Source organism: Miniopterus natalensis, chromosome 3 (assembly GCF_054644295.1).
Source record: "Miniopterus natalensis isolate mMinNat1 chromosome 3, mMinNat1.hap1, whole genome shotgun sequence".
Taxonomy (NCBI): Eukaryota; Metazoa; Chordata; class Mammalia; order Chiroptera; family Miniopteridae; genus Miniopterus; species Miniopterus natalensis.
Window position 1 is genome coordinate 98,814,319 of NC_142083.1, and position 71,248 is coordinate 98,885,566.

Genomic DNA, 71,248 nt, shown 5'->3' on the forward strand with positions numbered 1-71,248 from the left:
AATTTTGCTTTAGACCCTTTATATGCATGTTTAAAAGATAGTTTTTTAATGGGTTTAATGCTGTACAGCTTTTTTCCCCCTTACATTTTTTCTTAATGTATCACAGAGATTTTTCCATTGTCAGCAGATACCGATCTAACACAAGATTTCTGGCCTCACACTACCGGTGTTTGGGACTGAATAGCATGTGCACTGCAGGGTGCCGAGCAGGCCAGCAGCACCCTCTCCCAGCTGCCTCCAGACATTGCCAAATGCCCCCTGGAGACAAACTTACCCCGGTTCTGAACCACTGCTCTAACAGGACCATTTCTGATTACTGACCTCCTGGTTTTTACCAGATTCAGGGGTTGTGAGGGTAAAGAGACAGAGTGAAGGTGGGGAGACCACAGACTAGTCAGTCTGGGTTTAAATCCAGCTCCACACCTGTTGGCTGGGCGACCTTGGCAGGCAGGTGGTTCAACTCCCCTGAGACCCATTTGCAAAACAACACCTGGGAGCTAGCTGTTCTCAGGCTTCACTCATTCCCGGTCACCTGGGATCCTGATGTTTGTCACACCTGTGTCGGCCTGTCCTATTCTTTACTTCATATGTGGGGGTTTTTTTCTGTGATTTTCTTTATAAATTCATTTCATCCCAAGGAATAATATCTATAATTCCATAGGAATGATGTACCAGTTATATTTCTTTAATATATATGAAAAATAAGAGCCACCAAGACTTCTTTCAGAGTTTGCAGTGCACCCCCACGGTCACCTGGGGAGGTGTGCCCCATTGGGGGAACAAAGCCCTAAAAGGCTGTGAGAGCAGGTATAAGACGCCAGCACGGCACCTGGCTCCTAGTGGACATTCAAGCTAGCTCTCCTCTTTAGCTCCCGTTTGTTGAACAGCGCGAGTGCCCGAATGGTGAACTAAGTGTGCAAACACAATCACATGCTTATGACACACGTTAGAGGAAGTTTGGGGAAGAGATTTCTAAGCTTTGCTTGGAAATAAGTATGTGCTTGTTTTAAGGAAAGGAGTCTGCACTTGTTGCTCTTGGATTATTGCCTGCACACTGGATTTTCCCAAGGGAGGCCGGGAACTGAGCCCCTCCCTCTCCTCCCCCTCAGCCCCCTCCACAGGTGACACGTACAGAATGTTTCACCCCAGTGTTGACCCTGAGACCATTCCTACAAGCGTCTAAGATGCACAATCCATAGATTTTTTTGAAGAACCACACTTAGTTCACCATTCGGGCACTCGTGCTGTTCAACAAACCGGAGCTAAACGTAGCCCTCTCGTTTCACAGACGGGCAACAGGTCCAGGGCACAGTGTCCTCATAAACCCAGGCTCTCTGATCTCCCCATACCTGGCCACGGGAAGTTGGTTCACTGGCGCCCACTCTCCTTGCTGGAGGCTTTCTGATTTGGCTCCTGGAGGGATAATTACTTGATTCTGGCTTCTCTCTTCTTGTTCCTTTGACTTCTAACTTCCAATTTCCCTGCTCCTCTCACTGACCCAGAACAGCCTTCTCTGCACTTCCCCGCTCACTCCCCAGGTATTGCAGGGCATCTGAGATGCCAGGTGAGCAGAGCACTCACCTTGCTGCTCTGCAGAAGCCAGGGTCAGAATGCAGGAGGCGGAGGCCAGCCACAGGACCCAAGAGCCCACCATCCTCTCCATGAACCGAGACATGCAGGTTGCTCAGCAGTATGCAGACTCTCCACGCAGCTAGGGGAAGGGAAAGACCCAGGTGTGGTCAGAGTGACAGAGGCCATTCTTATGGGTGCAAGGTAAAGAGGGAACTCACATCAGTGCAATACCATGACCTGTCCTAAGTGCCTTGCCTATCTGAGCTCATTGAAAGCTCTGAGCCATCCTCCAAGGAAGGTACTATCATCGCTTCCACTTCACAGATGACGAAACTGAGACTCAGAGAATGCTGATCACAGAAATGTTTACTGAGCCCCTCCTGTGTGCAGCGTTGTGCAGGAAGTTAAATAGTTTGCTTAAGGCCAAAGAAATGGACAGGTGATCTCCTTCATGAAGGGCTGTATTGTTCGAAAGCGGGTGTGACTTGCAGAAAGGAGATGGGGAAATAGGAGGAGACCTGCCAAGAGGATGAAGGGAACAGCAAGAAAAGCCAAGGCAGGCTTAGAGCCAGCTGGCACTGCAGAAAGTCCTAGAAGGTCTCAGGTCGACGCCTACTCAGGTAGACGTAAAAGACCTTGGAAATTGGGTGGAGGGGAGGGTTGTGGTGCTGTAAATACCTACAAAGGTTGCCCTTTCTTGGTTCTGTGTGCCAGGCACTGTGCTAAGAGACATGTCCTCTGTGAGTGTCGATCTCTGTGAAGGTGGGACCACGTCAGAGGGAGCCCATTACTTGTTCCTAGCACAGTGTCTGGCATACAAGGGGTGCTCAATAAAGGTTTGAGAAATGAATGTCTAAATAAATGGGGAGCTAGGTAGAAACAAATTGCTTTGAAGAGCCTCCCGTCACTCAAATTAATAGCACGTTCTGTTCTGGAAAACCCTTTCCTCGAATGTGCAGATCTTCTTACAGCCTCTGGAAGACATCAGTTAAAGATATCGCCCTATTTCTGGAAGAAGTATCCTGAAAATGTCATGAGAGAACACCCAGGACCTGTACCAGAGTGAAATCTGGCACGCTGGACAAGGGCCAGGGTCCAAACTCCTTGCTAGGTTCTGAAAGCTTCCAGAAACAAAGGACCCCAGCAAGTCCAGTGGGCCCAGGGCCTGGAGAAAGCCCGGTGGGGCTTGAAGCAGGACTTACCCTGGGGTGAGAACACAGAGCGTCCCTCTTGGCCTGCAGTGGAAACGCAGGCCTGCTGTGCACTGTCCTTTTATTGCCGTGTTCCACCCATGTGGCTCTCCACCATTGGTGCTGAGGGATGCCTGGAGTTAATCCCAGGCTTGTTGGCTGTAGGTAAGGTAATCGATTTACCACAAGAGATGATGAAAGAAAGGCCCTTTTCCAGTCACCCTCCCTAATGTAAACGCTTCCAGCAGCCTCGCCACGCGACTGCATTCTTATCAGCGACAGCAATACAGTCACCCCCTTATCTGCAGGGGACTCGTTCCAAGACCCCCAGTGGGTTCCTGAAAACACGGAGAGTACCGAACCCTATATGCACACCACACGTGATAAAGTTTAATTTACAAATGCGGCCCAGTAAGAGATCAACAATAACTGGTAATAAAATGGGACAGTTATGACAACTCACTGCAATAAAAGTGATGTGTCCGTGCCCTCTGACCCTCACACACACGCAATGACGAGCTGCACCGCACTCGGCCTTGCCGTGATGACGGGAGAGGACACGATGCCTGCCGAGGACAGGAACTGAGCGAGTGATGTGGCCGCTGGGACCCAGCGTTAGGCCACTGTCGGCCTGCTGGCCATATGTCGCCATCAGGCCTTCTTTCCACAGACTGAATGCCTTTTCGATCCTAGCTAAGCATTTGTCACGCCGTGTGGCTGTAACTTTTCCAGTTTGAGGTGTGACAGCCGAACTAGCACAAATTTCTTTTCTCTTCCCCACAAGTTCACAGGTAGAAAATTCGGTCTTAGCATAGATCTGAGCAACCTCAGCATACAGTTTTTTTCTTTCCTTATTAAGTCAAGAATTCTCACCTTTTCACTTACAGGAAACGCTTTACGGCTTCTCTGTCACATCTGACTTGCCACAGTGTCACTACTCCTGTGCTTTGGGGCCACTGTTGAGTAAAATAGGAATTGTTTGAGCACAAGCACTGTGATTCTGCGGCATCGATTTGATAGCGGAAGCGGCTACTAAGTGACCAAGAGGCGGGTGGTGTATATGGTGTGGAGGCGCCGGCCAGAGGGATGGTTCGTGTCCTGGGTGGTGTGAGATTTCCTGACATTCCTCAGAATGGTGCAAAACTTATGACTTGTTTTTTACTGGAATTTTCCATTTAATATTTTTGGCCTGTGGTTGGCCACAGGTAACGGAAACCTTGGAGAGCAAAAGCATGGGTAAGGGGGGACGACCGTATGTCCTGAATGCTGGACACACTGGGCACTGCTGAGTCTTTTCTCACATTTAATTCTCACAGTCAACCAATGAAGCGGACACCAAACACGAATCAAAAGGAAGCTTACTATCGAAAGGAAAGTGGAGCGAAATCAAACAGGCACTTGTTTGCACAATGGATTTCCAGTTGTACCCTGTGTTCCTACCTAATTCCGGCTGGTGCCATTCAGCGTGGCGCCAGTCAGGGCGAGGGGATAAGTAACAAAGGGGGTGCTTCCCAGTTTGGGCCCATAGACTTTACCCAACGTCAGATATTCAACAATCAGGAGCTTGGGGAGGGCCAACTTGGAGACAGGGAGCTGTGGATAGACAAGGCCCGGGCAAAAAAAAATCAGGGGAGCCTCCCCTCCAATCTCTTCTGTTACGTGGGCTGCCCCAGAGACAGGGAGTATGAAACTGAGCGGACCTGGGCGTTTAAACTCCAGGCCGGGACCTGGCTTTCGTGGCATGGGAGATAGCAGGGAGCTGATAAAAGAGTCAAAGCTTTTGCAGAACGAATGGCCACTGGCTCTTCTGTGATACGCTGGACTCTTCAAAGAGCCAAGGCAGGGAAGGAGGGGAGCACAGGGATCCTGGCATCAGTAACACCTTCTAGCAAAACCTCAACCTGGACAAAGAAAAGGTGATACGAGCCACCTTCTCTACAACTAGTGCATTTGGAGAAAAATCCCCTAAATGTGGAACTTGAAACAGCTGCAAATGCAGGATTCTGAAATTCACCTGGGCCCACGAAACAGCCCACTGACCCATTCATTTTGGACAGGTACTAACCCTCCTCTCCCTGGTGGTCACTCTCAATCTTCTCCATTCCTTTAAACACTCTCTCTGGACATCACTACCACTCACTCCCCTGCCCCTCCCTTCTCAGGAGGCAGCCAGTCTCCTCCTTCAAGAGAATTTAGGCCACCACAGCGACTTTACTCAACTTTGTGTCTCCTTCCCCTACAAACATAAACAGCCACCTCCGCCCTCCGCTTCCACCCCGACGGCCGACGAGGCGATGGTCCTTCTTTTTCACAGTCAGTTCCTACATCCTGCTTCTGACATCTCCATTCCAGCCTGAATCATCAGGCTAAAGCTGCCCTGCTCAGGTCACCTCATGGGCAAATCCACGGCCCCGTCACTGTCCTGTCTTGCTGCTCCCTCCGGGGCTCTGCCTTTCCTGACTCTCCTCTACCCGTTTGTATACACCTCCCCTGTCCTTAGCCCTATCCTTTCCCTCCGGCTGTCTGGGAATAACGGCAGGTCCCATTTCTATCACTCCACATACTCTCCCTGGGAGGTGTCCGGGCACCTCATGGTTTCTGGTACCGTCCACAGGCTGGCGAATTCCAGGTCTGTAGCTCCATCCCTGACTGCTCCCTTGAACTCCCGGGCTACCTGCTCAGTTGCCTGCTGGGCCTCTCTGCTTGGGCTTAGATGCTACAGGCATCTTGAACTCAGAACGTCCAAATATGAACTCATCAATGCCCCCAAATCTCTCCCTCCTGGTTGGGCTATCGATTTTTTTAAGTTAAATTTATTGGGGTGACATTGGTTAAGAGGATCATATAGGTTTCAAGTGTACATTTCTAGGACACATGGTCTGTATTTTGTATTGTGTGCCCACCACCGAAAGTCAAATCATCTTTCTCATCCCCATTTATTTGGTCCCTTTACTACCCCGACCCCCTTCCCTCTGGTAACCACCAGACTGTTGTCTGGGTCTATGAGTTTCAGTTTTATATCCCACATATGAGTGAAATTATATGATTCTTGGCTTTTTCTGACTTATTTCGCTTCACATAATATTCTCAAGGTCCATCCATGTTGTCGCAAATGGGAGTATTTCATCTTTTCTTATGGCTGAGTAGTGTTCCATTGAGTGCATGTCCCACGTCTTCTGTATCCAGCCCTCTGTCACGGGACAGTGTGGTTGTCTCCATGTCTTGGCCACCGTGAATAATGCTGCAGTGAACATAGGGGTGCGTATATCTTTGTGAATACATGTTTTCTAGTTTTTTAGGTAGATACCCAGGAGAGAGGTTGCTGGGTCATATGATAACTCTATTTTTAATTTTTTGAGGAATCGCCAGACTGTTTGCCATAGTGGCTGGACCAGTCTACGTTCCCACCAGCAGTGAATGAGGGTTCCCTTTTCTCCACCTCTCCAGCGCTTGTTGATAATAGCCAGTCTAACCTGTGGGAGGTGGTATCTCATTGTAGTTGTGATTTGCCTTTCCCTGATAGCTAGTGAAGTTGAGCATCTTTTCATATATCTGTTGGCCATTTGCATGTCCTCTTGGGAGAGGTGTCTGTTCAGGTCTTCTCCTCATTTTATATTGGATTGTTTGTTTGGTGTTGAGTTGTCTGAGTTCTTCATATATTTTTGGAGATTAACCCTTTATCATCTTGTATTTGGTTGGTTACCTTTTTGTTTTGTTGTTGGTTTCTTTTGCTGTGCAGAAGCTTTCTAGTTTGATATAGTCCCACTCATTTATTTTTGCCTTTACTTCCCTTGCCTTGGGATCAAATTCATAAAATGTTCTATACAATCAAGGTCCCTAAGTTTAGTACCTACGTTTCCTTCTATGTAATTTATTGTTTCAGATCTTATATTTAGGTCTTTGATCGGTTTTTAATTAATTTTTGTACCTGGGGAAGAGCTGTAATCTAGTTTCATTCTTTCACATGTTGCTTTCCAATGTTCCCTTCACCATTTACTGAAGAGGTTTCTTTTCTCCATTGTGTGTTTTTGGCTTCTTTGTAAAAAATTATTTGCCTATATACATGTGGTTTTATTTCTGGGCTCTCAATTCTGTTCCATTGGTCTGCGCGTCTGTTTTTCTGCCAATACCATGCTGTTCTGATTATCATAGCTCTGTAGTATAATTTGAAGTCAGGTAGCTTGATACCTCCTTCTTTTTTCTTTTCTTTCAGGATTGCTTTGGCTATTCAGTCTTTTGTGGTTCCATACAAATCTGATGATTTTTTTGTTCTATTTCTTTACAAAATGGCACTGGCCAGTGTGGCTCAGTGGTTAGACTGTTGACCTGTGCCCCACGAGTTCCATTTCTGGTCAAGGGCATGTACCTCGGTGGCAGGTTCCCTCCCGGCCCCCTGTCTGGGGGTGTCCTGGAGGCAAGCAGTGATGTGGCTCTGTCACATCGATGTTTCTCTCTCTCCCTCACCCTCCCTCCCTTCCACTCGCTCTGAAAAATCAATGGAAAAAATATCCTCAGGTGAGGATGAATGACAACAAAAACTGACATTGGGATTTTGATTGGGGATTGCATTGAATCTGTATATTGCTTTGGGCCATATAGCTATTTTAACTATGTTGATCCTTCCAGTCCATGAACGTGGATAATCTTTCCATTTCATTGTGTCTTTTTCAATCTCTTTTAGTAATGCTTAGCAGTTTTCTGTGTATAGGTCCTTCACACTCTTTGTTAAGTTTATTCCTAGGTATTTTATTCTTTCGGTTGCAACTGCAAAAGGAATTGGGGTGCTTTTTAATTTTTATTTCTGAAGTTTCATTGTTAGTATATAGAAAAGAAGTAAATTTTTGTACATTGATTTCGTATCCTACAACTTTACTGTGTTTGTTCATTGTTTCCAATAGTTTTTTGGTGGAGTCTTTAGGGTTTTCTATATACAGAGTCATGTCACCTGCAAAACGTAACAGTTTTACTTCTTCCTTCCTTATTTGGATGCCTTTTCATTTCTTTCTCTTGCCTGATTGCTCAGGCTGGGACTTCCAGTTGAATAAGAGTGGTGAGAATGGGCATCCTTATTTTGTTCCTGATTTTAGAGGGAAAGTTTTCAGTTTTCCACCACTGAGTATGACATTGGCTGAGGGTTTGTCATACATGGCCTTTATTATGTTGAGGTACTTTCCTTCTATTCCAATTTTATTGAGGGTTTATCATACATGGCCTTTATTATGTTGAGGTACTTTCCTTCTATACCCATTTTACTGAGTGTTTTAATAATAAATGGATGTTGTAGCTCATCAAACGCTTTCTCTGCATCTATTGACAAGATCATATGATTTTTATTCTTTCTTTTATTAATGTGGTGTATCACATTGATTGATTTACATATGTTGAACCATCCTTGTACCCCTGGAATAAACCCTACTTGATAGTGATGTATTATTATTTTAATATATTGTTGTATTTGATTTGCTAGGATTTTGTTTAGGATTTTTGCATCTGAATTCATCAGAGACATTGGTCTGTAGTTTTCTTTTTTTGTGCTGTCCTTGCCAAGTTTGGGTATCAGGGTTATGTTGGCCTCATAAATGTGTTAGGAAGTAATGCCTCTTCTTCAATTTTTAGAAGAGTTTGAGAAGGACAGGTATCAAATCTTTAAACATTTGGTAGAATTCACTAGTAAAGCCATATCATCCTGAACTTTTATTTTAGGGGATTTTTATATTGCTGTTTAAATTTCTTCACTGTTTATCAATCTATTTAGATTTTCCAATTCTTCATCATTCAGTCTAGGAAGGTTATATATTTCTAGCGACTTATCCATTTCTTCTAGGTTATTGAATTTGGTGGCATATATTCTTTCATAATATTCTAGTATGATTCTTGTATATCTGTGATGTCTGTGGTGACTTCTCCTCTCTCATTTCTGATTTTGTTTATATGGGTCTTTTCTTTTTTTCCTTAGTGAGTCTAGCCAGGGATTTGTCAATTTTATTAATCTTTTCAAAGAACAAACTTTTTGTTGTATTAATATTTGTATAGTCTTTTTGTTCTCTATTTCATTCAATCTTGCTCTGGTTTTTATGATTTCCTTTCTTCTGACTTTGGGTTGCTTTTGTTCTTCTTCTAGTTCTTCAAGATGTGATGTTAGGTAGTTTACTTGGGATTTCTCTTATTTCTTGAGATAGGCTTGTAATGATATAAACTTCACTCTTCTTACTGCTTTTGCTGCAGCTCAGAAGGTTTCATATGTTGTATTGTCATTCTCATTTGTCTTTACATATCTTTTGATACCACCTTTTATTTCATCTTTGGCCCAGTCAATTTTTAGTAGTATGTTGTTTAATCTCCATGTATTTGTGGGTTTCTTTACTTTCTTTTTGCAGTTGATTTCTAATTTCAAAGCATTGTGGTCAGAGAATATGCTGGGTATGATTTCGATCTTCTTGAATTTGTTGAGGCTAGTTCTGTCACCCAATATATGGTCTATCCTTGAGAATGTTCCATGTGCACTGGGGAAGAATGTATAACCTGATGTTCTGGGATGAAAGGCTCTATAAATATCAATTATGTCCATTTGGTCTAGTGTGTCATTTAAGGCCGATATTTCTTTGATTTTCTGTGTGGTTGATCCACCTAGAGCTGTCAATGGAGTATTAAGGTCCCTAATTCTGATTGTGTTTTTGTCAGTTTCTCCCTTTAGTTCTGTGAGTAGTTGCTTTATATATTTCGGTGCTCCCTGGTTGGGTGCATATATATTAAGAAGTGTAATGTTTTCTTGAAGTTGCGTCCTCTTTTTCATTATAAAATGTTAATCTTTGTCTCTTGTTACCTTTGTTATCTTGAAATCATTTTTGTCAGATATAAGTATGGCTACACCTGCTTTTCTGTGGATGTTATTTGCTCAGAGAATCATTTTCCACCCTTTCACTTGAGTCTAACTTTGTTTTTGCAGCTTAGATGTGTCTTGTAGGCAGCACATGATTGGGTTTTGTTTTTTGATCCAGTCTTCTACTCTGTGCCTCTTTATTGGTGAATTCAGACTATTTACATTTAGGATAATTATTGATGTATGAGGATTTCCTACAGCCATTTTATCTTTTGTTTTCTGGTAGCTCTGTGCCTCCACTGGTTCCTTTCCTGTGTTTTTGCCTGTTGTTTTTGTTTGGTGGTGTTCCATACTTCTTTCCTCTTTTTTTAAGCTATGTGTCTCAATTTGGGTTTTTTTTGTGCTTGGTTACCTTTAGGTTTATGACAAAGAAAGTTTCATATACACAGTAATCCTTTTTCTTTTGACTGCATCTGATTTCCATACTCCTTTGCCAATTCATACTTCTTCCCCTCCCTTTTTATGTTTGTGTTGTCACAAATTATCCCTGTTTATGCTGTTAGTTTGTTGGTGATCTTACAAGTAGTTTTGTGACCTTTTGTTTTTTGTTTCGGGTAGAATAATTGCCTTGAATATTTCCTGCAATGGAGGACTTCTGGTGATGAATTCTCTCAGCTTCTGTATGTCTGGAAAAGTTTTTATTTCACCTTAATATTTAAAGAATAACTTTGCTGAATATATTATTCTTGGCTGATAATTTATCTTTTTCAGTAGTTTGAATATTTGGTTCCACTCTCTTCTGTCTTGTAGAGTTTCTGCTGAGAAGTCCCATGACAACCTAATGTCCTTTCCTTTATAGGTTACTTTCTTCTTTTCCCTGGCTGCCTTGTGAATTCTTTCTTTGTCATTAATTTTTGACCCTTTTAATACAATGTGCCTTGGAGAAAGCTTCTTTGGATTGAGGTAACTAGGTGTTCCGTGTGCTCCTTGGATTCACAGATCTAGTTCTTGCCATAGCTTTGGGTAGTTCTCATCAACTATGTTTGAATGAGCTCTCCATTTTTCTTTTCCCTCTCTTCTTCTTCTAGGATGCCTATTATTATTATATTGTTCTAATGGAGTCAGATAGTTCTCATGAGTTTTTTCGTATGTTTTACGTTCAAGTCTGTCTCTTTTTCTTTATGATTTTTTTCTGTGTTTCTATCTTGGATATCACTAATCCTTCCCTTTATCTGCTCCACTCTATTTTGCTTGTTCATCCTTGATCTCTTTTACTGAGTTCTTCATCTCCAGAATTTCTGTTTTGTTTTGTTTTAGAGTTCCAATCTCTTTGGTAAAGTGCTCATTTTGTCCACTGATTTGTTTTCTGAGAGCAGTTAACTGCCTGTCTGTATTTTCTTGCATCTCGTTCAGTATTTTCAGAACCCCAATCTTGAATTCTCTGTCATCTATGTCACATATTTCCATGTCTTTAAGTTTGTTTTCTGAAGATTTTAAAACTTTCTTTCTGAGCTGCCTTGTTACCTTGGTTATTCATGGTATTTGATTGGTTCCTTCTATGTGTAGAAGTCTATGTATGAGTGACACATCCCTAGCAGATTAATGCAAAGAGGTATTTCTCTTATTTTCCAGTAGGTTGCGCTTAATTCACAAGTTTTTAGCTCTGTGAAATCCCAGTGCTGTCCTCTGCAGACAGATGTTGCCTGCTGCCAGTGTAGCTGTGATGCGTGGAGGTGGAGTGGGCTGGGGAAACCTGCCTGCTTCTTTGTTGTTTAGCCTTCCCAGTAGTGGTAACCTCAGACTTCTGTGGGGTTCCCCCTATGCCCTGACCCCACAACCAGTCACAAAGTGCAGCCTTTGCTCAGAGAAGAAAGTGATTATGTAGTACCTGTTCTTGGGTTTGCAAATAATGTACTCTACAACCTGACTTCAAGGGAAAAAGGAGGGGAGCTCTGGAAAGCTATAGGGTGGCCGGGCTCCATGGCTTTGTTTCTCTGCCTGGAATGCCAACCACCTGACAACCAGCTGTGCCTCTGTGCTATGTTCTTCCCAGATCTCTGGGTTCAGCTGTAGCTCATACTACTTGCTCCCGGAAGAAGCCCGCCAAATCTCTTTGCTCCTCCAGGCTGAAGGGAGCACCAGCCACAACTGGATTCCTCCTCTCTCTGGGCTGAGCCCTGCTGTGAGCTCCTGACTACAGGGCTATGTCCATGGCTTGTCTTAGCTCTTCTTCCTTCTTGCCTCTCCCTTTTGCTCTCACTTGCCCACCTTTAGATGTTTCAATGTGCAGAACTCTCAGGCTTGTTTGTGTGTTGAGCAGGGAATCCTTTGTTGAGTGATACCTGTTCAAATTATTGAAACTTCAAGGGGATCTCTCACGCTGCCATTCCTCTGATGTCTGCATCATCTATCTTAATCAATGGCACCACTGCTTTTATAGGCAGGAAAGGAAACCTGGTCACCTGGTCCCCTAAACTGGAAACCTGGCTCCTTTCTTTCTCTCTCAGTCTCACATTTTCAAAAATCACCAAATCTTGCCACCCAACTTTTCAAATATTTCTTGAATCTGTCCTTCCTTTTTTAATCCCCACGTCACTGAATTTAATTCAGGCCCCCAATATCTGTTACAAGGGTGATTTAACAGCTGACTAATGGGTTTCACTGCTTTCATTCTTGCCGCCTTTGATTTCTATTGTTGTTTCCCCTGCAGCCAAATGCCACAGTATCATCCCTTAGTATCATTCCACTCCTAACATCCTGTGCTTCCTGAAACCTGACCTGTCCACAGCTCCTACCTTATCTACGGCTTCTCCCCCACGCATCTTATGCTCCAGTCAATCTGTGGTTCTCCGGCCTCTTTCTTACCTCCAAACCTTTGCATATTCCTTCTACCTGGATCACTCTACACCCAGCCTCCTACTACTTATCACTTAGGTTTGCCTCTTCCAGGAAGCCTTTCCTAAGTTCCACAGGCTTGCTGGGTTTCTCTTTTCTGCTCCTATCTCTCTCTGAGCTGATTTCAGTCACATTCACTTGCTGCTTATTTATCTGTCTCTCTGAAGGCTATAAGATCTTTGTGGACAGGGATTCTATCTTTGCAGTTTTAACCAGTACCTAGTACTTGTTGAGTAAACAAATTGACAAAATCACAATATGCATGCTTCAGACCCTCTCCTGTGAGTAATGCCCCAAGTCTTAGTCAAACCTTGGTGGAAAGACACAAGATCCTGCCTCAGGGACTTTGCACGTGCTCTTCCCACTGCCTGTGGTGTTCTTCCTGTTTCATTATCTTACTTCTCTCAGCCTCTGCTTATCAGAGAGAACTTTCCCATCCATCCTATGTAAGATAACACCCTGCCATCCTATTACCCTTAGTTTTTATTCCCCAAGGTGTTTATCACCACCCGACATATTACATAGTTATTGTTTCAGTGTATCCCCCTTTAAAAAATAAGCCCCTTACCAGCAAGAGCTGTGTTTTTATTACTTGCTGTTTCCTTGTTGCCTATAAAAGTCTGGCCTTGAATTTATGCTCAAAATATTAACTGTTGAGCTGAATAACTTAAACAGGAAAAAATAAAGGAAAGGAAAAGAATAGACGGATAAAAGAATAAATCCTGATGTTCTTTCTTTTTCCTGGCTCTTGCCTTTGGCCCTTGTTTTTATTTTTCCGTATGTCCTCTTGTACCTGAGGCAGAGTATAATGAATCTGCACGTGGTCCAGGCAGGCACAACTGGCCACGGACTGATCACAAACAGGCTGGCTGAGCACCGGGGTCCTACGTAAAGCTTTCAAGTAAAGGCAGCAAGCATGGGGATTCAAGTGCATGTTTGCATGTGATAAGAGGTCCCTAACTCAAGATATGCTGTCCCTGCAGGCCCCATTTGTTGATACACATGTGTGGCTTTCCCTGGGATCAGAAGGCTCTAAGAATGCGTCAGGACCTTAGTCTTTCTGAAAAGCCACAACTGGAGTCCAGGGAAGCAGCTGGTGTCAGGGCAGACATTTCCCATCAGCATCGGCTTCCTTTGGCCCACTTGGCAAAGAAGTCAAAGATCTTTGGGATGTCTGGGTCTCCTGCACCCAGCAGCCCCTAGGTTTCTGGTTGTGCCTCCAAGGAGATTCCAGGAGGACCCCTCGCAAAGCATTCCCTCCTTATGGGGGTAAAGGGTCTGCTCCCCACTGCTGCTGCTGGGGCTCTGGAAACAGGTCTACATCTTCTGGAATGGGGAAGGAGAAGTGCAATGGAGGGAGGGGACCCCTCGGATATGCCAGGTACACCGCGTCTAAGGTCTGCGAGATCCCTGAAGGCAAGAACTGTGTCTGTCTGATTCACCAGTGTTTCACCAGCACCAAGCATAGTGCCTGGCACATCCTGGGTGCTCAAATAAACGTTCCTGGGAAACTGAGTGAACTCTGTGGGGCATCATTATTACCCCCATCACAGAAGCAGCTGCCCCTGTTGTCCTTCCATTTCTGCAATGCCTGATGCACTTGTTCAACTCCTCCTTTCCCTGCCAGACTTTGAGCTCCAGAAGGGCAGGGAATGTGTCAGATTTGCTCATGCTCTATGCCCAGCAGCTAGCACATAGTAGGTGCTCAGCAAATATTTCCTAAGTAATGGATGGATGGATGAATAAATGGATGGATGAAGCTCAGAGACATTGTATTTTACCTAAGGTCACACAGCAAAGCCAGAGTTGACCACACTATGAACCCCATGAGGGCAGGGATGGAGTTTGTTTTCCTTCACCATTGGGTCCTCAGCACCACTAGCAATGCCAACATAGAGTAAGTGCTCGATAAACACATGTTGAGTGAATAAATGACCTTTTTTAAAATTATTATTTTGCCACACTTTTTAAGGAGACAGGGGCCTTGTGGGCAGACACATCACAAGTCCCATTTTTTTTAAAAACATATCTTTATTGATTTCAGAGAGAGGAAAGGAGGGGGAGAGAGAGAGAGAAACATCAACGATGAGAGAGTCATTGATCAGCTGCTTCCTGCATGCCTCCAACTGGGGATCGAGCCCGCAACCCGGGCATGTGCCCTGACCAGGAATCGAACTCCGATCTCCTGGATCCTAGGTCAATGCTCAACTGGTCAGCCATGCCCGGCTGGACATAAGTCCCATTTTGAGAGAAGGCAGCATTTAGACACAGGATGTTTTTTGGTAGCAAGGATTAAAGGGGAGAAAATTAGAGCAGGCTGAGTGAAGTGTGAGCCCGCTTTCTGCATCACCCCCCTCCCCCCAGCCAGCAGGAGATGACTTGGTAGCCACTGAGCACAGGGTTTTCAGCTGCCAGTCACTGAGATGTCAGGGTCAAGGTAGCCAACAGAAACAGAAGCAGCCAGACCTTCAGGAGCCCTGAAAGGAAGGTGGCTATAAGGCTGCTGGTGGCATGATGTGTTCCGTGAAAACTAATTTGCCTCTCTTAGACTGGCCAGCTAGGAAAGGACACCTTCTCTGGGTTGATCCTTCAAAAGAAAAATTTCTCTTTATGTGTCTTAAGAGCCGATTAGAAAAAATGCCACTCTGGGTTGAAAAATAGAAAAAAGTACCCTCCCAGGTGGGTCAATTTGAAGAAGACAGCCTTTCCTCTGGTGCTAGGCTTGGTGTCCCCTCAAAGAGTGCTCTTGTGCAGTGGGCAACCTACTCCACTATCCTGGCGACCGTGGGGTATTCACAGGGGACAGGCCTCTCAAGAGCACCTCGACTCTCCAGCGCCAAGCTCGCTGGTACTGGGCTGAACTAACTCAGGGCAAATACTTGGTCGGTGTAACTACCCCCTCGGATCTAGGTGCCAGGACCAAGGAGGGCAACAGTGACACTGACTCACTTTTCATCCAGATCATCAGACAGCTCAATGGCTGTGAAAATCAAGGCCCACGAGAATGGCAGGACGCCTGGCCTTTGTGGCCAGAGGAGCAGAGAAGCCGAGAAACAGGCTTTCCTGTTGGTCTGTTATGCCCATCCCAGAACTAAGCATGGTGTTTGGTATGTGTCTGTCACTTGTTAAATGACTCTTAAAGGCTGTTTGAGAGATGAGCCATGAAATCCACCCCACGTGTAGATCTCGAATGTACGCACGTCTGTTGGGAGCAGGTCAGCAGCAGATATGTGTGTCTCATGCATGCGTGCAACTCCAGCTGTCAGTGCATCGGAGTGTGCAGATAGGAAGGCATGCATGTGATCTCGTGTGTCTGTGCAAACATGTCTGCAGGATGTATGTTCTTGCATGCCTGTGCTGTATGCACGTATGCACCGTCGTGGGGCAGAACGGGAATATGTGCGAATGGGCAGCCCCAGGTCCAGGTGTTTCCACAGGTGCAGGGGCCTGGTCAGAGCTGAGGCCCAGCAGGCTGCCACTCCAGCACACCCTGGGCTCACAGATGAAGCTGCAGAGGAAGGTCCTGGTGCAGGGCCCTCTAAAGAGGACCTGGACTTACCCGAGCTGCTGGAAGCAGCCCTGGAGACTGTGGCCTGGACGCCTGGACAGAAGAGAGAAGCTCAGTGGGAGGAGAAGGCATGCGGTGGCAAGAAGCCTGAGAGGTGCCCCTTCCACTTGCTTTTTCCTTGCAGCCAGAGTGGTCTTTTTGAAACCCAACCTGATCATGTCCCTGGACTTTTCAGGGGCTCCCAGCTACTTTCAGAAGAAATGTACAAAATTTTAGCAAGACATACAAGGCCTCACATGGTCTGGGCTTACCTGTCTCAGCTCACCCCCCACTCCTGCTCCTTCTGGTCCACAGGACCTTCTCTCAAGTCTTCCAGCAGGCTGGGCTCCCCACCACAGGCCCTTTGCCCACGCTATGCCTTCTGACAGAGATTCCCTGCCCCTCCCCCTTTCCCTGACCCCTCTTAGTTAATCTCTCCTCAACGTCCTAAGCTCAGCTTCATTCTTCCCCAGTCCTCCAGCTTGGGCCTGGTTCCCCTAAGAGCTCAGAGTTCCTAATGTATTTTCTTGATGTCACTTATCACAATTGCAGATCTGTATCTATAGCCATCATCTATCTATTATCTATCAATCTATCTATCTACCTACCTACCTACCTACTTGATGGAATGACACTCGTAAGTGTAAAAGGCGAGGTATTTGGGAGCCACCTGGGTGTGTTCAAATCTCATGTGTGGTTGAGCATGTTCCTGGCCTTCCAGTAAAATGCCAAGGGTCTTAGTGGTGTTCTGGACTTTCGTCTCTCCACGTGTGGTCCAAGGACCACAGCATCAGCATCACCTGGGAGCTTGTCAGAGATGCAGAGTCTCAGTCCCTACTACTCCTGGGTGAGCCTTGTGTACAATAAAGTGCAAAAAACACATTTAGAATAAAGGTTATGTGAATCCCAAGTGTGACACGAGAGGGATGGAGACTGATTGAGCTAAGGGTGGCATCGCCCCCTACACACACACACACACACACACACACACACACACCACTTACTTGCTCCCAAGGTGTCAGTGGCTGCAGTCAAGATGACCACCCAGAGGAGCACCACCTTCTGCTTTCAGCTCAGAGCTCAGAGCCGCCCCATCCTTTCGGGTCTTGCTTCACAGCTCCTTCTGGTTCAGGGCGGACCCGCCCAAAGGCAAGGACAAGTCAGCCCCTGGGGGTTTCCTTGCCTGACTCCCGAAGTCCCATGGACAGATGAGATACGCAAACGCTCGCTCCACCTGCTCTCTCCAGAGCCAAAGGGTGCTTTAGCTGCGCACAGCACAACTCCAGGAGATGTCGTGTGCATGAGCTACAAAAATTGGGGGGTTTGGCGGGGTTTTCCTCTCTGGGTGCCACCCGTCCTCTCACCCCCTTCCCAGCCTCGGCTGTCCCCAGCCTTGGTGCATTTAAACGAACCGAGTCTCTCCTCTGAAACAGGAAGCAGCAAGCTGGGGCGCTGTTTGGAATTTGTCACCCGACCTGAGGTAGCTTTGGGGTTTAAGAGCCAGCCCTGATCTCCTGCTGGGAAACCATCACCATGCCCAGGTCCAGTTATTCATTCAACACACATTTGTCGAGTAGCTACTATGTGCCAAGCAGGGAGCAACACACCAAGAGAAACATGAGGTCCCTGATCTCATGCAGCTCACGTATTGTTAAGATAAGAGGTGATTAACCTTCACGATGCATTTTAATGTTTCCAGGGTGCTCCTTTAGTAGCACTTACATGGGTACTACTATTACCCCAATTTTTACAGCAGCAAAATTTGGTAGCGTGGTGGTTATATGTGTGGGACTTGGAGCCTGCAACCAAGACCTAGCATTGTGACACTGGACAAGGTATTTCAACTCCCTGGGACTCAGTTTCCTCATTTATGAAACAGGGACCACTGCTTCCACAAATCGAGTGCCCATGGTGTGCCAGCCTCAGCCTGAAGAAGTCTTCGAAAGACTTGCATTCTAGAGCAGTGTTTTCCAAGCCTCTGAGACCATCACCCGCTGTAGGAAAAGTGTTTCATACCATGACCCAGAGCATCTGCTTGTACATGTGCAAGCATCTGCACGCACGCACGTGGAATAAAAGTTTTATAAAGCAGTTCTTATCATCACTGTGTGCATTGCTTGCTGACATATTCTATTATATTTAATTAAAAGAAGATTATGGATATAATCTACAAACGATTTTATGACTTGCTAATGGTCTGAACTATAGTTTGGAAAACACTATGGTGGGTAATAACTGAGTACATGTTGTCACAGGAATTAATTAAAATGATACATGCCCAGCACATTAGGAATGCCCTGCTGTATCACCCCCAGTGCCTGGTGCATAGTAGGCACTTAATTTATATTTGTTGAACATGTGAAAAAATAGACATTGTTATTAGGAAAGCATAGGCTCAAAGGAAGGGTGATTGACTTACCAAGAATCATGAAGCCAATTGTCAGCAGAGTAATGACTTAATCTAGGTCTGACTCAAGTGCCCAGTCTCTTCATTTTCTCTCCCCCCTTTCTCAGACACTGTGGGAGCCAGCAGAAGTCTAGGTGGGGGAGAAGTGGCTGGGAGAAGAGAGGCCTGCAGGTAGCCTTACCTGAAGCCAGAGAGGTGGAATCAATCTGTTTACAAGTGTGTGCTCCTGTATATACATCTGGCCCTGGCTGGCCCTCTCCTCCAATTACTCTCTAGTTCTGTTTCTTGTGATTGTTTTCTTTGGGGGGAGGGTGGAATATTTTCCCCTTTTGGCATAGTGTTTTCCTTTTCTAGGCTGTTGTTGTTATTTCTAATAGGTAGAGACCCCAAATGATTGACGCCAGGGGGTCACACTTGTGCCTGCAAATACAAGGCTTCTGTTCCGCACCTGTTGGCCTCCAGAGATTCCTTCGTTAGGAATTCACTGGGAAAGCGGAGCTAAGGCACCGAGCTTTTCTTGGTTATTGACAGGAGCAAGGGGGACCCAAGCAGACAGAGACCAGTATCTGAAGCTAGGCTGCTCCAGGAGAAAAGGGGTGTTTGCTGCCCCCACTGGGACATGTGCCTGTGACCACTAGGGTTCCTTGTCCTGGAGAAGTCCCCATCCTCAGGGGTCCAGACGTGAGCAAGAGAGGAGCTGAGAATGGTTGAAGGTCAGAGGCAGAAAATATTTCAGACATCGTGGGACCAGGCTCACTCTATGAAACAAGAAATCTGAGGTCTTGTGAGAGACAGTCCCTTAGCAGGTGGATCACTTCAGGATCAAGTTGACTTTGGAGTCAGTCCATCTGAATCCTGATCAGCCATTTATTGCCTGCCAGGAGGCTCCTTTCTTAACCCTTGAAGATGAAGCCAGGACAGACAGGCCCTAGTGACCCTATCCGTGGAACTCAGCGCCAGTGCTGCTCTGCTGGCGTCAGGCACAGGGGTAGAAATGAAATCTGGCTTCCTCGTGTCCCAGTCCCAGTCCCAGTCCCAGTCCCAGTCCCAGTCCCAGTCCCAGGGAGAGGGCAGGCCAACCTCAGCGGCAATCATGTTGAGCAAGGCAAATGTGTGTGAACTTGGGCTGAGCACTGAGCCCCCGCGCTTCCTCTCCGGGGACCTTGTGACGCTGCGGCATTTAATGGGGGACCTGCAGCCTCTGCGCAGTCGGCTCTGGATGATTTTGTAGGAGGAAAACTTCTGGGTCAAAGAGGCACCAAGTTTTAAGAATTTTGAGACCTCTCCCCAAAGCACCCCGCAGAGATCTGTAAATATGAGTTTCCAATCCCACTGCGGTGCGCACGAATCCTGGGCATTTTTAACTTTCTCTCGTCTTTGACAAAATGATAAACCCGAAACATCTCAGTGCTCACTTTTGTGATTCGTCCACGGAAAGGAAAGTTCTTATCTCTTTAACTGTTTATGGCTTACCCTGCTTTCCTGAGCTGTGTGGCTGGAGCGCCGGCCTGCGGACTGAAGGGTCCCGGGTCGATTCCCGCCAAGGGCACGGCCCTCGCTGCGGCTCCGTCCCCGGCCGGTCAGGGGTGGGCGGGAGGCAGCCAGTCCACGCGTCCCTCTCACACCCATGTTTCTCTCCCTCTCTCTCTCCCTTTTACTCTCTCTGAAAAGCAATGGAAAAAATATCCTCAGGTGAGGGTTAGAAAAAAGAAAGAAGGAAGGAAGGGAGGGAGGGATGAAGGAGGGAGGGGGGGGAGGGGGAGGGAGGGAAGAAGGGAGGGGAGAGGGGGAGGGAGGGGAGAGAGTGGAAGGGGAGGGGGGAGGGGAGGAGGGAGGGAAGGAGGGGGGAGGGAGGGGGCAGGGAAGTTTTCAATGCCCCTTCTCTCCGTCCTGGATGGTGAATGCCATTTCCAGTTGGTGCCCAGGAGACCCTGTCTGCACCCAAGCCTGGGGCCTGGAAGGATTCCAGGTGGAGGCTCCAGGAGGCTCCTGAAGTTGTCTGGCAAAGGCCTTGGGCAGGAAATGAGGAGTATGGCTGCAGACTATCCACAAACCTAATAACCACATTTTTCTAGTTTCTGTATTAGATGCTTTCACATCTTGGGGCTTTGCTGACTCGGGAGGGACCGTCCTTCTGAGGGCCAGCTGATTCCCAGAGACAGCAAAGAACTGGCCTGAGAGGGTGTTTTCATGTGCAAACCAGCCAACCCAAAGCCCTCCACCCCCAACTCCGACATGGGACTGTCACACTCAGGGTTACTATTCTCCCGCCTTAATCACCCAGGGGCCAGACACCAGACAACTAGGGAGAAGTCCCCTGTGGCAGAGCTACTGACATTCAAATTAGCCAAACTTAAGCATGCTTACCCTGCCTCACCCCCTGTTTCCAGCGAAGCCACAAGAAAGGCTCTTGCCCACGTCTCCTCCTCTCCCTCTGAGTCTTCCCTCATCCTGGTGCTTCGCCATGTGCCCCCTCCTGGCACGGGGCCTGCCCTCCTCATGGGATGGGCGAGCACAGTAAACCCTCTTTTCAGTGGCAGCCATCTCCTGTTGGCCTTGCCATCCCTAAATAATAATACAATCTGTATTTTCAAACAACACTCACTGCACATTCAATGGCACCATGGCATACTTCACAGGAGCCACGAAGCTGTGCCTCCGTCTGCCTGCCTGTGGCCTCATCGCCCGCGTTTCCTGTGCCGTCAGATGGAGGCCACGCGCTTTGTCCTGTGCCCCGAGAGCTCTCCTTTCTCACCCTCACTCACCCCTTTTGTCACCCTTGTCTTAGCCACCGGAATATTGTTATCTACTAGTCCCTTCTACAGAAACCTTTTCTGGACCCCACCCCCTCCAGCCACCGCCCAATTTTCTACCTTTTCATAGTCAAACTTGATTCATCTGCACACTGATCACTTTGATTCACAATGATTTGCTCTCTGAACTGAAGCTCAGTTGATGTTGCTCACCAATGTCACTGAAGATGATATTGCTAAATATCAATCAATATTCCCCCTCTACTCACTTCTAGAGAAGTGCTCAAAAAATATTTCTCAGCAGCTCCTATTTCCTTGGAACACTCTTCCTTCACCTTTTATTTATTTATTTATTTATTTATTAAAATATGTTTTTATTGATTTCAGAGAGAAGGAGAGAGAGGGGGAGAGAGAGATAGAAACATCAATGATGAGAGAGTCATTGATCGGCTGCCTCCTGCACGCCCCCTCCTGGGGATCAAGCCCACAACCCAGGCATGTGCCCTGACCGGGAATCAAACCAGGATCTCCTGGATCCTAGGTCGATGCTCAGCCGCTGAGCCACACCGGCCGGGCCTTCCTTTACCTTTTAAACATGGGTAGGAGACTTGATCTTCACAATCTTGACAGCTGTCACTGAGTGCCCTCTTGGGTCAGACAGTGTGCCAAGTGCTTTTACATCTGTTGTCTCATACCAAGAAACACAGGGACAGAGAAAATTGGTTCAGAGAGGCTGAGGCAGTCTCCCAAGTTTGCACAGCTAGCTAGTGCTAAATCCATACTAACACTCAAACGTCACTCGTATTCACCCCTATGATGTATTGCAGTCGTTGCGGTAAAGAACACTCTATGCTTGGCCTTAAAGAGACTTTCAGGAATAAGTGGTTTTAGGTCTTGAGAGAGCCAAGTTTTTTGAAAAGTTGATCAAACAGAACACAAAGGAGTTTTGTGAGAGTAGTGTGTGTTGGGAGGAGGCAGAAAGTGAGCCAGGGGAGAGGGCCCGCCCAACAGAGGGGCATCACCTGGCCCACCCACCTATTCTGTTGAGCCCAACCTGTGCCCTCCCCTTCCTGAGGCCCGGTCACCCCTGAGGGCTTGCAGGCAGCACACACATTCTCTAGCTCGTGACCAGCCAAGGACTCTGCTGTGTGATTTTGTCCTAGCAGCCCCTGTGGACCCTTCCTTCAACCAGAAGCTGCAAGGCCTTAAGGCTGAGCAGGTGAGCCTTGTTTCATGTCCTGAAAACTGACACCTGCCCCATCGGGACAGAGTTCCAGGCCCCCAGGCTGTTCCCTGCTTGGTCTGGATGTGAGCAGGCCAGGTTTGGGGTGAGGGTAGGGGTGGGGTGGGAGCTGGCCTTGGACGCCTGGAAGCACAGCCAGCCTTTGCCCTACATCACAGGTGGAAGTGGAGAGACCCAGATGGTTTGTGGAGACCTTGGTTCCTAAAATAACACACGCCCCCCCTTTTCCCAAGAGAAGGTCCTTATCACAAACGAGCAGCGTGAGTCTGTGGTCAGCTGAATAATACCCCCCAAATATGTCTGTGGCCCAATTCCCAAAACCTGTGAATGTTACATAGAAAAGGGGACTTCATGGGTTAGACTGAGTTCAGGATATTGAAATGAAGAGGTTCTCCGGGCAGGCCCGATGCAGTCGCAACAGTGCTTAAGGGAAGAAGAGGGAGGGATTAGTCAGAGGAAGTCCGAGGTGTGAGGATGAAACCCAGAGGTCAGAGCCACTCGAGGAGGAAACCGTGAGCCAAGGCAGGCAGGCAGCCGCCAGCAGCTAGAAGCAGCACATCGAAGACCTTGCCAGAGGGGCCAGCCCTGAGGACACCGTGACCAGCCCAGTGAAACCGATAGCTGATTTCTGGCCTCCAGAGCTGTGAGAGAATAAATCTGTGTTGTGAGCCACTAAATTTGTGGTAACACGTCAGAGCAATAATAGGAAACTAATACAGAATCTAATTTGGGTCTGGGGACACCCGTCAGCACCTGCCCCTTTGGGGGTGACTGAACCGCGTCTCTGCTGCCTGCCATGGAATTCTTTTGCTCCGTGAGTACTGACTGAGTGTCCCCTGTGTCCGAGCAGAGCTCCAGGCTGGGGAACGCAGGGGGAGGGAATGCAGTCCGCTCTCCGGGCTCCCCTCCACTGGGCAGCAGCCGAGAGCACAGCAAACTCATCAGATGCGCCCACATACTGGAATCTAGGAAGGCCTCTTTAAGGTGGTGACATTCGGGCTGAGATTTGAAGGAGAAAACGACAGCTGGCTGGTGCTGCTACTGCTGTGCCCGCAGGGCGTGAGTCCCCCGGGGGCCAGCGAGGGGCGGGGCGGCCCGAACGGGCCCAGGCCCCCCCCCCCCCCCCCCCCCCCCCCGGTCTCCCACTTCCTGGAGTTTGTGTGTCTGCGCTGTGCCGAGCCCCTCCCGGGCCCTGCCGCAGTGAAGGTTCCCCCACAGCCCAGCTGGCGTGGCCAGGCCCCAAGTGTAGGATGGGGCTCCCCCTGCGAGGGCCGGTGGCAGCCAGAACTGATACGGCCCCTGGCCTGGGCCAGGACGACAGCTGAGGAGGGTGGACGTACCTGAGGCCATGGCTGGTGCCTCGGTGGAAGTGGCAGTGAGGGTTGGGCCCCTCGGTGCCCGTGAGAGTAGCCAGGATGCCAAGAGCGTGGTGAGCACGCAGGGCAGCACCCCCATCATCAGTCCCCAACAGAGCAAGGGTGGCCCCCAAAGCTCCGCCTTCGACTTCTCCTACCAGTCACGCACTTTGCCTGAGGACCCCCAGTTTGCATCTCAGCAACAGGGATAAGGGCACGTTGGAGAAGAGATGCTGCTCCACGCCTCCAAGGAGGCCCCACGCCGCGACGGGGCGGCAGGAGCCGGGGCAGGGGCGCTGTGCCCCGCTCTGCGAGCACTGCTCTCGTGTTAGTAAGACCCAGGGCGCTGAGCTCTCCTGTTCTGCGGAGGGAAGCTATATGAGATCTACTGGGAGCAGGGACGAGACCTCTTGAACCCCAAGAGCTGGGGCTCTCTGCGGGCCTGGGAGCACTCCATCCGGGGCCCCTGTGCAGGAGGTGAAGCTGCAGGAGAGCAGCAAGGACCAGCGCTGCAGGCCCTGAGGGGTCGCGTGCTCCGCATGGAGAGGGTCATCCCCTGACCCAGGATCATGAGGATGAGAGTGAAGAAGCCAATGAGGGCACCTGGGCCATGCCCCCAGGGTCCGAGGTAGTAGAGGAGGAAGCCCCCAAGGACCAGGTGCCCTCAGCCCGGTCTCCTTCGCCACCCGTCAAGCTGGGAGCAGGTGTCACAGCTGATGGAGGAGGACCCTGCCTTTCGTGGTGGTGGCCTTTGCTGGCTCAAGCAGGAGCAGCTGTGGCTGCAAGGGCTGCAGGGCTCTGGGGGCCGGGGTGGAGGGCTGCGCAGGCCCCCAGCCCGCTTTGTGCCCCCTCGTGACTGTAAGCCTCGATTCCCCTTCAAGAACAACCCCCAGCGCCGGGAGTCCTGGCCACGGATGGGGCCCCAGCTCCACCCCAACCCCCTGAGGAGGTTACTCCCCCACTGGCCACCCCTGCCCCTGCCCACAGGCCCCCAAGTCCCCGAAGGTCCCACCGTCCTCGCAGGAACTCCCTGGATGGAGGGGGCCGATCCCAAGGAGGGGATTCTGGGCAGCCTGAACCCCAGTACTTCCAGCCTAAAAAGCACAACTGTTATCCCCAGCAGCCGCAACCATATCCAGCCCAACACTACTCCCCCAGAGGACGAGACGCCAGTGCTCAGCCCCTGACCTCAAGGAGGGTGGGGCAGCCCTGTGAGTCCCACATCCTGGGCAGAGGGGGCCTGGCCGGGCCCCTTGCTGGGAGGAGAGATGATGCCTGAGATGCTTCCCCAGGAGCCCTGGGGCAGGGAGGCCCTAGAGATGAGAAGGTTCGAGTAGGTGCTAGATGACGTGGGAGTGATGGGAGAGTGAGGGGCTGGAGGCTGGAGGACAGAAGAGGACATGGAGTTGCCAGGAGCAAACCAAAGTGAAGAAAGAGCAATGGGAAGCTGCCTGGGGCCCCCCTTCGCAGAGGGGAGTCCCACAAACGCTGCTATGGGTGGGGTGGGGGCTGGGGTGCTGGGCAGCCTGTGTTTGACTTTCTTTTCAAGTGGGGGCAACAGGGAGAGAACAGAGAGGCAAGTTCTCTTCCCCAGCCCTTATCTGTCTGTGGTGGTTGTTTCCAGGGAGGTGGTGTCCAGGCCATAAGCCATTCCCCGCCCCTCCCAGGCCTCCTGCTATAAATGGAGGACCTGTCTGGTTTCGGGTTTGGCTGGGGTCCCATGAGGATGTGGGACCCTTCAATAAAGGGCAAACAGGAAAAATAAAGGACACAGCTGCATGACGATCCGGGGAGGAGTGTGTACTGCGTGTGCGTTTAGGCAGAAGAAATACCATGAGGAGAAAGGGTCTGAGATGTTTAAAGACAAGGCTGGAGCCTAGAAAATGAGAGGGGAGAGGGAGGGGATCTGCGGAACCAGGACTTTCTGGGCCTTGAAGGCCTGGTAAGCAGACTAGATTTTATTATAAAAGCAGTAAAATGCTATTGGAGGTTTAAAACAAGGCAGAGTTGTGAGCCTTCGGGGCTGTGGCTTTTTTAAAAGATCACTTCAGCAGCTTTATGGAGTATGGATTTTGGAGGGGCTGGGGCGGCGTACAGTAGCAGTAGAGCAACCAGTTAGACTACAGCAGCCAGACGGCGGGTGGAGGCAGGGAAGTGGGTGGGGCCAAGTTACACGGATTGGTCAAGTCCCTTTTACCGTAGTAAAAGGTAAAAAGGAATTTGAGGATTATGCCAGAACATTGCTGCTTAAGAGATTGGGTCACTTATTGAAATGTGCAAGAGTGAAGACAGGCTTGGGGTTGGATCTCTCTTACGACGCCAGAATGCAATGTAAACAAATCAGTTCACCTCATTTGAAAGTTTTAGCCAAACTCTGGGGACCCCCACCTGGTGGGGGTGGTGTGCGCACAGTGGTTAAACGGTTTGTGAGATTGCCTGGGACCGCATCTCAAGGGCTTTCTGTGTGATCCTGGCTGGTTGCTTAGCCTCTTCTCCTCAGTTTTCTCATCTGTGAAATGAGCATAATGGAACCTGGGTCCCAGTGATGTGAGAACTAGGTAATGCTCAGCACGTTGCGATACTCATTCGTGTTGCTACCATGGCTTCCCTCACAGCCCCTCTGAAGTCCTGGCCACACGGCTCTTCCAAGGCAGCGCCAACCAGGAGAAACAGGGAACAGGGAAAACAGAGCAGAAGACATTCAGAGGCTTTTATTTTATTATCCAGCCTCCACACACACCCCCACCACAATGAAATATAATTCTATTGGAGTAAATCTACTCAAGAAATGATGCCAGGACCTGGAAATGGCACCTTCCCTCCTCACATTGGAAGCGCTACAGCTCTTCCTTCACTCTTGGTTTCCTCTCTTGTCCTGGTGATCCCTCTGGCTGAGCCTTCTCCTCAGCTGTTGCCTTCTGCCCAGCTGGCTCTTCCAGCTTGGTCACATTCTCCAGCTTAGGCGACCTCTGCCCAGCTGGCTCTTCCAGCTTGGTCACACTCTCCAGCTTAGGTGACTTCTGCTCAGGTAACTCTTCCTTAGCTGGCACCTCCTCTTCTATCACTTCTTTTTGCTCAACAGACATTAGCTGTCCAAGAAAAAGAGGAAGGAAAGGAAGATGGAGGGTAAAGAGCTAAAGAGGCAAGAAGTATGTGAGAGTTGTGATGGTGATTGTCAAACCCTCTTTCCCTGGAATCATCCAGAGAGAGTCACCTGGACAACCCCAATGGATACAAAGGTCTACTGGGCTTGGGTGGGGGAGTGCCCAACTGTGGTTTTGCCCCTCCAGTAAGAGGACCTTTGGGGAACCACCCTTCCTCCACTCTAAGTCCCCTCTGCCCCATGCCTAGCTCCGGGACTGGATTTGTGACCCAGGCCTTGCTAATGAGATCCCTGTTCAGGACATTTGCTAGGGCTACTAAGAAGTAGGGGCTTTCTAAGCTGGAAGGGTGTTAGTTTAGAGCTGTGGGGCAATCTTTGACTCCCTACGTGGAAGTGACTGCTTGGAAATGAAGTCATCATCAAAGAAAACAGAGATGGGGGAGTCCGACTAGTGTGGCTCAGAGGTTGAGTGTCAACCCAGGAACCAAGAGGTCACTGGTTCAATTCCCAGTCAGGACTCATGCCCAGGTTGGGGGCTGGATCCCCAGTGGGGGGCGTGCAGGAAGCAGCCGATCGATGATGTCGATGATATTTCTCTCTCATTGGTGTTTCTATCTCTCTATTCCCTCTTCCTCTCTCTCTAAAAATCAATAAAAACATACTTAAAGAAAAAAAGAGAGATGGGGAGACACAAAACAAGTTTGAGTTTCTGGATCCATCTATGTCTGATGTTCTGCCAGTTATGCGGGATAAATTCCCATTGTTGTTTAAGCCAAAGAGTAGTGTTTCTGGCATTGCAGAGGAAAGGATCCTAACTAATGGAAATGGCACCTTTCAGGAGACGGCATCGATGAAGCATGAATGGGAGTAGGAGAGAATGGGGACTGTCGGCCCACTGATCAGAAGGATGTCGTCAGAGAGCAGGATCCCACCAAGACATCTGGTCACCTAGTCAGTGGACAGTAGACTCGGGGAAGCAGCCTTGGGAGCTGAGCGCGACCTCAGAGCCTTTGCCCTTCCCAGGGTCTCTGAAGTCTGCCATTCCTGCCTCCTTGCAGTCAGTGCCATTGAAGTCAGTCACCCAAACCGGAGGGTTGCTCACCCTCTACTATCTCCAGAGGACGCAAGATTATGGGGCTCTTGGCACCCACTTCCCTAGTCCGCTGGGTCCTTGATTGTGTGGGAGACAGGAGAGTCCGGGGTAGCGCTGCCCTGCTTACCTCATCTTCCTCCTCAGGCCTGGCCTTGACCTGACGCTCCAGGAAGCCGGCGAAGCCCTGCAGGGTGCGTTCGCCCTCGTAGAGCACCGCCTGGGGAGGAGAGCGCGCCGTCAGGGGGGTGCCTCCTGCAAAACACTCGGGGCCTGACGCGGACGAATCCAGGCTCAGGTTCCTAACAACCTGGGTCCAATGGGCAGGTTCCTTAACCTCTGAGCCTCCATCATCATGGCTCCAAGAGAAAGATGAAAACCAGGGCACGGACCACGGGGCCACACTGTCAGGCTGAAACCCTGGCTTCATCACTTGGGGGGTGGTCTGGATGCTTAACCTGTTTCTTACTCAGTTTCCTTGCCCGGAATATGAAGATCTTAACAGTACCTATCTGACAGAGCTGCTAGGAGGACTTAACGAGTTACTGCATGAAAAGCATTTAGAACAATGCCTCCCTCGCAGTGAGCGCTGTATGTGTATTTGCTGTTACTGTTATTATTACAAGAATAATAAAAATAGTTATTATTTTACAAAGCATATGGTACATGTTCGTGGCTCAGCCATCACTATTTCCCTTTCTTTTCCAGTCTTTAAGATTGGGAAACTGCTCACTGCCCACTGGTCTGAACCACTTGTCAGATAACAAAAGATCTGTGACAGATCAACCCCCTCGATCCAGCCTTGTTTTCCAAGACTCCCCCACGTGCATCTTCTGCACCAGGAGCATGGCATGTCCTTCACGGGGCTACGGCCACCCTTCTTATACTTCCCACCTCTAATTCACACCCCTCTCCTAACCTGATTTAAATCCTTACTGTTCTTCAAAATCCCATGTCCCCCCGCATAAAGACTTCCAGCCCCATCTGCCCTCCAGAATCTGTCCTCTCCAATTTCAATTGTACTTGGAGATGGACCCAGGTCATGACTTCTCCCCCACACTCAGCCACACTGTTCTGGGGAGCAGGGACCTTGGCTTGTCATTCTTTTATTGACACTAGTCCAGGCAGCATAGAGTGCGCTCTCCTTGAGCAATGATGTCGTTTGCTGACTATAATACCAAAGTGTCAAAGACATCGATTGTTTTTCTGTCGCGCATTCTTCCTCCTTCCAGTAGCACCCACCCCCAATATTCACATGGCAATATCCCCCATCTAGTCTGGGTACCAGAGGGAACCATGGAACCTGGGCCTGACCCATCCAAACACCCACATCCACTTAGCCACAGTGACTGGGTCAGAGATGAGCAGCAAACTTCAGCTGGACCCAGTGCCAGTGAGCCTTAGGACTATTGTGGAAGCCAACGGTAAACACCCTTTGAACCGGAGAGTATAATAGGGCCTGGAGCTGAGCCTGCAGCTGGCTTGGTAGGAGGCAGAACTGAAATAGGGAGAAACTGCATTCGTAATAACATAAGCAGATTTCCAGTTACGAGAGACCCAGGAGCCCCTCACTTGTTGCGAGTCGGTGGGGAAGAGCCTGAAGAAGGGGTACCGGTCCAGGGGTGTCAACTGAATGTCATTTGCTGTGATGTCGATCTTGGCGATGATGACTGTGGAGTGGTTTTGATACTTTATGCCCAACTCCTCCAACACGGGGAACAGCGCCCTGCACTTGGAGCACCATGGGGCGTCTGTAAGAGAGGGCCGTGGCTTAGGTCATACGGGTGAAGATTCCGAAAGCTCCCCGTGAGCACTGGCTCTGTGTTCCATCCATGGTTCTGCTGCTTTAAAATTTGTATCCCCCCTTTATTTCAATAGTATGGAAGGTCATTTTACATCTCAAATGTACCACCTGATCGTGATTAAAAACATTAGAAGAGTTATGTCCCTTCCACCCAAGCACCAATACCTTCACCGTGTTGGGAGATTTTCTTCTGCTCTTTGTTTCCTCTAACATAGCTTTCCACTCCCGTTGAAGAAAAAAACCAAGAAAAATATTTATGCTAGATGAGTCCTCATGTTCTGCCAGAAAGTGTGTGTGTGTGTGTGTGTGTGTGTGTGTGTGTGTGTGTGTAAGCTCCGGAGTTTTCCTAGCTCAAGGTCACTCAGTTAATTAAGCAGAGGAGTGTGATTTACAGACAGGCTGCTTTGATTTGTGACCATTAGACCTCACTGCCTTCCGGTTCCGTGGAGGAGACACCCAGAGAGTGAACAGGCTCTGATGAGTGCATCTACCCCTGAAGAGGGGACACCGGCTTCCTCACGAACAGTTAATTCATTGAGCTTTGAGTCTGGCCCAAGCACCTAGCCCTCTGGAGAGAAACCGGGGACCAGCTTCAAGACAGGGGCAATCAGACCTTGCCTTCTCTCAGTCCATTTCAGTTCTTTTCTCTGTGTGTAGAGTGGCCTCAATGGCCCAGACACCCTACATTTGGATGAACATCCCTCCATTGACAAGCCAGGAGCGTCGGGGACCATCTGCTCTCCCAGCAGCACCCCTGCAGTTCCCCCGGAGCCCACTGGGCCCTGGGTTGGAACAGGAAGGAACATAATGACTACAGTCCCCGGGGAACCGTTCTAACAGCCCTGCTTCCAAGAAAATGAGGCTGCTTTTGCCTTTTACCAGAACCAAATGGCCATTCTCATAACTCCAGGTGTCAGGTAAGTTCAGAAAGGCTGCCCCAGCCTTTTAAAGGCAGCAGATCATGGTTATTCAGCCACACAGACCTTAAACACTTCACTGTGGATAAGAGTCCATTTCAATGAGATTTTAAAAGGCCTTCATGATGCCACCCAGCCCTTGTCTCACCCTCTAGGAAGTGACCTGGGGGAAGGCGATTAACTTCTCTGAGGCTGGGTTCCCTGATCTGTATCATGGAGGAATCCACTGAACCTCCCTAAGAGGCTTATTTTGAGAAGGAAATGACAGCAAGTGTGTAAATGGCAAAGTCATGCCTGGCTCACTGTAAGTGCTCAATTAATGGAAACTCCGTCTGTTGAATAACAGAACGTATGGAGTAACTTCAGTGTCGCCCTTCTCTGTGTCTCAGAGTGGGAGAGAAGGTCCTCAGCCTTGGATGTGACATGAAAATGGGACAGTGAGGAAAGGGCAATCGTCCTTAGATGAGCATGGGAAATAATTATAACAAAAGGAATAAGAGCTGTTACTTATCAAGTGCTTACAATACGCCAGATGCTCTGCTAAGTCCTTTAGGTGTATGATTTGGGCCCGCAGATCGGGCACACCAACTCAGGCAGGTTCAATACGACCATTCAGTTACACGAAACCAGAACTGCCGCTGGGTGCAGCAGTCACCAGCGTCAGCACTGAAGTCAGGCTATCTAGCTTCCAGCCCCAGTCCCAGGACTTACTAGCTGCCTGACTTTGGAAAAGTCCCTCACCTCCCTGTTTAGTCATCTGTAAAGTGGCAGCAATAATAGCAGCTACTTTCAAAAGCATGCTGCGAGGAGTAAATGCAATCCTGTGTAGAACAGCTCGGCAGGAGGCCTGGTAGACTGCGGCCTGCAGTCACCGTCGGCCATCAGCACTCTCCTCATTCAAAGCCACAGGCCTGGGGTATGTGGAAGGTATGCCACACATTCCAAGAATTTAATGTGGGGACACAGTTGCTTTGTTAGCTGATAGCATCTTGATCCAAACTCTTTGGATGCCTGAAGACCATCCTGGCATAGTGCTTAGATAGATTTTGGTGCCCAAGAATTAAGGAACAACATTTAAAAAGTAACAACAGGGCCATTGCTTTCTGTGGCCTCTGTGGAGATACTTACAAAACATCACAAAAACGTCCTTTTCCTTGTCAAAGACGACGGGATTGAAGTTCTTGCCAACAAGCTGCTTAACCGGCCCCTGGTCCCAATATATTGGGAGCTCTTCACTGGATTGGTGTTTCTAGGAAACAATTTGAGAGGTCAATAGCCTCCAGAAAAGGGTTGGCAGTCCCATCTTCTCCCCCAACCCTCCTGCCCTGAATGGAAACAATGGGACACTTGCTCTTATCCTTACAAGACCCTTGGGGAAGAATGTGTGATGCTCAGGCCCATCAGGAGCTTGATGTCAAGCTAGATCATCCAGGGCAAATGGCGGTCAGAGGGCCAAGGAGGAGGCCAGGCTCCAAACAGGGATGGAGTCTAGCATTTCAAATACATGATTCTTAGAATCCTTAGATGAGAGTTAAGCTCATGTCTTTAAGATCTTAAGAGTTGTCTCCCCCCAAAAATATTAGCTGTCCCCAATTATACCAAGAATTGAAATCAAGATAATTTGCATGACCTATGTTATCATACTTCAGTTTCTGCCACCCCCTCCAAGCTCATCACCCTTCTTCTTTGCTTTCTTCAGGCATATTGGTCTTCCATTTACCCAAAGGGCTAGTGGTCCTCCCACACCTCAGGCCTTGGCTTTGCTGCTCTGCCTGGAGAGCCCCCCAGGCCTTACTCCTCTGCTCCCTTCTCTAACTAGTTAACTCGGATTTATCCTTCAGAATGACTTCAAGGGAAAAGTTCCCGGACTCTCCCCAAGGCTAGCTCAGCTCTTGCTACCACACATTCTCATAACACTTGGTACTGTTCCTTGTATCAGTACTCAACTTTATTTATATTTATATTTCTGGTTATTTGATTAATGTGTCTCTACCACACTAGCCAGAATATCACAGGAGACATTTCTTCCTTCATCACTGAGTGTCCGCTGCTGGGTACATAGTAGGACCTCAATAAATAGTTTGTGGGTGATTGAATGAAAGAACCAACCCAGCTCTTGCTTCTCTTTAAGGCAGTGGTGTCAATCTCAGAACATACCTTTTTTCTCTACAAACATTGCTTTCTGAATATGTCTTGAATCCACACCCTTCTCTTTGTTTGCATGGCTACTACCCTAGTCCAGGTAGCCTTCATCTCCCACTGAAATCACTGTAATAGCCCCCAGTGTTCTCTCACATCTCCTCCTAATCCTCGCTACACCTATATTCTCCTACCAGCAGAGTTCCATTTTCACCATGCAAGTTTGGCTTTCCACTTCTCTTAGGATATAAAATCCTTAATATGCTTACAAGTCCGTGCTATCTGGCCTTTGCCCAACTCAACAGCCTCATCTCCTAAATGCCCTCCCTGATCCCCAACTCCAGCCTGTGGAAAGGACTTGAAGAATCTTCCCAAAAGAGCATATATGGTGTGGGGACTGGGCATGGAAGATGGGAAATGGTGAAAATGATGAAGAATTAACAATGGGCCAGATCAGGCATATCCCACAGATCAGAGGAAGGGTATCCAAGAACACAAGAGGACCTGTTGGCCTTGACACCTCCCAAGATGTAACTGGAGGGAAGAGAGAGAACGGACAGAGCTCCAAGTACGTTTGTAGATGTGATCATGGAAAATGAGGGGACCCTATGTAAAACTTTCTATTTTCTTAATGATATGAGTAGAGTGCTCAGTAGAGACTGAAAGTGGGAAGTGGATATGAGGAGAAATAAGGTCGGAGATTAAGAGAATGAACATACTAAGAGAAATTTATACAGAGATGTCAGGACAGTTCTAAGGGCCCATGGGAGGTTTGGTTTGGGGTTCTGTTATAGGATAGTAAGAGGCTAGGAAAGTTTCAGGGCAGGAGAAATCGGGAAACTGAGGCAGGAAAATTAAACAAAGCCCAAAAGCTTTTCAGGCTGCTTGTAGAGGGACCTTATCTTGAGAACAGAGGGCTAAAACCTCTCCTCACAAAAGAATGCAGGAGAGGAGGAGAGGAGGAATCTTAATTCAAACTAATCAGAGAAACCGCTTAGTGTGAATCGTCCTGAAGCTGTTAAAACAGCAGGGAAGAAGGGAAAGGAAGAGTACCTACTGTTTAAACAGAGGTCAGTGGTCTTCGGTTTGTCAAGACAAACTTACCAGGTACTTCTCATAAATTGTGGGAAAACCATAACAAAGAGTTAACCTGCACCAGGATATCTGGCAGAGGGATTTTTTAAAACTTATAGACAAGCAGGTATATAAGGCAGAAACCCCCATCCCACTTGCTCTTCAGATTAGCTGAAAGCACGCCTGTGCTTCATAAGCCAGATGGATAGATTTGCTAGCCTTGTTTCATTGATAAATGTGTATACTTTAATTTTTTCATTCACTTGCTTAAATGTTTTAATAAATTCATTTTATCATAATGCAATCAAGGTCTCTCGTATAAAATCATTTATATGAGAAGACAAGAACCGAGACTGGGAACGGCCCTCTCCCACTGACTCTGGGGGCTGTCCGGTAACACCTCTGGTGTCTATGAGAGGAGCCCGTCAGAGCCTGCCTCACGGTGATGTTCCTTTCTGCGGCACTGGCCTGGAAGCAGTAGGAAGCTTAAGTGGCTTCAACCAAGGTTGTGATTTTGCCTGGTAAATGCTACAGGGTGTGGAAGAGGTAGAAGGTGGAGGGCATGGAAGAGTTAGAGAATCATCATCCCAATGGAGTCCAAGTTCACAAAGGAAGGCACTGAAGAGATTGTGAAATTGTGATAGGCATTTAGACCGACAAGAGCAGAGCACGGACGATGGGCCAGGTACGAAAGGTCTTCAGGGTGGAAAGTCCTGGATGCCTAGCAAAGGTAGGGCGGGACCTCACCCCCAGGGTGGCTTTTCCTCCCCTAGCGGATCAATGGTCATGTCTTTGGATCCCTGACCTTTCCTCCCTAGAGATAACATCTAGGCCTCAGTAGTATTCCAGCTCCAGGCCCAGAAAAGCAGCAAAACCAGCCATGGCTGACCTCAGGCCCAGCTGCATTGGATAATGACCCCCCTCCCCCGCCCCGCCCCACCCCACCGCCCTGGTGCCAACTAATCAATCAGTGGAGACCACAGCCCTGAAAGGACCACCTGGATAGCAGCTGAATATTATGAGCTCTTTCCCTGGGACCTCCCCTAACATAAAACCAGGAGGACAGAGGACCCAGGGCTCTCCCTCCTGGGAGCATGCCTGTGCCTTTCCCTTTCCTTCTGCTTCCTCTCCTGGGCCCCAGGCACGTTACCATCAGCTTCCTCACTCCCAAGCTCCTAGGGCCCTTCCATTGCCTCTATAACTTGTTCCCTAAGCCCATTTCTTCTAGGAATTATTTCTTCCACCTCTGTAATTTTACTAAATAAATGTTCTCTTATAGTTTGGGTCTTGGCTCTGAATTCTTTCCTAGCCAGAACCCAAGTACTGAGGTTGCTGAACACAGGTCTGGTGTGACCCCCACCAGACTAACACCCAGTGCCGTTTCCTGCCACCCACAACAAAATGAGATCAGGAGAGTGGCAACCATGGAAAAGGCAAGGGATTGCAGCCATGTGGGTCTTAGAGAAGGGAACTAAGAGGATGGGAAGCTTGAACCAGGCTTTCAGAGGGGGGCCTGCCATCTCTAGAGTGTAGCCATAGAACATGTGGCTTCCTTGGCATGGACACAACAATTATGGGAGGAGAGACCCCAGGGTTTTAGATACTGAAATCCCCGGAAATGAGGGCAGAGTCGGGTGCAGGGCAAATCTGCAATGAGGAGCTTAAGTCCTCAGAGAGTGAAAGGGAGATGATCAGAGAACAAGAGCTACAGGGGGCAGGAGCTGATTAAGTCCAAAGGCACGGGACCCAAAGGACCTGGGGGAGGGGGCGTCTCGAAGATAGGAGAAGTCACATGGGGGACACCAGTCTCACCGCTTGGCCTGTGACAACGTGCATAGGAGAAAAACAGCGTTCGCTGGGGAAGACTGCAGGGGAAGTATTTTTATCTGTGGGGATGTAGACAGAAGGTCGTGGACGGAAAGAAGCCCCCAGAGCAAAGGGTTTGCCTGGAGAATCCCAATTTATTCCTGCTGTCCAACAATACTTTTAAAGAATGTCCCCAGTACCCTCAAAAGTGTCCCCATTTAGAAAATAAAAAATGCGGTCACCTAAATGGGCAGGGCGGTGGAGTATGTGGCAAGTGCTGAGTGGCAGCAGGTGACCATGCCACCCGTTGGCAGCCTCTCCTCCCTTCTAGCAAAATAGCCTCCCTTCCAGCTCTCCAAAGAGAAGGCCCCTGAAGCCTTTGAGGTTGAATCCTGATTACTTAATACATTTCAGCCCATCTCCAGCCGCACAGCAACCATCTACCCTTCAGCCAAGTAAATCTTTCACATGAGAATCTGAAAAGAGGGTATCGGCCCTGGGGGTGCCTGCATTTCAAATTGGTAATTTCTGCCAAGGAAATACCTTTACTCTAAGTATAAAGAATTAATGGTGGAGTTGTACAGGGTCAGGACGGATCAAAAGCTGAATAGGTTGGAGGTGGGGTACATGGGGATATGTCCCCACATGGAACCTTGAGCTTGACCTTTCTTCAGCGTCAATCAGATGAGCCAACCAGCAGAATAAGAAAAGATAAGTGACCCTGAGGTTCTGGGTAAACCCTGCTCAAGGACAAACTTACCTTGGCATTTCTGTTCAGGAAGCTGTGCCCAAATTTCTTGAGGTTCTGGAGGGTAATGTTCTCGAAAGGCATTTTGTACCTCGCGTCAGAACTTAAGTTCAGGATCTGGACGGCGGGGATGTCGACCCCTGTGATGTGGAAGTATTTGAAGATGCGCCCGTTCCTCGGCTCGTCGGCATCCACCAGGATGAAGAGGATCTGCCGGATCAAGCGACACCTGAGTCTCTCTGGACCCCAGGCCGGGGAGAGGGTAAAGAACTGAAGCTGGGTGAGGAAGCTGCGAGAAGGGGCCGCGCACTAAACCCGACAGGCTCCGGGCGGCCTTCGGTAACCACAAAGGATGCTGGGAAACTAAAACGTAGTTCAACCAAAAGCAGCTTCGGGTGGGTAGTCTTGTCCTGAGGCAGTATTTTTCCCTAACAAAGGTCAATCTTTACCTTAACTAGGCCTGTTGGTTATCTAATTAACATGCCTTTGCAAAAAAACAAAGTAATTTCCCCTTTTTCCAGGCCCTAAAAACCACAAACCGGACCACAAACAACCTCCTAATCACTGTTACATTAATTGCTGACTGTTAACTATCCTGCACCCCCTAAGTAAAAGAAGCCTGTGTCTCTCATTTTACTTTTATCCAGTCCCAAAGGTTCCCGGCTTTGCTTTCCCCCGCCCGCCTCCTTAGTCTATCACCGATGGATTTCAGGTAACCCAACTGGGCCTCCTCTTTTGATTGTAATGTTTAAAACAAGGTGCAAAACTGCCCTTCTCCGGAGCATTCTCTCAAGTCCTTTGAAATTCTGCTTCCCGGAATGCGTCCACAGTTTGGCTCAAATAAACTCGCAAAAATTCTTCACAGCTTTGAATGTTTCTTACGTTAACAAATCCCTTACCGAGGAAGAGAAACTGTGGGCGGCTGCGGGAGGGCACGCACACTGCAGAGTCTGTGGAGCCCACTGAAAGACAATAAAGCCTCCCTTCCTCAGGCAGGTGCAGCCCTGCACCCTAGGGCACCCACAGGCAACCGTCATCAGCCTCCTATCACCATCCACACACGTGGGGGCCAGAAGGTCCTGAGCTTTCATCCTTCGTCCTTGGGCAAAACAGTAACCCCCCTTGCTGTGCCTCAGTTTTGTTTTCTGTGAAGTGATTATAACAGCTCCCACCTTTCAGGGTTGCTATGCAAATTAAACAGGACAATGTCTGTAAAGGCTGAGTTCAGTGGCTGGAGGTAGAAAATGCTCAAGACATGTCAACTTATTATTTTAAATTATTTTCCTATCAAGGAAATACACAACTTCACTCATTCAACAAATATTCATGGAAGGCCTACTAGGCATGGAGCTTATGTTCTAGTAGAGAAGCCAGACAATAAATGGTTAAACAAATTAATAAATCCAGAGGGAAAGCAATCAGATTGTGATCAATTTAATTACATCAAAAAAATCTTAAAGTTTAAAATGATATAAACCAGGAAATATAGTTACAAGCAGTATTGCTGTGCTTAGAGCATTACTCCTGGGCAATAATAAGGTGGAAAGAAGCATGTACAACTAAATAGTTTTGTGACCTAGAGGCTTTACTCTGTTTATTTTGGATTACAAAGTTTTTCACCATTTTGTTTAAATTTCAGTCATTTTCTTCAAAAGAAAAAAATTGCCATTAATGCACTACTTGCAAAAATAAAGAGAAAAATAGGCCCTATGGTCCAGGTGGTGGTAACTGCAGAATTATAGGTATAGTGCTTAGGAAAAACAGATTGGTTTCTAATGACAATAATGTCCACAGTAATAAACACTGTTTATTGTACATTTGCTCGTTGCTTTATAAAGTACCTCTAATTCTTACCACAAAGCTCCATGTTACACGTGAGAGGCTGAGAGGTTAAGAATCTCACCTAAAACAAAACCCACTTCTCAGAGGAAGAGAATTTGAACTCAAGTCTGTGTGATGCTAAAGCCTAGAAATTTAATTATCTACCAGACACTGTGCTGCTTCACACTCCAGGCCTTCACAGTCCCTGACCTCAGACAGGGCTGGTCTTGCCCCCACACAGCAGTTCCCATGCTTAGAGGGGCGTGTCCATGAAATACCAGTGGAACTTATCAAAGATGAGAGAAGAAGCAGAGGGTTGACAAGAAAGGAAGAGACACATGGGGACTAGTAGCATGTTATTAAACCGTGAGTGGGTTACCAAGGAGATCAAGGAAGAAATAAAAAATTTCCTGGAAATAAGTGAAAATGAACACACAACAGCCCCAAACCCCAAATCTATGGGACACAGAGAAAGCAGCCCTGTGAGGGACATTCCTAGCACTACAGGCCTATGAGGCTACCTCAAGAAGCAAGAAAAACCTCAAGTAAACATTCTAACCCTACAGCTTAAAGAATTAGAGAAAGAACAGGAAAAGCCCAACGTAGGTAAATGAAGAAAATAATAAAGATCAGAGCAGAAATAAATGACATAGAGACTAGAAATAAACAATACGAAAGATCAATGAAATCAAAAGCTAGTTCTTCAAAAAGTGAAACAAGATTGATAAATCTTTAACCAGACTCATCAAAAAACAAAGAGAGAGGGGACCCAAATAAATAAAATCAGAAATGAAAGAGATGAAATGCACTGTTTGTGGGACTACGGACTGGTGCAGCCACTATGGAAAACAGTACGGAGATTCCTCAAAAAATTAAAAATGGAACTGCCATTTGACCCAGTGATCCCACTTCTGGGAATTTATCCAAGGAAACCAGAAACACTAATTCAAAAGAATATATGCACCCCCATGTTCATAGCAGCATTATTTACAATAGCCAAGATTTGGAAGCAGCCCAAGTGCCCATCAGTAGATGAGTGGATAAAAAGCTGAGGTACATTTACACAATGGAATACTATGCAGCTGAAAAAAGGAAGGAAATTTTACCCTTTACAACCACTTGAATGAACCTGGAGAACATTATGCTAAGTGAAATAAGCCAATCAGAGAAAGATAAGTACCACATGATCTCACTCATATGTGGAATTTAATGAACAAACAACTAACAAGTAAAATAGAGACAGACTCATAGAAGGGAGGCAGACAGCTCTGGTGGGGTGGGCAAGGAGTGTTGGGGAAGGGGGTGGACGGATTGAACAAAAAAGACAAAAAAAGACAACTCATGGACATGGATACAGTGTGGTGATTGCGGGGGCTGGAGGTGGAGGTAGAATAGGGCATAGAGAAGACAAACATGATGGCCCGGCCGGGCGTGGCTCAGCGGTTGAGCGTCGACCCAGGACCCAGGTGATCAGGGTTTAATTCCCGGTCAGGGCACATGCCCGGGTTGTGGGCTTGATCAATGACTCTCTCATCATCGATGTTTCTATTTCTCTCTCCCCCTCTCCTTTTCTCTCTCTGAAATCAATAAAGATATACTAAAAAAAAAAAAAAGAGAGAAGATAAATGTGATGGAAAAAGTAAAATGAAAAAAATTTTTTTAAGAAAAGAAAGATGAAATAACAACTGAGGCCACAGAAATACAAAGAATTATAAGAAAATAGGATGAAGAACTACATTCTAACAAATGGGACAACCTGGGCGAAATGGACAAATTCCTAGAAACATACAATTTTCCAAAACTCAACGAAGAAGTATCAGAAAACCTGAATATACCAATGACAACTAATGAAATTTAAGCAGTAATCAAAAAACTCCCACCAAACAAAAGTCCTGGACCAGATGGCTTCACAGGTGAGTTTTACCAAACATCAAAGAAGAACTAACACCTATCCTCCTCAAACTATTCCAAAAAATTAAAGAGGAGCACCCTGGCCAGCATGGCTCAGTGGTTAGAGCATCACAGGTTTGATTCTCAGTCAAGGGCATATACCTGGGTTGTGGGCTTCGATCCCCAGCTTTGACCGGGGCTCATGCAGGAGGCTCGATGTGTCCTGCACTCCTCTCTCTCTCTCTCTCTCTCTCTCTCTCTCTCTCCCCATTCCCCTTCTTTCTACTCTCTCTAAAAATCAATGGAAAAAATATCCTCAGGTGAGAATTAACCAAATAAAACTTTTTAAAAAAGAGAAGACTCCCAAGATTTTCTTATGAGGCCAGCATTAGCCTAATTCCAAAACCAGATGCACTACAAAGAAAGAAAATTATAGGCCAATCTCTCTGATGAACATAGATGCTAAAATCCTCAACAAAATAGTAGCAAATGGGATTCAGCAATACATTAAAAAGATCAAGTAACATGATCAAGTGGGATTTATTCCAGGGATGCAAGGCTGGTACAATATTCTCAAATCAATAAATGTGATACATCACATATACAAAATGAAGGGTAAAAATCACATCATCAGATTAATAGACACAGAAAAAGTATTTGACAAAACCTAGCTCCTATTTGTGATAAAAACTCTCAGGAAAGTGCGAGTAATACCTCAACGTAATAAAGGCCATATATGACAAACCCACAGCCAACACCATACTCAACAGGGAAAAACTAGAAAGCCATCTCCTAAAAATTAGAAACAAGACAGGGTGTCTGCTTTCAGCACTCTTATTCAGCATAGTACTGGAAGCTCTAGCCTCACCTATCAGAAAATAATAAAAGACATCCAAATTGGAAAGGAGGAAGTAAAACTGTCATTATTCAAAGATGACATGACATTATATATAGAAAACCTACTAGATCTAATAAATGAATTTGGCAAAATAGCAGGATACAAAACCAGTATCCAGAAATTGATGGCATTTTTATACACCAATAATGAGCTATCAGAAAGAGAAATTAAGAAAACAATCCCATTTACTATTGCAACAAAAAAGTTAATACTTAGGAATAAACTTCACCAAGGAGGTCAAAGACCTGTACTCAGAAAAGTACAGGACATTGAAAAAAGAGATAGAGGAAGATATAAACAAGTGGAAGAATATACCATGTTCATGGATTGGAAGAATTAACATCATCAAAATGTCGAAGCTACCCAAAGCAATCTACCCTAATGGCATATTTTACAGATCTAGAAGAAATATTCTAAAAATGTATATGGAGCCAAAAAAGACCCCAAATAGCCACAGCAATCTTGCGAGAGAAAAAAACAAAGTTGGAGGGATCACAATACAGATATCAAACTATACTATAAGGCCACTGTCATCAAAACAGCTTGGTACTCGCTTAGGAACAGGCATATAGGTCAAAGAGCCAAGAAATCAACCCACACCTCTATGGTCAATTAATATTAGACATAGGAGGAAGAGCATAAAATGGAGTAAAGACAGTCTCTTCAATAAATGGTGTTGGGAAAATTGGAAAGGTACGTGCAAAAAAATGAAACTAGACCACCAACTTACACTATACACAAAAATAAACTCAAAATGGACAAAAGACTTAAATGTAAGACATGAAACCATAAAAATCCTAGCAGTAAAATCTCAGACATCTCTTGTAGCGATATTTTTGCTGATATGTCTCCTGGAGCAAGGGAAACAAAGGAGAAAATAAACAAATGGGACTACATCAAAGTAAAAAGTTTTTGCACAGCAAAAGAAACCATCAGCAAAAGGAAAATGGAACCGACTGTATGGGAGAACATATTTGCCAATGATCATCTGATAAGGGTTAATTTCAAAAATATATAAAAAGTTATACAACTTAACACCAGGAAGACAAAGAATCCAATTAAAAAATGGGCAAAAGACCTGAATAGACTCTTCTCCAAAGAAGACATACAGATGGCCAAGAGAGATATGAAAATGTGCTAAACATCACTAACCAACAGAGAGATGCAAATTAAAACCACAATGAGGTATCACCTCACACCTGCCAGAATGGCTGCCATCAGCAAATCAACAAACAAGTGCTGGCAAGGATGTGGAGAAAGGGAACCCTAGTACACTGCTGGTGGGGATGCAGGCTGGGGCAGCCACTGTGGAAAACAGTATGGAGGTTCCTCAAAAATTAAAAATGGAGCTGCCTTTTGACCCAGTGATCGCACTTCTAGGAATATATCCTAAGAAACCTGAAACACCAATTAGGAAAAATATATGCACCCTGATGTTCATAGCAGCATTATTTACAATAGATAAGATCTGGAAACAGTCCAAGTGGCCATCAGTAGGTGAGTGGATAAAAAAGCTGTGGTACATTTACGCAGTGGAATACCACGCAGCTGTAAAAAGGATGGAACTCTTACCTTTTGTGACAGCATGGACAGACTGGAAATTATAATGCTCAAAATAAGCCACTCAGAGAAAGACAAATACCATATGATCTCACTTATTTGTGGAATGTCATGAACATAATAAACAGATGAACAAAATAGAATCAGAGTCATGGATACATGGAACGCTTGCATGTCTCAGGGGGCTGCCCAGATGGGATGAAAGAAGGTAAAGAGAATACCCAAAGAACAGATATGCATTCTCCATGGGCACAGGCGACAATGTGCTCACAGCCAGGGGGAGGGGAGGGCAGAGTCTGGGTAGAAGGGGCGAAGGGGGGTGAAAAAGGGGATAATTGTAATAATGTCAACAATAGGAAAAAATTAGAATAGAAAATTAAATAGTAACTAATACACAGCATTGAAATGCAAATCAGTCAAGTCATATGTAAATGAACATGCAAATTGTGCCTAGCTTAATTTATAATCAGTAGGGCAACCAAATGGGTCTACAAGTCTAGGATCTCCATCGGGGAACCCCGAAGAAGAAGGGTGCCTCCACAGACCTTGTTTTGGAACTCCTTCAACGCCAGCTTATAATGCTGCATTATCATACTGAACGACTTGGAGCTCTTGGAGGCAAAAAGCAGCATGTGATTCAGGATGTTCAGTTCATAAATCAGATCCTTATTCTGAAACGACAAGGAACACAGGTCATCCCACGCGCAGGGGCCCCAGCCACCCTTCTCCTCGGGGAGCTTCACTCACTGACCTCAGTGTTGTATTCAATAACAAAACCTGTAAGATGCTGTTTTATGAGTTGATGGAGGATACGTTTGTTGGTATTGTCGTTAATAAGCTCCTGGCGGTTCACCATTTTTCCCTTGGACAAAAGAAGAAAAGCATTGGAGGGCAGTGGCTTCCATGATGCAGACACTTACTAAATATAAACAGCACAATTTTCCCCTTGGATAAAAAGAAAACACCATGGTACAATGTAATCCAATAATCTAGGCACTTCATAAATGTGAACAGCCCGGCGGATTGTCCTGTGGGTCCTTCCTTCCTTCCTTCCTTCCTTCCTTCCTTCCTTCCTTCCTTCCTTCCTTCCTTCCTTCCTTCCTTCCTTCCTTCCTTCCTTCCTCCCTCCCTTCCGAGGGCCAAGCCTACATCATGGTCTTAAGAGTCTCCCCAGGTCCCTCGGTGTGTTTTCCCTGATTTTTACATGTCTAATCCTGCCTGATGATGTCTTCTCAGAAGGACCTGGGTCCACAGAGGGGGTGCTATTATTCTCTGTAGCCCAAGATCAAAGTCTGTGTGGGGGAAGGAGAAAGAATTAGTTATCTCCTAATTTCTTCGTCTTTAATCTCCTTCTCTCCATCTCCACCAATCCCACATCCTAGTCCACACCTCTTTCCTGGACTCTTGAAAAAATGTCCGAGTGGTCTTCTAATTCCTCCCCTTGCTTTCCTTCAAGCCATCCCCCACACTTCAGCCAGAGCGCTATTGTTAGAATGAAAATCTGATCACGTCATTCTCTTGCTTAAATACTTCGTAGACCCTGTTGTCTTCTGGATAAAGTCCAAAGTCTTTTCTGGTCATAAAAATAGTCCAATAATGCTGACTAGACTTATTGAGATCTCATGTTGTCCCAGCTGCCATTCTAAACATGTTATATGCCCCAACTCATTTAATCCTCAAAACATCTCATGGAGCTACATACTATTATTTCTCCTACTCTACAGTTGAGGGAAATGAGGCACAGAAAAGTGAAGTGACCTGCCTAAGTTTTCTAAACTAGAGGTGGAGCCTAGATTCCAACCCAGGCAGTCTGACCCCAGTGTCCATGTCCTTAACCATTAAAATAGACCAAATCTCTCCCAAATGCATTGTCCAAGTTTGCTACTTGGCTTTTGGGTTATTCTGCAGAACTTTTAAATTTTTATGTGGTCCAGATTTATCAATATTTCTTTTCCTTGTTTCGGAGTTTCTGTCATGCTTTATAAAGAGCTTTCCCACTCCAACACTACAAAGCAGACTCCCCGTGGCATCTTCTGGCCCTTCCAAGGTCTTGTGAAAGGAGTGGTGTATGAATTTAGCTTTAGTGTTTTGCTTTCAATGGCTATCCAATTCTTTCAACACTAGTCATTGAATAACATACATTTTTCCCTATTAATCTAAAATATCATATAGTAAATTCCCATATGTATTTGTATCTATTTCTGGACTCTGTGTTGTCCCATTCAGAAACACTAATGAAGTTATTTTATTCTTCAAATAAAAGCCCTTCATTGATTTCCATGGGCACATGTGAAAATGCAGTGGGCTCACAGTCTTCTGTAAGAGTCAGGCAGATCTGGGTATCACTACCTGTCTCCTCTGTGGCCTTGGGCAAGTAACCTAACCTCTCTGAGCCATACCTGTAAGTAACATGGTTATTGTAAGAACCTGGCTTTGTGTGAGGAGGGAGTAAGGCATGTTCCAGGAACGAGACCACGATAGAACTTTGTGTGATGGAAATGCTCTGTGAATCTATGCTGCCCAATAAAGTAGCGACCGTCCACATGAAGCCAGTTTGACCGAGGAGCTAAAATTTTAATTTAAATAGTCACAAGTGATGAGCAGCTGCCGTATTGGATAGTTCAGATCTAGACCCCAGAGCGGGCAGGAAGGTGTGTCACAGAGGCTAGGCTTCGGAAGGCCTTGTCGGTCTCGTTAAGGACTTGAATTTTTATTCTATAATAGTTGGATTAACAATAGGGACTCACCAACAGGCTTTCAGTGAGAAGGAGGAAAGTGACCAATAGATTTGAATTTTGGAAAGATTGCTCATGAGAGGAGAAAGGGGAATGTGGCAGATCAGCTGGGTGGACATTGCCTTAGGCTGTTCCGTTAGGCTGTGGGCGACGATGGTCGCTTGGTCTGGGAGGGAAGCATTATAGACAAGTGGATAGGTGCAAGGGATATTTTGGATTTAAAATCACTAGGGTTGGAGTGACGAGTTGGCCATGAGGGGCGGAGAAGAGGGAGGTGTTAGAATGATGCCTGGCTCTTCTGGCTTTGCTCAGATGGGAAAAGGAAGAGATGGTGGTTCCAGTCTTTGGGAGAGAAAACCCCAAAAGAGGATTTGGAGGGGAGATTAAGACTTGGCCAGGCTGAGACACCTGGTGATGGGTATAAAGGTCTGGAGGTGAGAGAAGCCTGGCAGGAGACGGAGACTCACAAGCCACTGGGTGTCTGGATAATAACTGCTGATAGAGGGTGGGTGGGGGAGCATGGGCCAGACGCAAACACGGGGCAGAAGATTGAGACTTAATGACACTTACTGGTTAAAGAAAAGCGGATGAGCTTGTAGGAGAAGGGCTAGAAAGGCCAGAGAAACACCAGGAAGCTGACTTTGCAAACGCCGACTTGTCCAATGCGACTTAGCTCACATGTGGCAGAACCAGAATTTGCACCCAAAGCCCATCCATACATGCACAGTCCCTGATTTTGAACTAGGGACCCCCTCACTAGCAATGGGATCGAAGGCCTACCTTATGGAACACCAGAACACTGTCAAGGGTGACGTGAAAACGCCCCACGGCATTGCTGATCGCTATCACTCCAAACGTTAGCTCTGGGAAGTCTCTGATCGTGGTGTAGAACAGCTCGGCCACTTCTTCCTCTAAGTCCTGTTCGGGGAAGGATGTTTGGTAAGGTTTGGGTAGAAAGCAAAATGCCTGGCTCATTTAAGGTCAAGGTGCAAGGGCTGACCAACTTGCCTCCTTACCTGTCCAACTTCTGGGGTTTTGCTTCGATACCCAAAATCCCATCTTATGGCTGTTTCATACTCAGAATACTTTTATGGCTCTGGCTAAAGCCAAACAGGCAAATCCACAGAGATGAATGGAGAGAGTTGATAAACTTGACCTTTTCCAAGTATGAGAGTGGGTTGGGGGCTTTTTACATTTATTCCTTAATTGCTTTCAGGAGAGGCAATTGATTTGACCACATGTAGTATCAAATATAAATTTGGTATCAAGATATGGCTGTGGCTTCAGCCTTCATTCTTTAGCTTAAAAGAAAATTGGGGCCAAAAACACTGTCAAAAAGTGGGATGAGAGAGAAAGAGGTACATTCTCTCTCCAGGTATAAATTTAACACCAAAATTTTGACTTCACTGGCAGAAGTGGAGGAGTCATCAAAGTTGTAGGGAATGAGTTAAGATGTACAAGAAACCCGTTCTCCAAAAGGAAAATCAATTTGCAAATTATTGATTATTCAGTGCTATTTTAAGTAGACCCCAGAATGATCAGTTATACTATCAAAACCAATTCAGTCTCCTCTCTCCACTCCTTTTTCTCTAATTAGCTTCTCCTACTGCATTCAGCTTACTTTTTTTCCCCTTCATTTTAAACCTGTTCTCCCCCAAAAAACAGCTCATTGGGAAATGAAGAGTAGGTATGGAATTAACCCAAGTATAGGACCTCTCCTCCCTCAGTCCCCTCCCTGACACGGGACTCCTCACCAGTTGAAAAGCCACCTCCTGCCTCTTGAACTCAGTACCTGGAAGAAGCCTATAATCACCAAGGGCCTGGCTTTCACAAACTCCACCACCTGCTGGGTGTCAGTGAACAAAAATGCTTTGTCGCTAATTTGTCTTCTCAGCCAGACGACCAAGGCAGCAGATTCAACCACTCCTGGAGAGAGAGACAGGGAAATTGATCCCACAGAAGTTTTCTCTTGAACTGTGTAGCAAGGCCTGTCCTTCCCAAGTTTAACGTGTGGAAGCTTCTCATCTTGGGGTCCCACCCCTTGAAGGCCACGGTCAGTTCTCCTCCCCACCAAGCCCCAAGGCAAGAACATTAACACAGCAGGTAAACTTGACTGAGCACTTACCAAGGACCAGGCATTACATCCACAACAACCCTGCCCTAAGGGCTAGACAGTATTACTGCCCTCCTTTTCGAAGATAGGAAATTGAAGTTGAACTTGCCAATGGCCACCCCGCCAGCGAATCCGAGGATCAGGCTCAGGAGGAAGCAAGTCCAGCCTTCTTTTCTCATTCGCCCACCAAAGTGACAGTAAGACAGATTTTTAAATATAAATAAATAAAATACAAATCAAACGACCAGCTAGCTCCGTGACCTTGGGAAAGTTCCATCATATCCCTGTGTCTCCAGTTGCTCAGCTGAGACACAAACTTGTGCTAAGGTTGTCAGTCCTGACTTTCATTTCTCAGCTGTCGTGTGGAGGGGCCAAGCACACAAAAGCCTTGGCTTCTGAAATTGTGAGATATGTGCCGTATCTGGGGAGGTGGAATGGCATTGCGGAATGTGCACCAGGCTACAGATGGACGTGTGCTTGCTGGGATCGCCAGCTTCACATGATGGCAGGTGGCGCAAATGTTGTATGAAAGCCTGCTACAGAACAGAATGGAGCATTTTAAGTGGGTTTATGAGATAAAGCAAGGTTTGTCGTGAGCAGCCTTGGGCTACATCTATAGGGCTTTATTCACTCGCTCACTCATTAATTCTTTTATTCTTCAGACATTTGATAAATACACACTGAGTGCCTACTAAGATATCGAGGGCCGTGTTAGTTCTTGGGGGTACACTGTAACGGTGGCCAGCAACAGACACAATGCCATCGTTTGCAGCTCCCATTCTGTTAAGGAAAGATAGTAATTACACAAACAAGTGTATAAGCACAACCAAATAAGTATATAAAATCAAGTTCAGCGAGCCAGTAGCGAAGATACATTACCTAGACTGTGAAATCAAGGAGGGCTTCCTGGAGGAAATTACTTAAGAGGTGAAAACTGAAGGATGTGTAGGAGTTACACAGGAGGCAATAAGGAGACAGAAAAGCTTTCAGGCAGAGCAAACAGCCTGTGCAAAGGCCCTGCAACAGGACAGATTGCTCAAGGGCCCTGGTGAACGCACATTGTGTTGGTAGATTAACTGGAAAGGACTATTTTCAGTTCTTTGCTTATATTTCCTAAGAACATTTGACCTTTAAAAAGCTTGTAATGAAGCATATTTACATGCAGAAAGGTGCACAAATTATAATAAATAGTTTGATTAATTGTGACAAAATGAACACACCTGAGTCACTACCCCCCAGATCAAGAAATGGAGCATTGCCAGTCCCTCAAAAGTGCCCGCATGCCCCCTCCCAGCCCCTGCCCCTGCCCTGCCCCTGCCACCACCGAGGAGCAACTTCTATCCTAACTTCTGACAGCGCTTCAGTGGGCCTGCTCCTGAAAGCCGTGCAGGTCACGGTTTGTGCTCTCAGGTCTGGCTTCGTCGTGCGTGTGAGATTCATCCATGTCGCCTGTGCTTGCAGCTCCGTTCACACAGCTGCCGAGGCTTCCCCTGTGTGACTGCCCCGCAGCTCACGAGTCCACCCTCCGCTGGGGCGCACTTGGGCTGTTTCCAGTTTGGGCTCCGCGCCTCTGGGGGATACATGCCCAGAGGGAGAATTTCTGGCCATAGGGGACACTGTGTTCAGCTCAGTGGATACAGAATAGGCCATTCAAAAGGCCACAGTGAGTCGGGCCTGTGGGAGTTCAGGGGAAAAGGGTGTGGTGCTCTCCGGGGCCCGAGGGGGGTGGGCGAGGCTTCCTGACACCCTCAGACCAGACACCACCCCACTGCAGTCAGCCTGCCTCCCGGGTCGGGCCCAAGCTTGAGTTTCTAACTTTACGGTGTTCAGAGCCATTTTTCAGGGGGGGGGAAAAACAGACACCTATCATGGAAAGAAACTTTCTCTTATAGGCTTTTACCTGAGCCAATTAAGTGTCCTGAAAGGAGTGGGTTTAAAACTTATGAAAACAACAAGAAAGGAGAACTAACCCCTCTGAACAGGTGTAACTTTTGGGTGCTCAGATCTGTCTCTCTGACCACTTCCCACTGTCCGGACTCCAGCCCCTGCCCCCCCCCCCACTACACACACACACACACACGCACACGCACACGCACACACACACACCCCCTGGGCGTGGAATCTGCCAGTCCCTCCCCGGCTGCTCTTCCCTCAGCTGGCCGGGCACCTCCTCCGGCTTATTCAGGTCTCAGATGGGTCTTTTCTCACCCCTCCCCCTGCCATCGTTCTCTCTTTTCCGACCTGATGTATTTTCTTCATTGTACCTATCTCTTCCCAAAATTTTGACATTTGGCTAACTTGCTCAGTAGCCCCTGTCACGCCCGGCTCACACTGGGTGCCAGGGAGTCACCGTAGGGTGAGTGGGTGAGTGAGTGAGTGGGTGAGTGAGCTGAATGACTCACTAGCTGGCTGGCTTGCAGGGAGCTGATCTCTGGGAAGCGTGAGCTCCTCTTGCCCCTCTAGACCCCAGGGACTGAGGTAGCTCTGAACTTGGCAAATAGTTCTTTCCTGAGTGCCTACAAATCAGGCCCTGCCCACTGTGCAGGAGTTCCCCTGGCCCCTGGGTCAGAGCCAGAGGACAGTGACCACTGAGGTGGGAACCTGTGTCGACGACTTACTGGGGCTGTGGCTCTGAGGCACAGTCCCAGGCACCGGCTGTGCATCCTTATTGAGGCCCTGGAGGCAACCTGAGTCTCCCTCCCTCCAGGGAGGCAGCCAAGGCCAAGTCTCCCCCTTCAATCCTTGGGAGCTAGACAGGCGGTCTGGGGCTTTGACCCAACAAGAACGAAACCCCACCTGCCTCCTCCAGAGGTTTTTATAGAAGTCAAACTGTCTCGCCCTTTTTAGCTCCAAGGAGCCCGTCAGGTGGGCAGAGCTGGCACCCACTATTCAACGTGCTTAGGAAATGAGAAATTGAAAAGCTGGGTCAAGTTCTCATAGCTAAAATCCAGGCCCTGCTCCATCCCTGCATCCCACTGCTTCTTTCCCTGGCTGGAGGGAAGCACTGAGGAAGAAGGGGGATGGGAAACCCCGCAATAATAGGGGCCGGGTCCTCACCCCAAGCCTGCCTCCTGCAGCAGGCCCTCGCAGTGCCATCCCATTCAAACCGAAAACTACACTTTAAGAACCTAAGTGTTCCAGGCCCTGCACTAGGGTCGGGAAGCTAATAGTTTGATAAAAATAACCGTATCTGCCACTTGCTTAGAGTGTAGCAGAATGTAAGCTGTGGGCTAGATCTGGTCTGCCAACTGGTTTTATAAATAAAGTCTTATTGGCACACAGCCATACCCATTTGCTTATGTATGGCTGCTTGCCCATTGCATCAACAGAGTTAAGCAGTTCTGACAGAGATTGTCTGGTCAGTAGGCTTAAAATATTTACTATCTGGTCCTGGAAAGTGTGGCTCAGTTGGTTGGGCGTTGTCTCCTGCACCAAAAGGTCAAGGGTTCGATTCCGAGTCAGGGCACATACCCAGGTTGCAGATTTGATCCCTGGTCAGGGTGTGTGTGGGAGGCAACCAATGGATGTTTCTCTCTCTGTCTCTCTGTCTCTCTCTCCCACTCCATCTCTCTCTAAAAACCAATAAAAATATATTTTTTTAAATATATATTTATCATCTGACCCTTTACAGAAAATGTTTGTGGGTCCCATGGAACCTTGAAAAAATCATTCTACCTCTCTGTGCCTCAGTTTCTCCATGCTTAAAAGCACCTCCTACATTGGGTTTTTGTGACAGGGGGAAGGGACAAGAACAGTGTCTGGGGCACAGTGAGTGCTCCACATACATGTCATGGCTTGTGCCTTGCAAATCTATGTCGTCTTCCCAGTAACCTCAGGAGGTCCATCCTCTCACCATCCTCCATCCTCATCTTACAGACGAGGGAATCAAAATTAGACACGAACTGATTGTGTCTCAAGCACAGAGTGAGAATTCAAAGCCAGAGTTCCCTGAATTGGCCCCCGACCTCGTGCGCTCAGTAGAGAAGACAGTGAGGAACAGATACAATTCTGTGAAGTGGGGGCTTGAGGGGGACGCACAACCGGGGCAGGCACCCTGGCCCAACCTGCTCAGTCAAGGGAGGCTGCCAGAGGGAGGCGATGATGAAGTTTCCTGCTGGTCACAGGAGGTACCAGGAGCTGGCTTCCACCACAAAGAGGCTCAGACAGTATGGAAGTTGCCATATTGTCACCTTGCTGCCTCTAAGTGAAGTCAGGACTTCGACAAAGTAACGTGGGGCTTCTCATTTCTTGTGCCATAAGGGGTTTTTGCTTGCAATCAATGAGTCACTGTTGTTGAGGATTGTCATTCCGTCACTATCTGTAGGAACAACCTTCTCTCTCTCCTCTCACTGCTCCTGCCCTCTCTCCCTCTATCTCTTCTCTCCCCCCATTCACAGGCCACCTCCCACAAGCCCGCAGCACTTGCCAGGTCTTTTATATAACCTGTCCTGAAACTGGCACTTCTGCTGCGCCTTCCTCTGCGAGTCTGGCCTGTGTGTCTCATGCCCCTTTGTGTCTGTTCTGAGAACTGCAAGGCATCCTGCAGCCCCTGCAGGTGGTGGCACTCCCTGGGTCTCCTGGTTCTTGCAACAACACTTAAGCAGGTTTGTTGCAGACCTGCTGAACACCAGGCCCTGCAACAGACAATCTCAGTTTCCTGAGATTCAATCATTTCACACACGTATAATGGGAACACTCTACCGGCATAGAACAGGCTGTGCTGGGCTCCCCTGCACTCGTCTGCATTGTTCCGTTCATCTACATATTATGCATGCGTTTACACATTCATATAGTTAACACTTTTTAAAATTAGGACCTATCGTGTGCCACACTGAGGCACATAATTCTTCATGCATTTTCAACATCAAGATAGGGCTCGACACATGGTAGGTTCCCAATAAAAGAGCATTGAATAAGCGAATGACTGAGTTAATGAATGAAATGGATCATTAGAAGCAATAGAGTCAGGTGGTCACCCTGCCCCAAACCTGTCCTGTTCTGTCATCTCTCATTCTCCCTTTTGGCAGCCAGTGCTTCCTTGGCCTGGGACCAAAATTATTCTAGAGTAGAAGATTGGGGTGGCGGGCGGTTACATGAAGTTAGGAATTCACTCTCTGGTCTCTGGTGGTTTATAAACCAAGCACCTCATGGTGCTTCTAGGATCCACTAGCTGAGATGCAAGCTGTAGAGAGATGTAGCTACATGTCACAGAAATCTGTGTTCTTTTTCTTATGGACACGTACTTCTCAGCCTGTTGGTGGAGTCATGTAACAGAGTTTTGGTTAATGTAAAGAGACTAAAAAGTGATGTTTGCCATTCCCAGGCCTGGGCCATGAACACAACCAGTGGCGGTTCTCTGCCTCCTTGCCCCCGTTGCTGGCAGAATACACAAAGGAAACAGCAGACCCTAAGGGAAGACAGAGCCACAAGCTGGAAGGAGCCTGGGTCTTTGAAAGACTGTGAGAAACAGAGCCCCCACCTCTACTCTCTGGTTGCCAAATGGGTTTTACACGAGCAATAACTAAATTCTTAATTTTTTTAAACCACTGAAATGCTGGCATTTATGTGTTTTCATAGCTAATGTTACCTTGACTGACACGCAAGCACCATTACCTTTGCAGCTGATGGGCTCCAACCTGTTGCCCTCAAAAAACAGCTTCAACTCTGGGGCCTTCTGAATGTCAAACTCCTGACGAAGTTCCTTCTCAACCGTGATGTCCACTTTGCCAAAGCTGACCCCATTCTTGCCTTTGCCCACGATCTCCATAGCTTTGCCCAGCTCCTCAGCTAGGTTCCTGGATTGCTTTGAGGATGGATTGTCTGAAAGAGTCAGTGGGAAGCAGAATTTGCTAGAGCCTCTCCCCCTCCTGTGTCCCGAGGAAGAGGCTTAGTTTGGCTACTTAGCTCATGGGCCTTTCTCGTGCTCTGCTGATACTGGGTGAATTTTCAGAAATGTGACACACAGTTCCTGAAACTGGTCAGTTTGGGAGACACATACCAGGGTTTTTTGGGGGGAAGGGTTTTCAGCATTGCTGGAAGCAATGCAGCTTTGGGTGACACATTCTCTCTAAGCTCCACTTTCCCCCTAGGAAAGTGGGGAACATAGTGTCTACTTTTAGAGTTGTCACAATCAAAGGTTCACTTAACAATCAGTTATACAGAGCTTTATATTTCTAAGGGCTTTACACTTTACATGGAGTAAGCCATTTAATCCTTCCAGTACCCCTATGGGGCAGGTGTTATTATCTCAATTGTGTAGGTGAGGAAACTGATAACAACAAAATGACCTATTTGCCCAAGGGCAAGTGGCAGAGACAGCCAGGATCCGCACCCATGCAGCTGGCTCTCTAACCTCCACCAGGCCCGCCTAACCCTTAGCACTACTGTTATTGTACATTAACATATTAATATTATATATGATTACATGTAAATATAATATATAATGTATATAAATGTGTACATATAAATATATTATACATTATAATATACATATATAATAGCTACTGTTATTATTATTGTAAAATTTCTATGGTCCGAAATTACAGGGGAGCAGCAGGGAGACAGAATGGGAGAGCGTGAGCACCATCTGGTGGACCGTCCTGGAGCTAACAGGCCAAACTGGACCCCTGAGCCCTGTAGCAGCTTAAAATATGACAGGGGGCTCCCAAGTAAGGAAGGCCAAGGGGGGGGTATAGGGAGGGGTTATGAAGCTCCCCGGCCCCCTCTGAGCCCACCCCCTTGGAGGGGATGTCAAAAAGACCTCACACTCTGGATTAAGATTTGTACAGTGACAGATGGTTACTAGACTGGTGATCACATGGTAAGAGACATAAATACAGAATCTCTGTGTTGTACACCTGAAACTAACATAACATTGTATGCCAACTACACTTTAATAAAAATTTAAATTAAAAAATTCCGGGCCCTCACATTGCGAGGCCCCCACACTGCTGGGCAGGGGGTGGGGGAGGGACAGGAGCCCTCTCCACAAACAGCCCCAGGGAGCCAGCGGGTGGGATCCTGGGGGTAGGCAGGCCTTCCTGCCCTAAGGCACGGGGACTGAAAGGCAGTCACAGGTGCCTTTCTTCTTCCTGAGAACACTGTGAGCCCACAGGTCCCTCACCACCTGAGGTCTGCGGAAGGTGGGCCGAGCCAGGGCAGGGGGTCACTGGCTCCTTTTTTAGCCAGAACACTTTATCTTTTTCAAACACTCTTGTCCATCTGGAGCACTTAGAGAAACAGGAAATCACCTCCACTGCCACAGACAAGTTTCACGGTCAACAGAGAGGTCTTTTGTAAAGCAAAACCCAGAAAGCTGGGCCCGGGCAGCTGGCACGTGCCCACTGCCAGGCAGCACACCTGCTCCTGCAATGGAACCTGAAAGTGAACAATCGTTTTTATTAAACTCCCAATCAATGAATGGGAAGTGGGACTTTTCGCTCCCTCCTGGATTGATGCTTGTCCACTGTCTGCTTTGTGACCACGGTTGCCTTCAATACCCCGGTCCATCACTACCAGCTGGCACTGGCCCGCTGCCAGCTGCTCCAGCCTGTGGGCCTCTCCCCTGCTCCCTCGTAGATTCCGTGGTGCCCGGCTCAGGACTGTTGATTGGGAGCCTGCAAACCTGAGTTTCTAAGGCAAGAAGCTCAGGCCAAGAGAAGCACATGGAATAACTAAATGTCCAAACAGTGGAGCTTTCCGAGGTTCCACACACAGCTTAGTGCTCCCAAGCACCCAAAATGAAAGTGAGAGAAAGAGGTTGTGACAGCTGGAATGCTGGAGTCTGAGAGCTAAAGGAAAGGACCTGCCAATAATAGTAATGGGCATTTACCCATCTATCCTTCTATCCAGCCAGCCAGCCAGCAAATCTATTTTAGGATCTGCCCTGTGCCAGGCACCGCCCTAGGTCCTGGGGATTGAACAATGAACTGATAAAAATCCCTGCTCTCGTTGGAGAAGGCAGAAAATAAAATAAAGAAGTAAGATATATTCTCTGTTAGCTGTTAAATGCCATGGAGAAAGAAGAGGCAGAGCTGGAGATGCAGGGTGTCAAGGGTTTGAGTTTAAGGAGGGAGGCTAAAGGAGGCCACATTGAGAAGGGACATTTTAATAAAGCCTGAAGGAGGTGAAAGAGCAAGCTATATGGATATCTGAAGGGAAGTGTGCCAGGCAGAGGAACAGTAAGTGCAAAGGTCCTGAGGTAGGGCCTTGCAGGCCACTGAACAGACTTTGGCCTTTCCTCTGAGGGTTGTGGAAGATACTGGAGGGTTTGGGGCAGGGTGAGATATGACCTGACTTACTTTTTTACTGGATTTTTCTGGATGTTATGTGGAGATTAAATCAAAGGGGAAAGAGTGGGTCCAGGGAGGCCAGCGGGAAGCAATGTAATAACCCAGGGGAGAGACGGTTTTGGCTTGAGCTGGGGTAGTAGCAATGGAGGGATGAGAAGTGGTCAGAGCCTAAAGGCACTGTGGAGCCGCCGACTGGATTTACTGATGGGTTAGGTGTGGAATGTGAGTGAGAGAGGAATCAAGGGGACTCCGGGGTTTTTGACCTGAGCAACCAGAAGGATGATGATGATGATGATGATGATGATGATGATGATGACGACGACAACGTCAGGGCAAGATACACCCCTCAGGTCTCAGAGCTATGTCCTGGACTGGTCAACTGGAAATGCCAGCCTGGTCAGGGCGTGGAGACCATGGACATTGCTGCTTGGGCAGAGCAGCGCCCAGATGCTCAGGGAGCCCTTTGCTGGGAGGCCAAGCGCTCCTACAGGCACAGCCTTGCTCAGGCCTTGAGTTCTACTGAGGTCATTGTCTGGCACAAATGGGGGACTCACTGAATGAGAATTCCTTATGTTAGCTCATAAAACAGTTATGGCGATTTACAGTACTTGAGGCCCAGGTCAGATGTTTTCTAAAACATCGCTGTGCCTCGGTTTCTTTATCTATATAATGGGGAATTAATAGGGCCTACACCTTAGGCTGATCCTACATACGAAGCAAAGCTCTGGCACAGAAGTGCTCAGTAAACATGAGCCATGAAGGTGACAGAGGTGGGCAACCTTTGGCCTTGCTCTGACAGGGGTCTCTCTGGGAAGGGAGGGTCCTGTGGAGGTGTCTAGATACTCAGCAGATGCTCTGGTTCCTGAGTAAAGGAAGGCAAGGGTGACCAGGCAGGTCACCCAGCCCAAGGCTTCAGCCTACCACGTGCTAAGTGAATGGGAATAGGCTCTGGTTCTCTGTCTGCCTGCATAGTGTGTAGACGTGTTCGTGGGTAATGGACCTAGAATCCGTATTTGCCTGGGTCTTTAGTAGATAACCTTGGGTTCCCTTTTCTGAGCAGCCAATGTGAGCCAAGGGAGGGGCTGATGGGTGCGGGAGGTGTGAGTGCGGGGATTGGAGATCAGCTCTCCACACAGGAAGCTGGAGCTTGCCTCTCTTTAGACTGGTTCTCAACGGGGAACATGTGGCCATGTCTGGAGACATTTCTGCTCATCACAGCTGGAATGCTACTGGCCACAATGTACAGGGCACTACCCCCACCCCAACACACACAGCGAAGAATTATCCAGCAAAAATGTCAATATTGCTAAGGACGGGAAACCTTATTTTAGACCAAGCTCCAGACCAAGCATGGAAAAGTATTTTAAAAATAACCCTCTTCCCCATTCCATAAGGCCATTTACAGTGTACAAAGGTGCTCACAGGTGGTGAGGACTTCAGGGCGGTCATCAACCCTTTCTAGCTCCTCAGGCGCCAGCCAACAAATTCCTCTGACCACTGCGATGGCTTTCAAGGCCCTGAAGGTTCTGCTGTTCATCCTTATAACCTTACTTCCTCCTACCCTTCTCTTCAGCAGCTCAGCTTCAGCCACTGTGGCACATTTCTGCCCCAGGGCCTTTGCACTTGTTTTTGCTGCCCGAAATGCCCTCCTTCCAGATATCTGCGTGGGTTGCTGCCTTCCTGCCCTCAGGTCTTTGCTGAATTGTCTCCTTCTCAGGAAGACCTCCCCTTTTCTCTTTGCCTCATTAATGGAGAATATTATGGGCTGAAGGAAAGTTAATTCAAATGCAAATTGTTTAATCTCCCTGCACTTGTATTCTCATTTGGAAATTGGGAATGATGTGACATACACATTATTTTTTAAAATATTAATAATATGTGTTCTCATATAAACATATAAAACTCCTCTGTCCTCCAGGAGCAAGGAGGCAGGTCTCACCCCATCCATCACCCACCCTCCAGGAGTGGGGAGCACTCACGGAAAAGCACCATGAGGAAGCGGGTCTGGCCGAGCATGTGGGCGAGGCCGGCGGGTGTCAGCACCATCAGGTTGCCTTCCTCCGCGATGTGCAAGGGCTGGGACATGTTGATGTCAATGTCCTCCATGGTGCTGTCCTCTGGAAACCCCTGGACTGCAGAGACACAAGTGCTCACCAGCAGCAAAGACCTCCAGAGAAGCTCCATGGCTGTCCTGCAGGGCAGGAGGAGAAATAGGAGCCCTTATCAGCACGGGGGGGGGCCACACCGTCACCCCCTCCGCATGTCCTTCCCTGCCCGCCAGCCCCTGCATGGAGAATGTGGCCTGAGCATGGCCCACTCTCTCCTTAGCAATGCCCGCAGCTTGGCAGGGTAACCTCAGGGCTTGAGTAAACTGTGCAAGGGTGGCTCAGAGATGCAGGGCCCCACTCAGAGCAGCAAGAAGCCAAACCACGTGCCAGCAGCTGAGCTCACTGGCACACCAGACACTAAGCGAGTCCTTTAATAGATGAGTCCTAGGGTGAACCTCTGGATCTCAGAGCTAACTGGTCCAGTCCCCCATCACAGCCTCTGCTTCATGCTCCTCCAGCTCCTGCTTGAATGCTCCTTATCACAGGAAGCTCACTACTTCACAGTGTACCCCATTTTATTTTTGAACAGGTTTTTCCTCTAGTGTAATTATGTCTTTTAAAAGTCATCACCCAGCTGGGCGTGGCTCAGTGGTTGAGCATCGACCTAGGATCCAAGCGACTGGGGTTTGACTCCCGGTCAGGGCACATGCCCGGGTTGCGGGCTAGCCGATCAATGATTCTCTCATCATTGATATTTCTATCACTCTCTCTCCTTCTCCTTTCCTCTCTCTGAAATCAATAAAGACATATTAAAAAAAAAAAAAGTCATGACTAGAGTACACATTTGTAAAACTGCCAACAAATACAATAAAAATACATTAAATAGAAAATAAAAATCTCTCCCATAATCCCATCCTTGAGAAAGCTATGGTTAACAGTCTGAAGTAAATTGACACTGTTATAGGTGTTGAAAACGCCTATGGAATCCAGTATGCATATTGTTTGGTGTTATGATTTTATTATTCAATAGTATGAAATATATCCTAGATATCTTCCCATAAAAGTACATATTAGATCTATAACATGGTTTCCTTTCCTCTTTCTCTCTCTCTCTTTTTTATTGCAGGGGTGTGGAGGCAATTCTTAACTGTGAGGAGGATGACCTGGTGAGAAGCTGCCTCTCTCCCTAATAGCATGTATCTCCTAACAACTTGGAGAGGGGGTCAGACTGCACGAGCTGCTCAAGCGCAGAGCTGCTCTCCTGTGCAGCACACAGGCCGCGGGAGTGTCTTAGATAAGAAGATGTAGGGCAGACATAGTCCAGTCAACCCTTCAGGTTAGATTGATGAGGATCTTAACTTCTTTGTTGACTGCAGTATTTCTAGCACCTGGCATTTATGGTAAGAAAATGAATGAGTGGAATGAATGAGTGAATGAATATTTGAGATTTACCTGAGAAATGTGTTTGGCAAACTGAGAATTTTTTATAAAAGTAAATCTAATGGCCCTGCTGGGCGTTGCTCAGCTGTTGAATGTCGACCTGGGATCCAGGTGATCGGGGTTTGATTCCTGGTCAGGGCACATGCCCGGGTTGCAGGTTAGGCAGCTGATCAATGACTCTCTCATCATTGATGTTTCTGTCTCTCTCTCTCCCCCTCTCATTTCCTCTCTCTGAAATCAATAAAGACATATCAAAAAATAAATTAAAAAAAAAATCTAATGGAATTTTATGGCCCAATATATAGTGAATTGTTACCAATTCTCAGTGCTAAATGTTATAAGAACCTGCAGCTCCACATTCGAGTGCTTTCCATGCCATCACCTCTCTATGGCAAGCCTCAGAGTAGAATTGATTTTTGATGTGGGTTCCAAAACAGGCCTTTGAAACTCACAGCAGGTACCAGGAGATCCAGGGCTCAGACTGAGAGAATGGGCTTTTTAGAAAGAAAGGGATGGCTCTAAGGGTATATGCTATAGACTCTGGGTTTGGAAGCACATGTGTTGATAGAGGGAACAGCTTGCCTGTCCACCAACAGGAGGATCAGGAGGAGCGGCTAGAACTTTGATGCTTCTGGGTCCTGAAAAGGGGCTCTTTTGGCTTCCTGAACTCAATTTCAACGTGTGTGTGTGTGTGTGTGTGTGTGTGTGGTGTTCCCACACCAACAAGCAATTCTCAGACACCCAGCAAGATATCCAAGAATTTAACTCAGTTCTTACACTGTCTGCCCAGAGATAGCATCAGATTTCACAGGTTAAGAGCCGGGTCCCACAAGATCTTCCTCCACTTCAGGTGCCAATCCCAACTCCAGGGTGTCACCTGTGCTCCTGACTGACTGCCTATAAATCAGAAGTTCCTGTAAGGACAGAAAAAGGCTTTCCTTTTTTATTCAAACAGCTCCTCTGTTCAAACTGTGGGAAAAGATAAGCATCCCTCTCCTCCCTGCTGTTTTTACATCTCAGGGATAATTCACACCAAGGAGTCTCCAGTTAGAAGAAAGTCCCCCCCCATCCCCCACTTCCCCTTCAAACAAGCCTCTTTTGAACTCTCCATAACTTCTGCTCTAAGTATGTTTTATAGGTTTGGGGAAAATACTGGTAAGACACCTCCCCAGGACATTTGCCTGATGGAAAGCAAACAAACTAACTTTTCAAGACAACCCCCCTAGTATCTGCTCAACCCAACAGAATCCCCTCCCTTCCTTGTTGCTTAGCAACAGCCACTGCTTAAAAGAGCAGGCCACCCTTTGTTCCCTGCCCTGTATTGACTAGCAATATTTGGCCCTTTTTTCTCTTGGAAAGTGAAATAAACTTCCTCTTTGCATCTCTTCTTTTAGTTGTGAATTCCTTCACAGCTATGTCACTGGCTAAACCCTAACAGTTCCTACAACCCCTCTTTGGATTTGATGAATTTGCTTGGGCAGCTCACAGAACTCAGGAAACTTGTTTACTCACTAGATTACTGGTTTATTACAAAGGATATTAAAGGATATGAATTAACAGCCATATGAAGAAATACACAGGGCAAGGTCCCAAACAAAGGAGCTTCTGCCTCCATGGAGTTTGGGGTCCTACATGACAACACTTGGAAGTGGTCTGTTCTCCCAACCTGAAAGCTCTCCAAACATGTCTTTCTGGGTGTTTATGGAGGATACATTACATAGGCACAATTGATTAAATCATTGGTCATTGGTCATTGATTCAATCTTCAGCCCCTCTCCCCTCCCTGGAGGTCAAGGAGTTGTATTCCCCCTATTGTATTTATGGTCAGTTCCCCTGGTAACCAGCCTCATTCTTAGGTGCTTTCCAAGTCACCTCCTTAACATAAACCTAGTGGTGGAAAGGGCTTGTTATGAGCCCATCCCACCTCTATGGCTCTGAAAGGATTTCAGGAAGTGAGAAGGAGAGACCAAATGTCCTAAGAAAAGATGCTCAGGAAATTCCAAGGGTTTGGGGACCTGTGAGCCAGGGACTGTGGATGAAGGCCACATATATCTGAAAAATATATTTTGGTCATCTGAAAGACCAAATATATATATTTCTTATAAATCACAATATTGTAGGGGCCCTATCCTCTGTCTCTTCTCTGCTCTGAAACCCAGCCCTGGGTCTTTTTGCTGACCTGCGGGCCTAATACCCAATTTCATGCCTGCCCATAGTCACAAGTAAATCATATGCATTCAGCTAGTGTTGGGCTTTACACTTGCCAGCTCACTAATCCTCACGGCCTGTTTGTGGTAGGTACAATTATGATGCCCACTTTACAAAGGTGCAGACCTATCAAAGCTCACCCACCTGGTAGATGAAGAAGCAACACCTGGGCTCAGGTATTTCTAAGCCCAATGCTTCTGGCTAAACCTGGGGTCAGCCATCTGGTCCACATTGCCTGTTCTTGCAAACACAATGTTACTGAATCACAGCCTTGCCCAAATCTTTACTGTTGTCTATGGCTGCTTCTACTGTAACAAGTTGAGTATGCAACTGCAGTAAAGACCCTCTGTGACCAGCAAAGAAAAAATATTTATCTGGCCTTCTATAAGAAAAGTTTGCTAACCTAGGGTCTAAGTCACCATTCCACACTGACGTCATGCCCACATCTCACACTCACACCTTAGGTCTTGGACATAGAAGTGTTCACAGATTTTCAAATTTACAAAGTACATGATCAGGACTTAACATCCCCTGCTGCAGATTGGGTGAATAGCCCCTGCCTCCCTGGGTAGCTGTGAGGATATGATAAAGAATTTGTGCTTTATTTTATTTCATTTATATTCTCATATGCTCACAGCCCTGGATTATTTTGAAGCCAGTCCTAAGCATATCATTGTGTCCGTAAATATTTCATCATGTATCTCTAAAAGATAAGAATTTTTGATAAAACATAATCACAATACCATCATCTTACTTACAAATTAGCAATAACTCCTTCATATCAGCAACTATCCAGACAGTATGTGAATTACCCCGATTAACTCATAAACTTTAAGTTTGTTTGAATTGGGGTCCAAACAATATTTGTGTATTATCATTGGTTGTTGTGTCTCTTAAGCCTTCCAGGTAATTCAATTGCAAAGTCTGTAGGTTTGATATAGTTGGCAGTTAAACAGACATGAGCAGAGTAGATACAATAGGCCAGGGACAGAAGGTCACTAGGGTGGAAAGCCCTGGGTGGCTAGCAATGAGAAAAACTGGGAACATAGGTATTGTAGGGTGGGACTTCGCCCTCAGGGTGACCTTTCCTCCTCTAATATTTTCCTTTAGACTCCCTGACCTTTTATATCACCTGTTATGTGGCTCACACCCTCCCCTGACCTTTTCTCCCCTGACATGTCACTAGTCTGTGATAGACCCCCTTACATGAGGAACAGGGGGCCAGAGAATAGCCCCATAGACTCCCATACAAGCCCTTGCACGACCACTCCCTTAACCATTGGGCCCTCAGGGCAGTGAGGTTCTGACCCAAATCAAATAATCTTAGGAACAAAGCCTCAGATCTGTTGACCACAGAGACAGTTTTGATCAAACTAGAGATGACATTTAGGCCTCAGTTGTGTCTCATCTCCAGGACCAGGAAAGTAGCAAAGCCAGCCGAAGTGACGCCATTACTGCATCAGGACCAGCTGCAATGCCTAATGACCCCCTGCCTTGGCACCGACCTATTAGTGGAGACCACGACCCTGAATGGACACACCTGGAAAAGCTGATGAATATTTCATTGAGATTCTCCCCAGAGACCTCCCCTAAAATCCCTGCCTTTAGAGAAGCACATAAGAACCCTCAAGATGAAGAACCCAGTGCTCTCTTCTTTCTCTTTCTCCTAAGCTTCAAGGGCCCTTCTTTTGCCTCTGTAACATTTCCTGTGTCCACACAGCCCAGCTAGTTCACTTCTTTAATGGCTCACTTCTTCTACCCCTGAGACTTTCTAAAAAATACATATATATATGTTTTTATTGATTTTTAGAGAGAGAGGAAGGGAGCGAAAGAGAGAGAGAAACATTGATGTGAGAGAGAAATATCAATTGGCTGCCTCCTGCACACCCCCTACTGGGGATTGAGCCTGAAACCCAGGCACATGCCCTGACCGGGATCTGAACCTGTGACCTTTTGGTGCATGGGCCAACGCCTAAGCAACTGAGCCACACTAACCAGGGCTACCTCTGTGACTTTCTAAATAAACCCTCCCTTGTATTTGAGTCTTGGCTCTGAATTCTTTCTTAGCCAGATTCAAATACCAAGGTCTAGCATCTGGTGCCATCATCTGTGGACAGGTTGAGAACCACAAGATGGTCTCTCTCACCATCTCCCTCCACAGAGTATTCCCCAGGGGTTCCTGAACAATTTGTGGGGAAGGGGCTGTGGGAGGCCCAAGAGGGGGGTGCAGGTTTCCTGTGCACCTGGGCAAGTGGGAACGCAGGCTTGGGATGCTTCTAATGCCCGAGTCTTACAGGACAGATATGAAGCCCCCGCTGGTGTGGAAAGCCCTCCTCAGGCAGACATCTGCCACCTCCAGTCATGACTCTTACCCATTTACTCATTCATTCATTCGCTTGTTCATCAAATATTTTTTAAGGTCTTAATATATGTTAAGTACCATTATAGGTATTAGGAATTCAGAAGTGAACTAAATAGACACTATTGCTTGTGTTCATGGAGCCTATAGCCTAGAACAGGGAAACAGTGATAAAGAGATAAAATGTATAGTATGTCAGATACTGATGAGTGCTAAGAAAAAAAACAACTAAGTCAGGAAAGATTTGAAAGTGATAAGGTGAGGGAGGAATGTGGACATTTTAAGTAGGGTGACCAAATGGAAAGCTTTATTCAGAAGTTGTCATTTGACTGAAAGAAGCAAATAAGTGAACTATTCAAGTTGCTGGGACTAGGGCAGGGGTTTGGGGGAAGGTGGTGACTTCCTCTCCCTCTTGCTCTCTCTCCTGAGACTCTCTCTGGCTGCATCTCAGCCTTAACTCATCACAGGGCTTCCCTCAACTCCGGACCTCATTCTGACTTAATCCCCTGCACTGTGCCCTCAGCCTTAGCCTGGCTCCTGGCCCTGCCCACGGACCTCGGCTCTCCCTGCACCTGCCCCCTGACCTGAGGTCCCTTGTGGCCCCTCTGTGTCCCAGGGCACCCTCAGCCCCAGTCCCACAAATTCCAAGCCTAGCTTCTTTGTCCATTCTCCGTCCCCCAACAGTAGAGAGTGCCACGATGGGAAGCTCATAAATAAGCGTAGTAAGAACAATAGCTGACATGAGGGGCTTGCTGCCAGCTGGCCTGGGCACTGAGCACTAAAATAGGCCTTATCTCCACCAGCATTCCACCTGCAGACCCGCGCCAGCCACCGTGCTCTCCCGCAGAGGGAACAGTGGCCTCGCCTGCTACCGGTTTGCCGATTGTCTCTGCTTTCCCCTTTAAGCAGCTAGAGATTTCCTTTTCAGGCATCACATAGATTGGGTCTTTCTAGGCACCCTGTCTGCCCCACCTCTGCTTCTAGCACTCTCAGTGACATCACCCCTGTCTGCTTCAAACTTTGTATTATGATTTCTGCGTGTACCTCACTTACGTTTCTACACTTGTTAACATAAATGCCTCTGTTCGTTGTGGTTTCCTGCCCACCTAGAATAGTGCCTGGCCCAGATTTGGAGCTCAACGCATGTTGCTGAATTAATGAATGAACAAATGACCTACTTTAATTCTCCACAAGCTCCATGGTCCATCCATATCAGTGGTTCTCATCTATGACCCACCATTAGAATCTCTTGAGCTTTGAAAAAATGCTGGTGCTGGAAACCAAACCCAACAGGTTCATATTTCATTGGTCTGGGTGGGGTGAGTCTGAGCATTTTTTTTTAAGCCCCCCAGGTGATCCTGATGTGCAGCCATCTATGTTAAAATCCACAGTTAAATTTGTAACCACCTTAGCAGAAGGAAGGCTGACAGGACAGGGCCTGTTAGCATCGGTCAAAATAGCCATTTCACTCAAACTCATACCTGCAGAAAGCCTGGCCACTCCCAGGCCCCCTGGGCCAAGCCAAGTTGGGGCAGCAAACTCTGTGGCACTTGAGGAGAGAAGTTAAGGTCCAAAGGGCTGCCTCCTGGCTTCGCTTTGTGAACAGAGCAAGACCCACAGGCAGCCGGGTATTCTAAAGAAACCCAGAGGCAGAAACGAAGTCCCCTGGACACGAGGCCACAGCAAGCCTCAGCAGCAAGGTTCTGAGTTCTGGGGTTCTGGAGGACCAGGGGGCCCTGGGGAAGAATGGGCCATTGTTGAGTAAGAGGGGGTCCTGCCCTATCCCTGCTGAAAGGGGAGGGAGCTAGAGATCATCTGAAAGGCTGGAAACAAAACAAACAATGGGGCTCTGGGTGTGGCATAGATTCTTGAACTTGGTGCCTATAGGTTGAAAATTGAATCCCAGGCCCTGACTAATTGGCTGTGTGGCCTTGGGCGTGTGTCATTGGGCTTTCTGAGACTCAGTCTCTTCACCTGTAAAATGACGGACAGCTCACAGGGCTGTTGTAATGGCTAAAGGAGAGGAAATCTGAAAAGTGAGCAGCCTGGTACCTGGAAGAAAGGAAGCCCAGCCCTGGCCTACCTCCTGGCACACTCCCCCTCTGGGCCAGCCACACTGGCCTTCTTGACATTCCTTCCATATGACAATCACCCTGGCACCTCTAGCTCCTCGCCCAGGTGTGCAGACTCTCATTCTCCTCTCCTTCAGTCTCCCCTCAGGGTACTTTTCTCAGCCAGGCCTTTCACGACTACTTAATTTAAAATTATTGCCCAGCCGGGCGTGGCTCAGCTGTTAAGCGGCGACCTAGGATCCAGGCAATCGGGGTTCGATTCCCGGTTAGGGCACATGCCCGGGTTGCGGGCTGCAGCCAATCAATGACTCTCTCATCATTGATGTTTCTAGATCTCTCTCTCCCTCTCCCTTCCTCTCTCTGAAATCAATAAAGATATATTTAAAAAAATAAAAATAAAAAAAATACGATGATCATTGCCTGTTCCCCTAAGCACTCCCTGTTCTCTTTCTAGATTTTATTTTTCTTCATAGTACTAATCACCTTCTAAATTCCATATAATTTACTTTGCCTAGCAGATAGTGGATGCTCAGAAATGTTTGTTGAATGAATAAATAAAAGGCAGTTATTATTATTAGCATCATTTATTATTGTCAGACTTTATGGTCTCCAGCTATGTGCTGCCCAACTCTTATCAAATACTTATGGAGAGTGTGATATTGAGATTGAATTGTCTGAAGACAGGTCATTAGTCCACACACCTCCCTGACGGTAAAGTGCACCTTTAGGTCTGGCTGAAAATTCAGAGCTAAGGATTGTTGCCTGGATCCAGGAAGGGTACTGGGCACAGGGGAAGTGGACTTTGAGGGCCAAGGAGATGGTTCCCTGTGGCCAACCTTGGCAAGAGGGAAAGGACCTGCTCTCATGGAAATGGGCCACCCTGGCTCAGCCAGGAAATTAGAGCCACAGGGGAACAAAATACAGCGAAGGATGAGCACCCAGTGTGACCCTGAACTCTTACAAAGACAGGCAGTTGATGAGGCCTGAGCCTCCTCTCTGTGGGACACCGAGTCCCTCCTCCATCGAGGGACTTGGAGCCGAGGCTAAGAATAAGGAAAATGCTCTGAAAAGTAAATGAGCCTGGGGTTCCTGCGGTTCCTGGAGACTGGGAACCAGGTTTGATATGATTTTGGAAAAAATAACAACTTTGCGCTTAGAGCGTCAGAGGTCGATTTTACCTGCTCCACGTGGAAAGTCTCAGCACATGCCTGGCAGATAGAAGAATGTTCCCTCGGTGTTAGCTGACGCAGCAAGTGTTTATTGAACTCGGGCTTTGTGGCCTGCACCGCTCCCAGCGCTGGGGCCGTGGGGGGACCAAAGATCTGTGTCCTCGGGGAGTTTATATCCTAACGCACGTGGAGGGGGAGAGCTGACAGACAGTAAAGCGGACAAATATAAACTATTGAATGGTGACTGTATGAGGTGACAGGCGTGTTAATTAACTTGATCATGGTAACCATTTACATCACATTGTACACCTTAAATATATAGAATGTCAGAAAGTGATCAAAGTTAAGAAGGAAAATCAGCTGAGAACGGAGACCAGTGGTGTCAGGCGGCAGAGGGTTCCAGTCTGGACTGAGAGGTCGCGGGGGGCACGGTGTGCCGAGACCTGTGGGCAGCGGGGCCGGGGGCGCGGGCAGGGAATGTTCTGGCAGAAAACCAGCGAGTGCAAAGGCCAGAAGCGGCACTGGCCGACCCCGCTTCCAGGGGCATGTGAGACTGTTAATATTCAAGAACTTTGCAAGTTGGTTGCTAAAACTTTGGCAGCTTGCAACTGGCCATGGTGGAAATATTTAACCACAGATATTGGCAAGCACTTCAAGACCTATTTGTTGTTGTTCTCAGAGAGCCAGCTGACAGCAGCCCTGCTGCAAGCCCGAGATTCAAAGGGCAATGGCAGGCGGCCGGTGTGGCTTCTTATTGTTGTTAGAAAATTTGCAGAGTTGTGCAGCCACAACCACAATCCCAAATTCCGTCACTGCACAGAGATCCCTTGAGGCCGTTTGCGGTCATTCCCTGTTCATGTTCATGTCCCCGGCCCCAGGCAACCGCTGACCTGCTTTCTGTCTACTTACTGGAGGGTTTGGAGCAGAAGCAGAAGGGAGATGTGGTTTGACTTATGTTATTGCCAGGATTGTATCCTTTCTGCTAGAGCAAAATAAAGCTCCTGTTCTTTTTTCAGATTAGGGTGTGACCTGAATTTTCAGGGAAAACATCCCCCTGGTCCAGGACCCCCTCCAAGCACTCGAGCTGGGCTTTAACTTCCCTGCACTGTCAGCTCTGAGGAAAGCTGGCTGGGGACACACGCATGTCCTGCAAGTGTGCTGGCCAGTGGAAGCCACTTGCCCTCTGCTAGTTTCAGGCACTGCCTAGCTGTGTCGGGGCCAAAGTTCCCTGTGGGAGGCTGAGCCTGTGAATTGCCTTCACCAGTGTCCCAAAGAGCTGGAAAATTTACAGGTCCTAAGGCCTGCACTCAGCTACAGCATTTCCTGTGTCCAAAAACAAGGTACTGCAGAGAAAAATCCTTCAGGGACAGGTGCCAGCTGCCCCTGAGGCCTTAGCTGATTCAGCCAAGAGGAAGGCCTGGTGAAAGTGGCCTTGGGCACTTAAAGGGAGGTCTGAGATTCTGTCAGCTGTCAAGGGGCCCAAGGAATTCAGGGGCAGGAGGCAGAGGAAAAGGCTTAGTGGAGAGTTCAGGGAGGTGAGGGGTAGTGGAGGGAGGTCAAGGGGAGGAGTCTGAGGCCACAGGTCCAGGGCTGGTGGCCATAACAGAGGACTCTCTGGGAAATGAAACTTGGAAGTCACTTACTCCCTCGAAGCCTCACTTTCTTTATTTGTAAAACGGAGAAAATAACACTTACATTATAGAATTGTTATAAGGATTTAAGAAAATTGTGTTTATAAAGCACTTTCCAAATGCTGGGTCCACAGGGAGCCTTCAGCAGATGACGGTTATCACCGATTGTCACCTCAGAGTGTTGGGGCCGTTACACCAACACCACAGACTGGGCGGTTCAAACAACATTTACTCCTCACAGTTCCGGAGGCTGGAGGTCCAAGGCCAAGTCACCATGGGCAGATTCACTGTCTGCTGAGGACCTGCTTCCATGTTCACAGACGGCTGTCTTTCCATTGTGTCCCCACCAGGTGGAAGGGGCAAGAGGGCTCTCTGGGGCCTCTTTTATAGGCTCTGCACTTTCCAGACCTAATCACCTCCAGAAACTCCTACAGCCTGACACCGTCGCATTGGAGGTTAGGCTTAAACAGGCGAATTCAGGGGCACGCAGGCGTTTGGTCTATGGCCTTTATCATGACCATGTTCTGGGGCTCCTGCTACAGTGCAGAGTCTAATTGCACAGGTCTCAGGTGGGGTCTCAGGAGCTCCCAGGTAATGCTAATGTTGCTGGTTCATGACCACACTTCGAGTAGCAGGGCACTAACACTGCGCCGTCCAACACAGTGGCCATAGCCACCGGTGGCTGCTGAGCACTTGTAACATGGCTCATCCAAAGGTGAGTATAAAACACACCTTGGATTTCGAGGACTTGCTACCAAAAACAGAAAGTAAAATATCTCCTTCATAATTTCTTTTTATATCGATTACATGCTGAAATGATTGGTTACATAAAATGTGTTATTATATTTAATTTCACCTGGTTCTTTTTTGAACGAAGCTACTAGAAATTGGTATATTACATGTGTAGCTCACTTTATATTTCCATTGGACAGCTCCGCCCTAGAGCTTTCTTTGCTTTTGTCAGGCTCGTTCAGAATTCACCAAGGCTTTCTGGGAGGTTCACTTTGAAAGGCTGAGCCTTGAGAACTGGGCTCTGCGTTAATGACCTCAGACCTACAGGGATTTGCGGGCATTAAGAGGTGAAAGGGGTGGACTTTGGGTTCAGAGAGGAGAAATGACCAAAATCTCACAGTGGAACTCAAACTAAAGCACAGACGACCTATAAGTCAGCATAGAATATAGTCACCAGCAGGGCTGAGGGCAGGCTTCTCTCTCCAGCCTCAGTTTCTCCCCAAGCCCAGAACAGTGTTCCCACGCCTGTCTTTAGGGGCAGGCCGAAGGCAACGGAATGAGGCTGTGGCTAAGAGGCCCGGTCCTCCCAGCGCAGAGCAGTGTCCGGGGACCCTGGAGGCCTCATGAGCAGCCTCCACCTCTATCTGTCCCTCAGAAGACTGTGGCCACCCAGGAAGCCATCAGCCTGGGGAGGCAGCGAGCACCTGAGTAGTTCGACTTGGCCCATGAAGGGCTGGACGCGTGGAGTCAGCTGGAGAAGGGGCGCCCGCTCTGTCCTGGCATCCACCTGGGCATCAGGGACCACTGTGAGGCTCAAAGCTACACAACACGTTGATGTGGACATTTATTTTTTTGGCTTAACCAGCACAAATTTATTATCTTATAGTTCTGTAGTTCAGAAATCCAACCCAAATCTCACAGGGCTAAGATCAGGAGTCCCTGTTCTGCCCAGGCAGACCTGTTTCTTTCTGGGAGCTCTAAGGAAGAAAGGTGTGGACATTTTGACCTGGGTCCTACACAGTAAACTGTGAGCACTTAAGCTTCAGGAAAAAAATTATACCCGAGTGTGTGAGCCTGAGACCCCCTTGCCCAATCCTGAACCTAAGCCGCGCAATGAGGAGTTCTGCCCTCTTGGCAGTTATGCTGACCGAGTGCAGAAGGAAGGTGACTCTGCCTTTAACAGCTGTCTCCCTGCCGTGCACTTCCCTTTAAATAAGGAGACACCAGGGGGCTCAAGCCCAGCGCCCTCCACAGTGACAGCTGATAAGACTCCCTGGATTTCTTCGTGTGGCTCTGGGCCTCTGCTTCCTTCATGATTTTCCCTCCCTATGCGTCTATTGGGTCCCTCTGCTTATACCCATATTTTATTTATGTTAATGATGTTAACTCTTTTATTCACAGTAGGAGAATATAAATTATTTCAAAAATATTTATGTTAATTTTAAGAAGCATTGGTTTAAAGAAAAATTGTGAGGTAAGTAATACTGTTAGCAGATATGGTAAATACTGCTAGCAGATGTGGTAACACTTGTGAAGGTGGCGTCAGAATAACTGAGACGTAAAAACAGGCATTACAGTCAGATAGACGTGGCTCATCCTCTTGACGTGTGACCTTGGACAGAGGCCCTAAGCTCTTTGGAGCTCAGTTTTCTCACCTATAAAATGGGAGTCATACCATATGCCACTCAAAGTCATGAGAATTGAATGAGAAGTGTGTTTGAGAGACGGAGCCAGCATGCTCCACTTCTGTCCACCAAGTCTAAGGCCTTTCTATGCACAAGGTCATCTTTAGAAGACTTCACATAATGATATAAACCA

At 47.5% G+C, this 71,248-nt stretch overlaps 2 protein-coding genes across 4 annotated transcripts in view; both read right to left on the reverse strand.

Moving 5' to 3' along the window:
- LOC107544762 (pancreatic secretory granule membrane major glycoprotein GP2-like) overlaps positions 1-1,675 on the reverse strand; it is a 12,734-nt gene extending 11,059 nt beyond the window's left edge. For 2 of the 3 annotated variants that reach the window (XM_016222671.2, XM_087815175.1), the window contains exon 1: positions 1,582-1,675. In XM_016222671.2, coding sequence (XP_016078157.2) covers positions 1,582-1,675 — 94 coding nt within the window. Of the gene's footprint in view, positions 1-1,575 lie in introns of all 3 variants that reach the window. The other variant, XM_087815174.1, reaches the window with a different exon arrangement.
- A 24,944-nt stretch (positions 1,676-26,619) lies between these two features.
- PDILT (protein disulfide isomerase like, testis expressed) lies at positions 26,620-57,955 on the reverse strand. Its single transcript, XM_016222675.2, has 11 exons — positions 57,751-57,955; positions 53,094-53,300; positions 47,160-47,293; positions 46,148-46,285; positions 43,384-43,494; positions 43,178-43,303; positions 36,476-36,673; positions 31,825-31,945; positions 29,548-29,726; positions 28,106-28,195; positions 26,620-26,871 (listed from the first exon to the last, which is right to left on the reverse strand). The coding sequence occupies exons 1-11, from the start codon at positions 57,953-57,955 to the stop codon at positions 26,620-26,622; spliced, it is 1,761 nt and encodes a 586-aa protein (XP_016078161.2).
- Positions 57,956-71,248: the final 13,293 nt, after the last annotated feature.

What these genes read in the sequence shown, in the direction of transcription:
- PDILT (XM_016222675.2), bottom strand. Translation starts at nt 57,955, where the DNA reads ATGGAGCTTCTCTGGAGGTCTTTGCTGCTGGTGAGCACTTGTGTCTCT. An exon ending in TCCTGAACAGAAATGCCAAG is followed by an intron (nt 31,946 to 36,475) that starts GTAAGTTTGTCC and finishes ATTGTTTCCTAG; the next exon opens with AAACACCAATCCAGTGAAGA. An exon ending in GGACGTTTTTGTGATGTTTT is followed by an intron (nt 29,727 to 31,824) that starts GTAAGTATCTCC and finishes CCTCTCTTACAG; the next exon opens with ACGCCCCATGGTGCTCCAAG.